Raw genomic sequence first — 70,239 nt, forward strand, 5'->3', positions numbered from 1 at the left:
ATTTACAGTACTTTCCTAGTTAATTACTGTATTAAGTAGCTTGGATTTTACATGTAGACTGACTTTCTTGGATTTAGGGAAACAACAGCCGTCTTTCGTGTTGAAAGATCTAGTCCTGTGAGCTGTTTGAGCACCGGCAAGAATTCTTGAGTGAATTTCTGGGTGCCACTCCAAAACTGTCCACCAGAGGGACCACAGCTCTTCTTTTTCCCTTCCCTTCTAGCTCTTTTCCCTTCTAGTATTTTACTTCAGGCTGGAAGCCCTGGAGATGATTAATCGTGCTGATCGACCCTTGGAGCTACACCCAAACATATGCTCTGATTTTAAGCAGGCATAGCTTTACTAGGAACGAGTTGCCTATCGCTCTAAAGAGATAAAGAGGAGGAGTTATGAAGTGTCCTGCAGGCCTGTTCCAAAATCTGTTTCCTCTTCTGTCCAATTTAAATTTCTCCTGAGCAATTTTGAAATAAAATTCCTTAAGATGGGTTGGGCTGAAAAGCAATATACATACTCTGTATAAATATAGAGAGTCTATTCTGTGCTAAAGTATGTATTATTTAGTCTTGAGAGAGATCTTCATTAACATTTTAATGTGTCTGAAACAAGCAATGTGAGATGTGAGCAATTTGAGATTCAGATGTTGTTTATCTTACCACAGCTTCCTAACATAGTTACCCAAGATGGTTCTCAGGAAAACCAGTGTTTTCCTTTTAGAGAAAAAGAGAGAAGGACACATTGAGTAAAGACACTAGATTCTTTGGCCAAAGAGATTTCCCCGCTTAGCAGCTAATAATGGTCTTCAGCCTGGGGTCTGAGCCCTAATGCTCCCCACCCGTGAGGAAACTCATTTAATTAAACGATTTATCATAATGGAGGCTGCGGGGCACTTAGGGGAGCCCATCTTCCGTCGCTGACTGTACAGACACTGTTAGGCACCCCAGAACCAAAAGCACCAAGTGAAGCTTGCCTTGTGTGGTTTGACCCCCAAGAAGCAGGAGAATGCCAGCAGGTGGGGCATCTATCTCTTCTGGGACCTTTCCTCTCCCCCCAGCTCTTCCCTCCCTCCCTCCCTCCCAGGCCACCTGGAGCACCTCCACACAAGGACAAGGCTGCACCCTCTTTCCCTGCTGCTTTCAGCCTGTGAACATCCCTGCTCTCACCAACCGGGATTTCCCATGTTACCAAGCCCAACCTGGCCTCCCAGCCACCCCCATCTGAGATGGAGAGAGTGTCCCCCTCCAGCCTCCACCCAGGGGTGAAGGGAGAAACGGAGACCCCAGGCGGACCCAGACGGCACCTCACCTCTGCCTTCGAAGCTCGTCCTTGCTGCTCTGGGCTGCACTGCACCCTGGCCCGCAGTGGCTGGGGGCCTGCCCCCCTCCCCAGCCCTCTGCTCCGTGCTTTCCTTCAGTCTGTGTGCTGCAGGAGCAACTCCCGGGTCAGCCTGGGCTACTCAGCCTCCAAGCAGTTACCAGTGAGGAGGAGGCCACCAGATATACTCCCAGGACTTCCCTTTTGCTTTAGCTCCACCTGCCACTTGTTTTCCACAGGCCTCTTTTATCTGCTTGATGTGTTTCAGGCCAACAGCACTCCTTATCACAGCAACACCTGAGTCCTTAATGCTCCCCACCCACAATGAGAATCATTTAATTGGTTAATTCATCATGGTGGAGGTGGCAGGGCACTTTTATCACTGGCTACTGTTGGGAGCTGAGCTTGGTAAGCAGACACCATTAAGTGCCTCAGAAACACAGGTGCCAGGTGAAGCCTCCTCGTGCCATTTGACCCTGAACATCAGGGTTGTCCCCCACCCCCACAGGTGGCCTCTTTTATGCCCAACAAACTCCTCCACAATACGGGTCCTCCCACTTTTGGTTTTAGGCACATGGCCTGCTTCTCAGCGGCAGTCAGGTCTCCCTGAAACCCAGCTCCCAGTCAGTCCCTAGCATCTGGCCTCATGTCCGTCTTTATAGTGTTGGTTCACCCCGTGGGGTCTCCTCATGCTTAGCTGGGGGCTGTCACCGGATCTGGGCAGAGATGTGGTCGGGGAACTCCCCAACCCTTCCCTCTCCCAGAGAGGCTTGGCCACCACAGAAGACGATGATGATGGTGCGGAGAAGGAGGATGCACCACACACATTTAATATTTCATTTCGCCTTTAGGATGCTATTACAGAGTAGGTAGACATAGCTCCACTTTTTAGATATGGAAACAGGCTCAGGGAAGGTCAAGTAACTTGCCCCAAGTCACATTAATAGTAAGTTTTAGATGGATTTAAACAGGAGCCTGGGCCTATAACACGTATTCCAGCTGAGCTCTTGGTGCCACTCAGCACCACCCTCCCTCTCATCCCACCAGCACCCTCTGCCTTGCTGGGCTCCAGCTCCTCCTGGGACCATTCCAGGGGTCTGCTCCCCAGGGCCAGACCAGTGCTGGGGGAAGAGCGCCTTGGCTCGAATGCAGATACTGCAGAGAGTGGGAGTGAGTGTGGGCTGGAGCAGGGGAGGAGAGGGGATACGCTTGAGGTGAGAAGCCAGCTTCATGGGTCACCTCCAGGGGCTTCTAGGCTCTCTGGCCTCTCCCTGCCCCTCAGGATCTGCCCTGGTGCCTCCCCTCAGCCCATCTGCTGCCGTTCTTGGCCACAGAGCCTTCCTACGAGAGGTGAGCACAACCCGTTCCACTGGACACGCAGGGCTGAGTCGTTCTCTTGTCTCACCCCACACTGCTGCTTTCTGCTCACGCCACCCCCCGCCATCCCTCCCTAAGCTTCATTTATTCGCTCACTCCTCAAATGCTGTGAGGTGCCAGGTTCTGGAGAGGCAGAGATGACTATAGTTTTTTCCTGAGGACGCTGTCACAAAGTACCACCAACTGGGTGGCCTAAGGCAACAGAAATGTATCATCTCATAGTTCTGGAGGCTAGAAGTCCCAAATCACGGAGTCATCAGGGCCGTGTGCCCTCTGAAACCTGTAAGGAGCATCCTTTCTTGCCTTGTCCTGCTTCTGCTGTTGGAATTCTTGGCTTATAGATGCATCACTCCATTCTCTGCCTCCACCATCATGTGGGTTCCTCCCTGCGTGTTTCTATCTTCTCTTCGTATAAGGACCCCAGTCATACTGGACAAAGGGCCCACTCTACTCCAGTGTGACCTCATCTTAACCAATTACCTCTGCAATGACCCTATTTCCATATTGGGTCACATTCTGAGGTAGAGGGGTTAGGACTTCAACACATTTTGGGGGGGAACATAATTCAATCCATTATACTGGGTAACAGGACCCCTGCCCTCGACAAACCATCCGAGTCATTGTGATGATCATGATCATTATCTTCAAGAGTGGGCCAGAATTCTCCAGCTTCTCTAGATGAGAACAGTCTGGCCTTGTAGTCAGGCCTGAAACCAAGGCATCCTGAGACAATGTGTGTCCTCGTGGAGGGGTGTCCTGGCCTTGATGGGAGCACAGGAGCCCAGGCATAGAAGCCTCTGGAAGGGCAGCTTTCCCTGCGCAGTTCCAATGACCTAGACCTTGTCTTACAGCCACCGGAGCTCAACTGAATCTGCCCACAGGCACTGGCTCTGCTCTGTGCCAGCACTGCTGTGCTCCAGGCTTCACATGTGGTGCCTTAAAACCCGACCTCAGTTCTGCCTCACGATATCCCTGAAATGGTGAAGTCAGCTCAAGGATTACCCCAGACAGATGTGGCTCTAGCTCCACGGAGCTCATTAGGGTCCAGCCATGTACTCCAGTGGTTGCCCTCAGCTGGTCAGGGCAAAGACAGGACTGGAACTCATGCCCTCCTACCACTTAACATTGCCCCCTAGAGCCCACCTCTGGTCCCCGCCCCTCCATGCCCACCACTGCTCCGCTCCTGGCTTCATTGCTTCCTCCAGGACCAGTGTGATGACCTGCACTTTCCTCGCCAGACTCCCTGTGCACTGCTGCTGCAGCCTCTGCTTTGCACAAATCCTGCGGAACAGCCTCCCAGCTCCTTAGCCCACTGACTTTTAAAATCTGGCCTCTGGCTCTGTTTGGTCTTCTTCTCTCAACACATCATAAACTCTTGCCAGAGTGACCTATACGGAACCCTTCCCTCCTCCGCACCCTTGCCCTCAGTACCCCCTGCCCTGAATGCCATCTCCTGCTCACCCCCTGCACCCCCAGTCCTGCCCATTCAAGATTAAGCTTAGGGACACCGCCCCCAGGAAGACCTCAGATTTGCCTCCAGGTGAAAACATACTCTCTTCCTCTAATGACACAGCGCTTTATATCTCTGCCATACAAGTTTTTCTGTGTTTGCTCTCAATTATGAACCTCTCCCCTGAAGAACTTTTAAAAGAAGGCCTTTGGAGTCGGACAGCTGAGTGTTGTAATGTCTTTTATTTATTTATTTATTTTGCTTGGGCTTTTGATTATTTATGCATTTATTTCATTGTGATTACACACAAAAGTTTCAAACACACAAAAGTAGAAAGAAGAGTAAATGGACCCCTGTGTTCCCACCACCCAGCTTCAACAACTATCCACAATTTGTAAATTTAAGTATCCTTTAGATTTTAAGCTCTACTCAATCCTCTTATATTTACTGCTCAGCGGGGAGGGGAAGAGGTAGACTATCCGATTATTCATCTTAAAGCTTCTAGAAAACTTGAGCTTTTAATTCTGTAAGTTTGATGAAAATCCTGCCTCTGGGCTAAAGGCGCACGGGCGGGTGGGGAAGCGCCTCGGAGGCGGGAGCTGGCAGCTACTTCCCTAGCCTGGCTCTTTGCTGGGGAAAGGCTCCATCACTCCGCACGGCTGGGAAGGGAGACTTTCAAAGGTTAAATGTCCCCATCGTTAGCCCAGCGGTGATGCCACGTAAGATGCTACGTCCATTCCTTCCGAGAGCCTGGAGTCCGTCTGCTACCACCTGTCAACTCAAACAAAACAAGTCCCAGGTGTCATCCCTGGGAGATGATGCACGGAGTGTGCTACCTAGTTTCTCCACCAGGGGCAGCTGCGAGGGGCAGGCAGTCTTGGACCCTGACCAAGACTTCGGGTCTTTTTCAGTGAAATGTGTCCTTGTGACAGTCTTTCCTGGGTGGTGGTCCTGATTTCCAAGGGCCCAGCTAGACCAGTGTTCAGTTGAGGATCACAGACTGTTGGGAAGCCACAAAGCTCATATTCCAGTTGAGCAGAACAGACAGAATCTAGGAATAAAATATAAACCACAATAAATCATTTAACATAATTTTAAAATTCTGCTGCTGATTGAGTTCACACCATGTGACCAGAGCTCTCCCTGGAGTTGCGCCCTATGCTCAGACAGTGCGCTAAGAACTTTATAGATGATTTTAACTATTTACAACCCTGGGGGCTTCTATCTTTATTTAACAGAGGAGAAAACTGAGACTCAGCCAGACAAGCAGAGTGTGCAGGGCCAGCTGCTCGGACATGGCAAAGCCGGGACTCAGTGGCCGGGTCCGCTGGCTCCAAACCCTGGGCTTGTGGCCACAGAGCAGTGACCTCACTCCTGGGGTCCTCGGGTGATTTGTGCCCCTACTCTGCATCTGCACTGTCTGCGTCCAGCTCAGGCTTAGCGGAAGCAGTGAGCAGACTCCAAAACCGAGCGTGGTGGCAATCGTGGGATGTGGGCACTGGATGGCCTGGCTCCCATCAGCTTTGCCACTCCTGGTTGATGGCCCTCGACTCTTACCTCCTCCGTGCCTCAGTTTCCTCATCTGTAAAAGGAATCCATGACCGATAACAGTACCAACTTTACTGGACTCTTCTGAGGAATAAAGCACTTCAAAATATAAAGTGCTTACAGGGAACTATAGCTTGTAATAACCTATACTGGAAAAGAATCTGAAAAAAATGTATATATACACATAACTGAATCACTTTGCTATACACTTGAAACTAACACAACATTGTAAATAAACTATAGTTCAAATGCAAAAAAAGTGTAAAGTGCTTAAAGGAGCTATGAAGAGAGGACAAGGATCATGTGAGAATGGGAGCCAGTGTAAGATGAGTGAGTGGTGTTGCAGCCATTAATTCCTTTGCTCCGAAAGCAAACTCCGTGGTGGCCTCAGGTGAGGTGCACTTACCTCCCATCCACAGGTGGCGGGGACGTCAGCCAGGCTGGGTGACGACACAGACTCTGACAGCCCAGGTGTCTGGGCTCTCGAGTGGGACGAGGTATCTGCACTGGAGGAGAACTCCAACCATCAGGCCCAGAGAAACACAAAGAAGACAGTGACATCCCTCTGGCTTTGGCAGAACGCAGCCCTCTACCAAGGACCCCACTTGTTTTGCTCCCCCTGACATCCCCAGAGCAGCTGTGAGGGAGTCACAGCATGGACCCCGTTATTTGAGGCTCAGGAGGGCTAAGTCTGTTACAGGGCAGGGCTGGGGCAGCAGGACTGAGCTACATGGCTGCGGGCCTCTGATGGGCTCCTGCATAAAGGGCTGGGCTCTCCCATCACAGGGTCTCCTGCGGGGCAGCGCGCAGGAGACAAAGGTTCCATTGGGGCAGGGGGAAAGGGGCAGCTGGGGGCTCTCAAGGCTTCCCTAGCACTTAATTCCCCATGCCCCACCTCCTTCCAGAAACCCAGCTCAGCATCAGGGGACACGCCTTGGCTTCTCTGACAAAGTGGTTCCACAGTTGGGCCTCTTCCTGGACAATCCTGACAGCAGGAGAAGGAAGGAAAGAATGGGGAGGGTAGAATCGGAGAGAGATGCTGTATTTGGGGAGAGGAAGTGGTAGAAAACTCTGGAGAAGGGCAGGGGCTTAGAAACAATCTGAAGGCCAAGCAGAAAAATTCCATACAATGGAACATTATTCAGCAATAACAAGAAGTGAGCTCTCAGGTCCTGGAAAGACACAAAAGCAACTTAAAGGGAGGTTGTTACGTGAAAAAGCGTCTGAAAAGGCTACGTATGTATGCTTCCAACTACATGACATTCTGGAAAAGGCAAAATTAGGGAGACGTAGAAAGATCACTGGTTGCCGGGGGAGGGGGAGAGATGAACAGGTGGAACACAGGGGATTTTTAGATCAGAGAAACTATTCTGCATGCTCTGTAAGGTGGACGGATGTCAACATGCTTCTGTCAGAACCCACATGGAGTACAAAGAGCGAGCCCTCGTGTAAACTACAGGCTTCGTTAATAATATACCGATATTAATTCATCAACGGTTAACACATGTATCACATTAATGCAAGACATTAGTAATAGGGGAAACTGTACAGGGCTTGGGGGGCTACTTTCTGCTCAAGTTTTCCATAAACCTAAAACTACTCTTAAAAATAAAGTCTATTAATTAAAGACAATGACAACAAAACAAAACAAAACACAAACAAAAGATCCAAAAAGAAAACTCAAGAGGGCTGGGCCCAGAGCAAGACCAGCGGCCCCTTGTGGCCAGGCTCCCCGAGCCGGCCCTGGATGTCAGAAGCAAAGAGGCCGAGCCCACCCTGCCTGTGAGGTGTGGCCACTGTAATGCAGCTCCCCAGCCTCTGGCTCAAACCAAATGAGCCAGAGGTCATTCAACTGAATTTCTTTTACCTCTTCACAGTTGAGGAGCCTTTTCTTCCCCCAGTTTTGGGGCAGAAATCTGGCTGCAAGGACTCGAGGCAGCTGGCTGCTGAATGCAGGTGGAGGTTTTAGCTTTAGATGAGTCAGCTCAGCAGGGAAGCACCCTTTCCAACCTGCCATGACTTTTCACTCTAACTCAGCTGCTTTGGGTCAAGGCTCAGCCCTCACAGGTTCAGTGCCTCCAGGTGCCACTCACCCTCCCACTGGAGAGACACTCCCTCAGAGTGGGCGTGGCTGACACCCAGGTACACCTGGAGCCCCCAGAAAGGACTTCCTTCTTATGCCAATGACCAGTGGTGCTCCTTGGAGCCAGGTGGCCCCAAAGGTGGCCTTTGGTGGAAAACAGGCCATCACGTCCCTGGGTTCCCACAGCGTGATGCTGGTGGTCCATGCCGTGTTCAGTGCTGGAGGAGGGCTAAGCCCTCAGAGTCCGTGGTAAACTGCAAGGAGCCGGGTCACGGCTCACATGTTCACTCTCTGTGTTGATTCTCTCTGACACACTACTTCTGGCAGCACAGGGTTGACCCATAGGCATGCGCTTTGGACTGAGCGTGGATCTTGTCTATTTACTTACTAGTTGAGTGACCTTCATGTGAAGCTCCCTCAGCCTCAGTTTCCTCGGCTGTGAAATGGGCATCATCATCTTGGTCTCACAGGGACCTCAGTGAGAACCCAACGCAAGGAAGGGAAGGGTGCCTGGTGGCAGTTAACACGTGCTCCCGGCCCCCAACACCCACCGACAAAGAAGGACCCTCCCTCCCCCAGTGTTCCCAGGCTCCCTGTGGGTCCAGAATCAACAGCTATTCCTCAGAAGCAGCAGAGGGAGGCTCTGGGCTAGAGGCTGGGAGGGCGGGGACACGGAAAGGGGGTGGAGTGGGGAGGGACGGAGGGAGGGAAAGAGTAAAGGACATCGTTCTGATGGAATTGTCCCCCAGCACAAGGGAACCTGCACTGGATCTGGAGGCACAAATGTAATAACACACATAACAGACGGTCTGACCAAAAGTCAGAAGATGCGCGCTCTGGGAGGCAGGAGATGATTTGAGATTACACAGAGGTCTCAGGGGGTCTACGCGGCTGTGACAGACACCTGTGCAAGGTCTCAGGCGGGGATGAAAAGGAAGCAGGCTCCTGGGGACTGAGGTTGGGGGGTTGCACTGTGTTCGGGACCCCTCAGGCCACAGCCCACCAGGGGCATCCAAAGGGAGCACAAAACACACACGGCAGGGGAACTGTCCCCGGGCTCTCACTGCAGCCAGGCTGGTTCATCTCTGTTTATTTTTTCAAAACAAAACTAAAAGCCACCACTCAAAATGTTTGAGAAGACTGCTCAAGTTAAAAGCTTTATGTGATCTGCAGCCAGAACATCGCAGACTGGTGGGCAGAGAGGAGAGCTCCCGGCAGCCCTCGGGCAGGTCCCGGCGGCCCGGCATCTCCCACTCCCTGCTGCTCGGCCGCCGCAGCTGCTCCTCTCCGGGCTGCGGTCCAGGCAGCGGTCCAGGCAGCGGGCGTGGCCAGCCGGTGGGCTGAGATTGGCGGCAACCGCAGATGGCACACATTTCCGTTCTCTGCTGGGCTTCTGATCTGACCATCCAGCACTTCAAGGGCCCAGCGTGCTCCCGCCCCTGCCAGAGGTCCAAACACATCCGCCAAGACGGCAAGCGGGTCCAGGCCCGGGCGCGGACGTGGTCAGAATGAAGATGAAAAGACAGTTCCTGGCGCTCTGCATCTTCACCGGGGAGGGGGAGCTCCTGGCCTCCGGGGTCCAAGGGTGGAAACCCGGTTCATTGTCATCACTGCTCGTGCTTAATGTTGGCTTCACTTCGCTCCAGGGTGACCCCGCTGCTGTTCCGGGCGCCTTCCTTCCTGTTCCAGTCCTTCTCCGTGTAAAACTCCGCCAGCACGGGGCAGTGTTCGGAAGCCACTCCGCCCCAGGACCAGTCATCTGGAATCCAAGGGTTCGTGAGGCCCTCTCTCACGACAGCCCAGTGACCTGAGGCAGAGGGAAAAGAAACCAGAGGTCAGGATATAGGGGATGGGGGATGTGAGGGCGGGGTGTCGCAGGCTGGCAAGTGGCTGCACACCTGGGCTCCCTGATGAGACTCAGCCTGGCTTGTCTGTGCAAATGCGCTGTCTCAGCCCATTTGATTTTCTCAGCAAGTGAGGGTTTACCACGGTAAGCACTGAAACTACCCCTAAAAAGCTTAACAGCAAGGGGGCAGACGAAATGATTTCTAACTTCCCTACAGCCCAGTGTTCTCAGGCTCCCCAGCTCCCGTGGTGAGAGCACTGCCTTCCGCTAGCGCCTCCTTGCAGCCCCAGTCTCTGTCTTGCCAGCAGGCCATTCTTACAAACTGCATCTCACCTAGTTTGATGACTGTCACTCCTCTTGAGACCCACTTTCTTCATCCTCTGGATCCTCCCATGACACAGTCCAACAGGAAACCGGTGCCCAGGATGGGAAATTCTAGTCTTGAGGATCTAAGTCTCAGCTGCATGTCGGGGTCTCACAGTGGGACCCCAGCATTAGTACTTAAAACATTCTTAAATGTCTCGCTGAAGTATACTCTGCATCCATTGGCATTAGTGAAGCTTCCAGGCAGGACTGAGAACAACTGTTCTTGTCTTTCATCAAAAGACCCTACCATTGCGACTATATTTCTGTTTTCTGATCCAAAGTCTGCTCAGCAAGTGACTGCTATGGGGGGGGACTGCTTTTCAGCACTGAGATCACCCACCACACCCTGGTCCTGGAGGAGTCCTGTTTAAAGCACTTCTCCCATCCTGTCAGCTCACCCCTAACCACTGCTCCTCAGGGCATGGACGGTGAGTCAGTAAACCTCAGGCCACAACACAGCGGCTGAACATGATAGGTCTGGAGAGGTGTTTGCTGAATGACTAAGTGTCCTTAAAATTAGGCTACATTATCAGCTCATCTTGGAATCTGGGGATGCTGCCCAGGATACACTGGCGTTGCCCCTGTGGTACATCAGTGAATGCCTTTTAATTATTTTTCACACCCCTTCACTCTTAAATGTGACTCTATTTGAATGATAATGACACAGTCACCTAAATGATAACCCAGTAAATGCCTGGGAAGGCAACTCCTGGCTCTTGCTCAAACCAAGTGATCCGGAACTGTCAGCTCAGACAGGTGCATTCTACTCCATTTCGGAGCAGGAGGAAGGACGAGTGACTTGTGTTTACCTGTGAAAACCTTCTTCAAGGTTTTACTGATCCAGATGTTGTCCAGAGTCTTTGAACCTTGAGGATTCTTGGTGCTGATGTTGGTGAAGTTGCGTGCGGGGATCAGGGGGCAGAATTCTTCTTTCCTCAGAATATCATAGTCAGTGCTGTCTGGCCCCTGGCCGAAGTCCCCTAAAACGATCACGTCTTTTTCTCCTGGAAGTGAAAGAAAGAAAATCAGGAGTTTAAGAGGAGGTGAGAAATGAACCCAACACTGACCACAGCCCATTTAAGTGGGATCGTGGCTGTCTGATTTGACTCTTAAGGTTAGGACTACAGCATGGTTCTTATTCTCCCAGTGTTTCCAAACTCCTTGTGCCAACCCCCTCCCAAACTTAAGAACAGATTAGTGACACATCTGGAAATGGGGGTCAGTGTGATGGAGAGATCACCCCTGCTCCAACCCATGGGCTCCAAATCTCACAGCACAAAAAGGCCTAAGGGTCCTGCTCAGGTATTTAACAAAAGCTCAACAAACATTTATCGAGCACAGAGGGAAGATCTTGGGAACACAGGGAGAAGACAGCCATCCACAAGGCAAGGAGAGAGGCCTCAGAAGAAACCAAATCTGCCCACACCTTGACCGTGGACTTTCCGGCCTCCAGAACTGCGAGAAAGTAACCTCCTTTTGTTTAAGCCACCTGGACCGTGGTATTTTGTGACTGCAGCCTGAGCACACTAACACAGGGCCAAAGTGGAAAGCTTTTCCCTTTAAAGTATCTTCAATATTTCTCTCATAGTTTGATTTACTAGAGTGAGTGGGATAGTGATGAAGTACTTTCCAAAGTGAGCAGAGAGGACAGTGGGCCCGAGCGAGCCTCCCTGGGATTCGTATGGATGGCCTGACCGTCATGGCCTGTCTCCAAGGTCCCTTCAGGGGAGCCACGTTATCACAGGGAGCGGCATTTCTGTCTCATCTTGCAAGGGAAGCTTTAAGGAAAGCAGTTCATAAACGAAGGCCAAATGCATCTGAGACTCAGCAAATCTTTTTCCTGGACATGAACATGCTTCAGTAACAATGGCTGGAGGGAAAGAAATCTAAAGTGGAAGGACACACGCCACCAGCAGAGGGCTCTTGCTCACTGCACGTGACGCCCTCCACCGAGGGGCGGGCGGAACAGAAGGAACGTGGAGGGAAGCCTTCCCTGCAGCCACTTGTGTGGCCCACAGAGATTTAACCCCTCATGCTAGATCCTAACAAGAGCAGGGTGAGCCCAATCACGTGGTCTTGAGAAATTGGTGCCTCCTTCCAAATAGCAAAACTAACTTGAGAATAACATTAATAACATCTCATCCGTGGCCAGTGTTAATGACCATTCACCGAGCCCTCACTGTGCACTGGACCCTCTGTGCAGGTACGAGGCTGAGGCTCCGAGAGTTGGAAAGGCTTGCCCAGGGTCACCGAGCCAGCACTCAAATCCAGGGCTCTTAGCAAAGAGCAAGGATGGAAAAGCCCCGTGTGCCTGGAACAGTGCCTGCTGCCCGGCAGATGCTTGATAGACACGTGTGGAAGAAACAGTGAACAAGGCGAGGGGGAAAAAAAGTGAGGGGAAAACCTCAAAATTAGGGTGCAGTGTAATTTTGAAAGGAAAGAAGGAAAAGGTGCTGCATTTATCGACTATCAAGGAAAACTGAAGTTAAGAAAGTCCGAGGCAGGAGGTTCCCATGTGGCAGGGAGGTTTTCACTGGGGTGCAGATCTGAAGAAGTGTGAGCCGTAAGAGACACTTCTGAAGCCAGGGGAGATGCAGGTGTCGAGGGTCAATGAGCCGAGCTCTGTGTAACTTTAGGGATGAAAATAACAGCTCTTTTTGAACAGGCACACCTAGGCTTTTTCTTTCGGTTAAATCAGTTGGGTGATAACATGGCGACAGTCCTTGCCTGAGAGTCCCCAGATGTGCGGAGACCGGAATTCTCCTAGAAGGCTGTCCACCGGGGTGGGTGCCTTAATCATCTTGGTTGCTGGGAGTGAGGGGAGAATGCTCGGGGCTGATTTGCTCCAAGTCTCAGGATTTATAAAATGCCAGTGAAAACAGCAGAAGCCGGTCCCCACGGGGGGAAGGAAGGTCCCCCCCAGATGTCAAGGATGACTGCGCCCTGTGTCCCTTTTGCTGAGTTCACAGAGAAGGCCCCCTGGCGGGTGTGAAAGCAGAGAATTCCATCAGAGGATGGGCACACCCCAGCTGACGTCAACCTGGGTGCACATTCCAGACAAAGGCAGAAAAGCCCAGAGTTTACTAATCAAGTCGGCTCTGTTTGCTCTGATAGAAAGAAGCCCGTGGAATATAGGCTTAGTCTTTGTTTTAGCTGAAACGCCTCTGCTCATCGATGCACCCGTGTTGCCCCCCGGGCAGGCTGCAGCACTTCCTGAATCCTGGGTCTGCCGCGTCACCAGTTAACAATGAACTGGACCTTAGTTACACACAGGGGGACACAGAAACATGAGTCACTGTCCATACATGGGTGTGTCAAGGCCAAGCCAGGCTGTGGGTCGATCGATAGTCCCCTGGCAGTTTGGAACATAACCTGCCTAGGTTTGCTAACAAAAACCTTACCAGTCCCTGGATATCAGGGAGGGGAAAAAAAAAAACCAAAACAGAGAGAGACTAAGGTTATCAGAGAAGCTAGAGGCTGGCATCTTTCCTTTCTGCTTCCACGAAAAGGAAAACCTTGAGACTGAAAAGAAGAGAAACATGCATGGATCTGAAAAGCTATCAAGTCAGCCTTTTTAGGCTGGAGACTGCAGGTGAACAATTCCCACATAGTTGCTCCTTGGATGAAATATCTCAGCTTAAACATCTTTCTGATACTATCTTAGCCTGAAGACTCATAATTTAAGGAGAATGCTGGTCACAGCACATCCTGGTTCAAAATGTAACTTGCATATCAATGTTTACAGCAGCCCTAAGATGGAAACAGCCCTAGTGTCCATTGACCAATAAACAGAATAGTATTTGGTCTTAAAAAGAAAGGAAATTCTGACACATAGTATGAACCATGAAGATGTAACATTAAGTGAAATAAGCCAGAAACAAAAGGACAAATTTTGTAAGATTCCGCTCACAGGAGATACCCAGAGTGGCCAAATTCATAGAAACAGCAAGTTGAATGGAGATGCTCAGGGACCCAGAGAAGGAGGTATGGGGACTTTATGTTTAATGGGTGCAGTTTCAGTTTGGGGAGATGAAAAAATTCTAGAGATGGATGGTGGTGATGGTTGTAAAACAATGTAAATATGCTTAATATAACTGACCTGAAGGCTTAAAAATGGTTAAGATGGTAAGTTTCATGTTATACGTATTTTACCACAATAAGAAGTCTTTTCAAAATGTAACTTTGTAGTCTGACTGAATTATTTTTATAGCCAAATCTTCATAAGCCCATTGTGAGGGGCCAACTTAACAAGGAAAAAATTGCTGAGCAAGCTAGAGAACACTGGTTAAGACTCTAGTTTATGGAAGAGAATTCCAGCCTCCAGCTGTGAACCCTCATCTAGAGAAGCTTTGAAAAAACCAAGCGCAGTCACACACGTCCCTATCTTTACGGCCATGTCAAGTTTTCTTTCTGGTAAACCGTGCACAGAAAACCTTCTGTGTTATTGGCGGCAGAACCCAGAAAACAGACAGCCCACCTTTCTTCTAAAGTTCAGCTCTTTTCTATGTTTTCGTAAACCCAGTGGCTTTTTTTTTTGAGTCAATTCATGTTAGCTGAGTGCCTACTATGTGCTGGGCACTTCCTCAGAAGGTCACCAAGCCCCCTGAGCACCCTATCAGGTCACCACAGTCCGTCCCCCGCTAGACGGAGCTTGAAGGGGTGGTAACTTTTTCTGTCCTACAGAAAGAGCTGAGATTAAAATTCAGCTTTCCCGTCAGCTTCAAGGCTCCTTCGGTAAGGTCTGCATCCCACCGGAGAGAAAAATGCAACTCACTGCTCGACCAGACTTTCCCACCCTTGTCATCAACTTTTCCTCCTTCACAAGAAGAGCACGTGCAGATGTGCAGGCAGCGCACCCAGGGCAGTTGACCCACAGTGAGCTGTCACCGGGGAGGGTGTCATCACTGAATCCGTTCCATCAAACAGAGGCTGAAGAGCCGCAAAGCTGACACCATGGAACCCGTGTGCTAGACTCACGAAGAAAAGCTGTCAGCATGTCCAGGGCAGCTGGGCTCCCTGAGATGCAGGGAGTGTGGTGGTTTCCTGGGCTTTGCTGCCTTCTGGCCAGATGGCCAGATGAAGGGATCGGACGGAGGGGCACACAGAGGCAACCCCTTCTACAACTCCTGCCCTGCAGAAGTGGGAGCTGAGAAAGACAGCCTCCTACCTTTCAGGGTTTCCTGCAAGGTCTGCACGAAGCTGGCCTAGCGGTGGTTGTCGCTGTGATTCCTGCTCGGGTTCTCGCTCCCTGGGAACGTCAGGGCTGCCAGGTGAAGGTTCACAAGGATCAAGTCATTACTTCCCACCTGGGCAAGAGGAAAGGACACATCAAGGACAGGCGCGATGCTCTTACTTCCCGCTTTATCTGACTCACACACAGCTTCACGCCCAGCGCTGAGCACAGAGGCTGGCGCACCCTGGGAGATGGGCACCGGAAGGGTTTTCCGACCCCCTGCAGGACAGAGACCTATCTTGTTCTATCAGTGCACCCCGGCATCGCACCTGCTCCTCCTGGGCCTGGAAAATTGGACACATCTGGAAATGGCAAATTTTTGCTTTTTGCTTTTTGTCTTCTAAGCAACTAACACGGGGGAAGTGGGGGTCTAGCGACTGGTTGTTACCAAAGACCTGGGGCTCTTAGGCAAAGGGCCAGACCTCCATCCCCTGCCAGGACCCACTGCTGGGACCCTCCTCCTTCCCCACTGCCCACCCCTACATGTTCTTCTCCCACCAGAGACCACTGTGCCCTGATGCGCACTGTCACCCGATTTCAGACATGTCGAGAACGACAGCCGGCCGGACCCTAGCAGCGCAGGCTATGCCTGTGCCGCGTCCCCAGGGGTGGCCGTGGTGCACAGGTGCGGAAGCGCGAAGTGCGGGCGGTCCTCGAGCACCGCAGCGTTGCTCAGCTGCTCAGAGTTCAGCAACCTGCCCTTCCGTCTGTCATGGCAACAAAGAGTAAGCGCTGCCAAGCAGCAGCAGGGTGCAGGAAGTGGAGGCTGCCAGTTCTGCCTTACAGATGTGCCAGCACCACCGCCCAGCCTGGAGGGTGGAGGGCTCTCTCTGCAGCTGTGGCTCTGACCGTGGGGGAACCACCTCAAGGCTGTGGGCAGGAAAACCCAGTGTGGAGAGGTGAGCCGCATCTCTGCTCCTACCACTTGTCTGGCCCGCGACATGCCATGAAGTGCGGCAGGCTGCGCGTCTGTCGAGGCGATCGCTTCACTTGGACGCCTTGGCCAATATTTCGTGACCTGACAGCATTTTTCATTGGCCATTAAAAACAGCCTGCCTCTTAGCGTCACTGGCTGGTTCTGCCTGTTGCCTTGCTTGGCCAAAACCATTACAGCCACTTTACAGATAAAAGGGATCCAGTGTGGAGGCAAGACTGGTATTAACAGTGACACCTGGCTGAATTCCACATCAGCACCATAAGCACAACCCACAGACACCCCAGGGGTGTGCGTGTGTGTGTGTGTGTGCACGCGCACACGGAACACCAGTGCCTCTACAGCTATGGGCCTGAGGGGGACAGTCCTGGGCTGGACCCCAACCAAAGCCATCACAGCCCCAGCACTGGCTGCCCCAGCCCGGCGCTGCCAGAAACTGTGCTGGGGTCTGCAGCAATTCGCAGGCTACGGAACCTCTCTGGAGCGTGTGGTGGGTGGGCGGGGTGGGCAGCAGGTGGCTTGCTAAGTGCTATGGCCAGGGACCGCTGCCTGATCCTGTGACTTCACAGGGATAAGGCCAACTGCTGACTTGCTGATCTGTTTTGACTGCTGGCTTCTTCTTGCTCCTGCTGCCCAGCTTCTGACTGCTTGCTGTTTATTAATATTTCCCAGGGATGTCTGGGGAAATTAGAGAGAGAGCACAGATCTGGCTGCTTGCTGCTCTGGACTCTGGTGAGACAGGGCTTGTCTGGAGGTGTCAGTCATAGGGCTTCCCTGGCTCCACTGCCCAGAAGCTCCTTCTGAGCCCCTTTCAAGCCCAAATGACCCCTTCAGAGTCCCCCCTCTCCCTGGTAAGAGAGAGGGTCCTCAGAGAAGTCCAGTTGCCCTCTAATCCAGTGAGTCCCAAATGCCCAGCCTCGTTAACCCCTGTGCAGGGAAGACTGAAGAAGCATTGAAGCTTGAAACCCAGACATTGTGTGTGTCTGGGTCAGGGTCCAGGAACCCGTGATCTTAAGAATCTCTCCGGGTGATTCCGAGGTGGGTCAGGTTTGGGCAGCAGCCCCCTGACCTTCCCGCCCGCATGTCAACGTGACCAGAGCTACAGATCCTCCAGATCCCTCTCATTCTTGCTCTGGACGTGGTCCCCAGCCAAGGGAGCCCCAGGAGGGTGTGCTGCCCCAGCCCAGAGAGAAGAAAACCAAGGCAAAAGATGAGCTTCTCCAGCTCACAGTTCAGAAAGGGCCTTTTTCCCTTTTTTCAGACGGAGTGGCTCTTCACGGCGACATGAGCGGTACCTTGAACCTCGCAAGGTACGGGCTGGGACCCACGGGCTTCCCGTGCCCGTTGCCAGGCGAGCTCTCCTGCCAGGCGGCGTCTCTCAGCTCCACCCCGGCTGCTGTGTCCCACAGGAATCCCGCAAACCCGGGCCCCTGCAGGAGAAGACGAGGGTTAGTGTGTGTAGGGGGTCTATCTGGTGGCAGGGCTCAGCCCTGAGCAGAGGAAGAGGCAGGTGAGCCCAGGAGGAGACGATGGGGAGCAGCAAGCTCTGCTCTGGGTCCTGAGATTACATGCCCAGGGGCTGCTTCCGAGACAAAAGCACACCCAAAGCCACAGCGTGTTCCTCCTTGTCCCCCCACCCAATTTCCCAGACCGGCAATTTCAGGGAGCTTCACATACTGCCAGGGGTGCCTGGGCTCTTCTCTTTTTGAGGGGATGGGGCGGGAATGGGGACCCAGATTAGGCATGGAGTTATCTTTTTAATCATCACACCCCATGAAGTAGCTGCTCACACTCCCATCTGTCAGATGAAGACAGCTGCTCAGAGAGGTTAAGTAACTTCTTTAAAACCCCATAGCTGGTAAGTGGCAATGCTGAGGATCAAATACGAGAATCCAAAGGGTGGTTTTGCTTACAACAGCTGGGATCTGGCACCTAGCAGAAATTCAATAAACATGTGCTAGATGAACAGAGGTCAGGAGTAACAGTCTCAGTGGTTTGGAACCGGTCAAGGGTCCTCTTCAGGTGGATGGGGCCCCACGTGGGGGTCTGAAGCCCCAGGGCAGTGCGCTGCGAGGGCCAGTGAGTGGGGCAGACAGACAGGGTGGTGTGAGCAGGGTCAAGGTCTCTGGCCATCAGAGGGACCACTCTGAATCTGCCTGCTTCCTGCTGCTGCCACCGGGTGCCTTGTGGAAAGAGGAAAGTCTCCCCCTACCGCCAGTCCGGCTGCTGGGGGCTCTGTGCAGGGGTCGGGTATCAGCAGTGTCACCCGGTGGGGGCAGCGATGCTCGTTGCGAAAGGAGAAGTGACTGCATATCCTGAGTGGCCTCTGGCCGAGTCGCCAGCTTCAGCTTAGTCCCGGCCGCACGTGTGTGGCAGAGGAGGGAAGGGAGGAACAGCGTTCTGCCTGCTGTGCGCCTTTCTATTTTAAAATGATCGACCTGCCCACCCACTCGTGGGGGCACTAGTTTAACAATGAGAAGACCTGGGTCTCAGAACCGCCTGAGCCACTTAGCGGTGGGATCTCTGGGGAGCTGCTGTGTTTTTCTAAACCTGTTTTCTCAGGTGTAGAGTGAAGGAAATATGATTTGCCCTGTTTGGATCAGAGGGTGATACACCCTTCCCCCCAATTTACTGTTTCCCAAGCGGTGGTGCCAGAGTAACCTTAAGTACCACTAAGGTCACCCTCTGCTGTAAAACCCAGGGGCCCTCCGGGTGGGCACCTCCCGGTTCATCACTGCCTTGCACGCCTGCTCGCCTATGTTCCCAGCATGACTGGGCCTTCCTGGCCTTGTATTGCTGCTTCTTCCACTACTGGTTCCTCACATCCTTCTGGGAGCTTTTCCCAAGCCCCCAGCTCAGGTGGGCCCTTATCCAGAAGAGCTGCCCTCAACATGGCGTGGTGGGAGGAGAGGGGGCATTAGAGTCAGAGAGCGCTAGCTGGGTCGGGGCCTGAACCCCACCTCGCATCAGCTGGATGACTTCTGGGCAAATCATTTTGTCTCACTAGACCTCAGTGTTCTCATGTGTGGACCGCCCCTCCACCAGGGGGTGAGGCTGGAGACCAAGGAGGAGGCACCTGGACGTCCCTTCAGACACTGGAGAAACGGCAGCTGCTGCCACACTCTCTCCTGCTGCTCCGCGGTCCAGGTGGCACATTTGTGACTTGCACACTGTTTGTTACATCCAGACAGTGTTTAAAATAATTTTAAAATGATCTACCCACATTTAAAATTCAGGAAATTTCACATTAAAATCCAGATATTGGCACCTTTTGAGAAACCAGGAGATTTGTCCACTGGCCCACAACTCTCCATGGCAACCTGAGACAGGCACCCGCTCCCTGCCCAGCACCACCGGGCCTGTCTGCCACCCGTGCCTGTTAATCAAGCATTCAATGCACGTTATCTTTCTAAATCCTACAGCCATCCTGTGAGTGAAGAGAGGGCTAGTTGCTCCCGTTTTACAGATGAAGGACTTGAAGCTGCGAGGTTTAAGAGGCTTGAACTTGGGCCTCCCTGCTGTTCTCCAACAGCCCTGACACCCTACCTGGAGTCCGGTTACCCGGCCTGTCCCCACCACAGGCTCTGTCAGGCTCAGGTTCGGATCCCCGGACATGCAATGAATGAAAACAAGCTGGGCTGGGTGGCTGGGTCTGTTTTTGTCACCATATAGATCTGGCTTGTAACACAGTGCCTGGCATGCAGTCGCCTTTCTAACGATTTGTTGAATATGAATGAATAAAAAGCGTTAAATGCGCTGTTAAGAGCCTTGTGAACCTACCTATGTGTGAAGTGCTATTAAAAAAAAGGAAAGGGGCATTATTGTTATTTTCATGTGGACTGAGAAGGGACAGCTGTGGGCTTGAGTGGTAAAGACCAGATACATTCCAGTTTGACAGTATTTCCAGCCTCCTGTGAATGCACGCTGGCTCCCACCTACAGCAACCATTTACACACTCCAAAAGCCAGAGAAATAGAACATAGGTCACACTTTAAGGTGTAGCTAAAAAGAGAGCTTACTGTCAATAAATGACTGGATACTTTTAATCCAGTAAACATTTATCAGTTAAAAGCCTCAAATCTCAACATCACTCAGCTAAGCACCATTCATGTGTGTTTACCAGCATACTAGGAATACTAGAGAGAAAAAAATAAAGCATCTGCATTTATAGAAAAATTATATGATGATACATTTTTTCCACTCATAATTAGCCGGGTTTTTTTTTTAAATCTACAACTCCACTGATACTGAACATTTCAAGTGAATAAAAACCGATCTTGAATATGATATGCCAGAGTGAAAATCTATATATACAGAGATTTACCCAAACCCAGATGGGTGATCCTACTGAAAGAACATGCAAAATTAAAATCGGCTGAAAATTCCCACAGACCATTTCCACGTGCACAGTTCCTCCCACTGAAAGCCAAGAGTGCACACGCAATTAAGTGGGTCTGAAGTTTTCAGTCAATGAACATGGGCTCGCCACAAACTTGGCAGTGGCTGGAACCGTGGAGAAGGGATTATGAGCACAAAGGACAGAAATACCCTACTTGTGGCCTTGGTTCCAGACAGGATTTCTCCTCTCCTCCCAACACCCAAACTCCCATTTCCGCTGGGCGGCAGTCCCTTCCCGATCCAAACAGGAAACGAGAACCAGGGCATTTTGAAATGAATGGCAAAGAGCTAAAAAGTGGGCAGAAATACAAAATCACACCAAGGATGTTGGCAAAGGAAACATTTAAATGTCTAGGGTTGGGAGGAAAAGAAAATGGGAAGAAAATCCAAGTTCTGCAGATGAGGATACCTTCTGGAGCTGAGTCGAGGGCGTCTCTGAAACAATGAACTTCCAGCATCCTCGGGGCCCCTTCCACTTGCGGATGTTGGGCAGGATTGGCTGGTTGAGCTCCGTACAGAACTGTGAAGACAGAGCACAGGTTGGTGTGTGTTCTCACAGCAGGCAGAGCCAGTAAACCTCGATCCTGACTCATCAGAGTCTCATCAGATTCCATCCCCGTGTTCTCAAATACCAGGGTCTGCAAAGACCCAGACGACAAAACAGGTACCACAAATTAAACAAACTGTCCACCTATGAAAGACACAATTATCACCTGGGGACACTCAGTTCACAGCAATCGACTCTCTTTGCAGCATTTTACCGCAAATAGTTCAAAACAAGTTGTCAGAATCCATTTAATTCTTGTAACACTAGGGGTTTCAAGGTTCCACGAGGGTCTACATCAGTATCAGATGCAGAGGAAAAAAGATGAATACATGGTGTCTTGTCTTCCCACCGTGGAGCTTAGAGGTGCAAAAACTGCCCCCAGAATTTAGTTGATAATAGTGAAATAACTTGCATGATGAAAAATGGTAACTAGACAATGTGATCATTTCATAATGTATAAAAATATCAAACCACTATGTGGTATATCTGCGACAAATACAATATTGTAAGTCAATTATGCCTCAACTGAAGAAAGACCAGCTGACCCCTAGCTTCACCATGAGCCATCATACTGTCCACCTTGGTTTTGCTCTGAGAAGAAACGCCTCCTGTCGTGATGGTTCCTACGCCCCACGTGTGTCTACAGGGTGAGATTCTTTCTGCTTGTGCGTGTTCCACCAATATGGAACCAGAAGGCGACTTTATCGTCAAGGAAAACTAAAACTGCACAGGCAAAGTAAAATGAGGAGTTGAAAAACTATGGGCTTGAAAGTGTGTGGACCAGTTCCTCTAATTCACGCCTCACATGCAACCCCGCCGCTTGGGGATGGCTACTTTGAGGGGTCCTCGAATTTTTCAGATACGGGCTCAGTTTTTGAGATGCCCTGACATCTGGTACTGCCCCTTCCCAGTGACACCCTCCTGTCCCTTTGCTTCATGCACCTCGGAGCACCCCACTCCTCTCTGTCTCTGCCCAGCACTCCAAGCGAGTCTCTTGGCTTCCTTCTGGGGCATCACTGCTCTTTCTTTAATGAGCCAGCCTTACCTAATCTTACTCAGCCCCACGGCTTCAGCTTACACCTCTACCCCAAAGGCCCTCAAATCTATACCTGCAGCTCAGATTTCCCTCATGAGTTGTGAATTGCATTTCAACTTCCTTTTTAACATTCCCATCTGGAGGTCTCTATAGAAGTGAAAACCCAGCAGCAGGTCCCAAAGGAACATGCCATTCCTCTGCCCCACCCCATGCCCATCCTGGTTCCTGGCATTTGCATCCTTCCGGCTGCTCTGACTCTTGCCTCTCCTCCTGTGTCCCATCTTGCATCCAGCCCCGCCCATCATCACGTGTGTCTGGAGCACCCTCTTTCTTCTTCCAGTCCCACTGCTGTGGCCTGTTTCAGAGCCCCATCTCCTCTCACCTGGGTCACTTTTAAGAAGTCTCCCTGCCTCTGTTACCTGGTCACCTTCCACCTGTCCGCTGGGTCAGTTGTGACGGCTGCACTGATGCCCCACCCCTCGAAGTGTGGTCCTGGGCCCAGGAGCATCAGCATCACCTGGGAACTTGTTAGAAAAGTTCTGGCCCCATCCTAGACCTACTGGATCAGAAACTCTAGGGTGAGGCCCAGTGATCTGTGTTTTAACAAGCCCTCCAGGTAATCCTGATGTCTGCTAATGTCTGAGAACCACTGTAGCTGCTACCTCCTCCCAAAGCATCTGCCCCAGATTTGGGGCAGCCCCTTCCTGGAAGGCCTCAGCTGCAGAGAGCAGCACTTGTGCCCCTCCTGAGGTGCTCACATCCAGTGGCCGAGAGATGGCAGGATCTAACGGTCTGCTCTTTGCTCTCCTGTTGCTTATGCTGTAAGAGGGAAGATGAGGCATAAGCAAGTACTCAGCCAGTCATTTCTGTGGCAACTGCTATGGAGAAAATGAGACCGGGCAAGGGTGGAGCGTGCTGGGAGGCTGCTCCAGATACACGCTGCTCTAGGAGTTAAGCTGCCTTTACAGTTAGATGTTAAGTGCCTGCCTCTCGCCAACAGTGGTTGCCATAAGGGAAGGGACTGTACCCGAGTCACCTTCATGCAGCCCACCTGGCACAGCGCATGGCACCCAGTGACGCTCTGAAAGCATCTCCTGGTGAACCAGGAGACTCCAGGGAAGACCACCGTCCTCAAATCCACGTGTGATAAATGAGAGGAGGGATTGCTCCTTGAAGCTAATTATCTAACATTGCCTCAATTTTAACCTGACTTTGAGTTTGCCTGGGAAGTGTTCTCTCTGGGATTTGCTCATCGGTGACTGTTGTCCACTCCCCTTTCAACACTGCCCAGAGGCCGTGGACAGTGTTATTCCCGAGGGACGCTTCACCCCAGATGAACCCCCATGACCAGATGGTCCTGGCTGGTAACTATCCCTGGGAGAGAAATGAACCACTTTGGAAAATGCAAGAGGAATTTATCAACTCTGACTTTAGGGATCCAGCGAGGAAATGTACTTACAAATGGTCCAATTTCCTGCTGGGGAATCATTTGCTCAGTAGAGTAATCATTAGAGCTGAATCCAAGAATCGTTAAAAGTGAGAGCAGCTCTCCACTGCCCATCTGGTGCCTCGCTGCTCTCCACGCAGGGGGTCCCAAGCCTGGCTGCTCGCCCGAGTCTCCTAGGATGTACCCCAGGAAGCTCTATTTTTAAACATCCCCCCCCAGGTGATCAGCCAACCAGCCACATTACAGAGCCTCAGCCTCTCGGGGCCCGCTGTGCTAGGAAGAGCCATCTGCAGGCAGCCGGAAATCTCATCTCTCCTAACCCTCGCAGGACCTTCAGACATCTGGAGACAGATGAACCTCTCGTTCACGCCGCAAACCCCAGTGCAGCGTAAACATGCCCACTCCTGGCAAAGCCACTGTGATCGGCAGGGTGAGAACCGGGAAGAGGGGGCACAGGCTGGCATGTTTCCCACGTGCACCACTCCTACAGACAGGCTTTGGGGACTCACGTGGTGCTAGTCCAAGTGTGCTCATCGGTATCCCCTGGGATCTGAACATGCTATTGAATTAGAATCCCCAGCGAGGAGCCTGGAAATCTGTGCTTTAACAGCCCCTCCAGGCGACTCTGACTCGAGATGCAAGTTGGTGTTACTGATGAAGGAAAGACGTTCTCCATTTTCTTTGCTTTATACCTGAAAGACGCTCTGCACAGGGAAACTCTGGGAGATAAGGAACCATAACTCCTGAACCCTGAGGTATGTAAGGTATTTTGTAAGGTCCTTGATGACCTCTCTGGGCCCACAGAGTAGATCGTCCCTTTCCCTGCCCTCTTCTTCAGTATTTCTCATGTTATTGGGGACAATTAACAATATAAGGGACCAGGGAGAAGACTGCTGATGGCCGAAAGCCCCCTATGCCTAAACTTTCATGATCAGCGTCAGGTAAGGGGCAGGTATTCTCTTCTATTTCTAGGGCTGAAAAAAGACTTGCCAGCTTGTTGACATAGCTGTCTGTTTGCACCTACAGTTCGCAGCAAACCTAAGGATGGGAGCATCTTTTGGGTCCTTGCTACTCAGAGTGTGGGCCGTGGACCAGTATGTTAGAAGTGCAAGCTCTCAGGCCCAGCTCAGACCTCCTGCACTGGGATCTGTATTTTCCCAAGCTCCCGGAGGTGGGGAGGGTTCATGAGCTCAGCCAGCTCTGAGAAGCCTGCTCCAGAGCCTTCCCGTTTTACACACCGCCCCTGGCCCCCCACAGCGCTCACTCTACCAGTTCTTCACGAGTACAGCCTGGAAAGGTTATGCCCCAAAATGAGTTCACATTCAAGATTACATGGCTGATAAAAGAGTTAAGAGGTAGGGTCTGAACTGAGGTCTGTCTCCTGATGCTCCACCTCCAGGCCCGGACAGGACAGGTGGGGCAGGTCGGGCAGGTGGGGCAGGTGGGGCAGGGGCAGGCTGCAGGGGGTGGGGCCAGCCCACCTTTAGCGAATCCTTAGATCCTTTCTCCCCAAAATTTCAAAGGAAAACAAAAGCTTCCTGCGAGAGCCCTCCACATCTGAATTCTGCCTCACGGGTCTTTGTTTTCTTTTCTTTTCAGAACAGCTGGTTCTCAAATTGTCTGCTTCGCCCACATACCAGAAGGAAGACATATTACTCGTAAGTAAAAGTGGCTCACCATGGCCAAAAGGATCCTGCTGCAGCCCTGCCTCTAAGATCCTTTCCCAGGGCCCAGGGGTCTGCGGGATGGTGGGGCAGGGATTCCTCCGCCCCTTGGAGGCTCACTGGGCAACTATCATTTCCTCATATTGAAAGAAAGAGGTGGGCTTGTTTCTTTGGAGCCTTGGTAGTCTCCTCAGAGGGCCACCTCCAGGGGCTGGAAGAAGAGGAGCACGGAGGAGCTCGGGACCCTGGGCCTGTCATCTGACATCCTGGGTCTCAGTCTCCCCACGTGTAAAGTGCAAGGATACGAGGAGAGGACCCCGCCAGAGGCTCTTCTGAGTCCTGCAACTGCCTGATGCTAGGACACGAGGAGGAGAGGGTGGAGAACAGGGAAAGGTGGGAGCATGCGGGCAAAGAAGTGTAAAAATGGCAGAGAAAACACGGGATTCTCATAAGCATTAAAACTCCTTCTTCCCTCTTTCTGTGATAATCGCCACGTGAACTCCACGAAGAAGTGGGTTGCGATGACTGGGTTAACGTTCCAAAGGCTTTCTCCCAAACAGGAAGAGGACAGTCCACTCTGCCAAAACATAGCATCAGTTGTTTTCCTTAACGTGCCCTACGCCCCATGGGAAGATCCTTTGCTAAACTGCCAAAATATAACTTACTTACTAACAGGTAGTCATTCCAGTAGGTTCAGTTTGGGTAAATCCAGCAACAGTAAGAAAACATAGGTGGCCAATAATCTATGACCAGGTTAGCTCCTGAATGCTCTGAAAAACCGAGACCCAGAAGCAGGAGGAAGGGGAGGAAAGGGGACGAATGTTTCCTAAGTGCCAACTATTTGGCACTTTTCACATATTATCACCTTTAATCCTAATGCCAACCAAGGGAGGCAGTTAATAATTCTCTCATTTGACACGTGGGGAAAGCACAGTTCAGAAAGGGAACACAGCAAGGTCACTCACTGCCGGCCAGTGGGCCGGGCAGGATGAAACCTGGGGTAGCCAAGCCTAATGCTCAAATGCACGTAGGAGAGAAGGCCCCGGAAACGCATGTTAAACCAACGCACCCCACGTGACAATGCACACCCACGCATCCCAGATTTGGGGTTCCCTGGAGCTAAAAGCTGCACGGCCACCATGCTGCTAATGTCAGCTTCCCAATGTGCCAGGCTGCATGGCCTGGGGACACTGCTCTCCCAGGGAGGTCAGCACATCAGGCTGCCGCCTTCCTTCTGGTAGGGTCAGGCACCAGCAGGACACACAGCCAAGCATTCAGAGCTTCCTAGGGCAGCCCCTGCTCTAATGGCTCATGGCCGTCCCTCTCCGTCTGTCGAGAGAAGCAATGGACTCACGGCCCTTTTGTCACTCCGCCCGCGAGCCCCGCTAGGTCAGCTCCATGTACATGCTCTTTCACAGGGACCCGAAAGGACTCTGGAGGACTGTTCGTCCTTGTTTACACATTCTTACCACGCTGAGGAAGATACAAAGCAAACAAGGAGGCATTTCCTCAGCCTCCACAACCAGCTGATCATTAGCAGCTTTCTCAGAGCCCAGGGAAGTGACACCCACATGCACTCCTGTCAACAGAGCGGCTGCTGGTTCTGCTGGCCTCTCCTCTGTGCTCCCAGAAGTTACTCAGCACACGTTTCCTGACTGAGATAGTTAAACATAAGCAGGGCCAGGACGGAGGTGGGGGGGCGGCCTTGTCAGGGCAATTAGATTTCTTTGCAAGGGCGATTATAAAATGGAGAGTAAGGAGTTGAAGGTTTTGTGGAGCTGGAAGCCAGGTTAGAACAGGGAGGGAGAGGCACAGGGCCCAGGACCCTCGCGTGGGGGTTCCACACTCCTGTGCTGCCACTGTCCTCATCATCCCTTATTTCTGCCCTTCAGGGACACTTCCAGAGGCTCTTCTCCAAATGTCTCCAGATGCTAAGACTCTTCATCCTCGTCTGTAACACGGGGACAGAAATCACTCCCGCCTCTCTCGTTTGGTATGTCTGAAGCAGGGAGCACATGGCCCGGCGCCCAGCAAGCCTTCTGTGTTCCTGCAGTTGTCCCATTGACTGGGCCACACCCTCAGGACAGAGCCAGGGACAAAGGCTCCCCGCCTTCAACAATTCCTCAAACACGCCAGATGAGGAAGTGGGCAGGAGCAGGGTTGCGGCCAAACGCCATCAAGTTGCGTGCTGGAAGGGAGAGCCCCCTAAAAGTGCAGAGACGGACAGACAGACGGGACACCGTAGTGTAATGGTCTCTGTGAAGAAGGGAATGGGTTCATCCAATCATTCAATAAAAACTTAATAAGCACTGACCACATGGTCATCCTGGACTAAGTTCTAGAGCTATAACAATGAGCAAAAGAGACTTGCCCCCTGAGCTTCCCTGCCCACTGAGCTTACAGTCTGGGGAAGAAGGGTGTTGGGGTGGCAGTGTAGGCATAGTTCTTTTTTGTTTTTAATTATAGCAAAAGTACTTTTATTGAGGTCATTCTAGTGCCAGGTACTTAACACATATGAATTTATTTCATTCCCACAACATTCATCTAAGGTAAGTGTTATTATGATCTTCATTTGATGCATGAGGAAACAGAGGCACAGAGAGGTTAATTAACTTGCCCAAGATCACACAGCCAGTAAGGGACAGAGCCAGCATTTGAACCCTGATAGTCTGGCTCCAGAACCCATGCTCTGCATACAGCTGCCTTCTGTCTCTGTAGTCACAGTTATTAATGAAATAATCTTCCAAATGTAAAATTGCAACTGGAATTTGTGCTACAAAGGAACAGTTAGGAGCCTGTGGGCATCCAAGATGGTAGGGGTGGGGTGGGGTGAGTCTGACTTAGGGAAGGCTTCCCTGAAGAGCTGAGGTGTGAGTTTAGAACTCTGGGGTGAGAAGGTGTTAATCAGGCAAAGAGGAGAGGAGCATTCCAGGCAACAGGGGAGCATGTGCAAAGGGCCCGTGGTGGAGCCCGGCATGGAGAGTCTGTAGGACAGAAAGGTCAGTGTGGCTCCGGCAGAGATAGTGAGGGGCAGAATGGTGAGATGAGCTTAAAGGAACAGTTAGAGACCTGGCTATGCTGGGCCCTGTGGGCCTGAAAGGAGTTTGTGCCTTATCCTGTGAGCAACCTCAAAAATCAATGAAGGGCATAAACGCCAGGTCTGCATTTTGAAAAGGCTACAGGGCTACAGCATAGAGTGCAGACTAGGGAAGAGCCAGACCAGCCAGCCAGGGCACCAGAGATGAGGGAGGCTCGACTAAAGGGAGAGTGGTGGACAGGTGAGAGAGACAATCAGGAAATAAGCACACCGTGGCTCAGAAGAATTGAAAACACACTCAAATGCCAGTACGTGAACGTTCACAGCAGCACTATTCCCAAGGGCTGAAAGATGGAAACAATTCAAATGTCTGTCGATTAATGAGTGGATAAATAGAATGCGCTATATCCGGACACTAGAACAGTATCGAACCACAAAGGAAAGCCGAACTCATACCCACGACATCACTGACAGGCCTCGGAAACATCAGGCTGAGCAGAAAAGCCAGACACAAAAGGCCACAGATTGGATGATTCTATCTACATAAAACATCCAGAATGGGCAGGTCCACAGGGACAAAAAGCAGCATGGTGGTCACCAGGCACCAGGGGGAGGGAGGGACGCGGCGTGACCGCGTAACAGGTACCAGAAACTAGAAGGAGGCAACGGCTGCACAACACGGTGAAGGTACTAAATGCCACTGAATTACTCACTTTAAGATGGACTCTGAAATAGTCAGTTTTATGGTATAGAATTCACATCAATAATTTTCAAAGTGACTTGGGCAAAGGGTTAGATGGTTTAAGGTAAAGCAGAGGAACCACTCTTTTCATTCGACAAGCACCAGGCGCTATTCAGGGAGACAGCTGTGAAGCCGGGCTGCTGCTCACGGAGCCCGGGATGAGCTCGGGAGCAGGGAGGCCGCCTCTGGGTGGGGTTTATTCCAGCCTCCTCTCCACACGGTTACCATGCACCTGGGAGAGATGCACACAGCCTGGTCATTCTTGGAACACATATTCTCTGAAGCTCGAAAAAAGAGACAGTTTAAGGCCAAATAAAATACTTCATCCCAAATTAGGCACTAATCTTGTGAGTAATGATTGAAACTAATTATTCTAAGTGGAAGCAGGTCTGAAAATAGCACAGAGTTTTGGAGGATTTTGTGGCTATTTTAGAAGAGCGTAGGAAGTTGCAGGTGGGGTGAAGTACCCCAAGTCAGAGCGGAGACCCTGGGATGGCCACGCCATGACCTGCACCAAGTGTGCCACTCCATAGATTCTGTCGTTTTTACGTCAATGGAGACACATGCCAACCATGAAGGCTGAGAATGCAGAGTTTCATCTGGTACCTCCTACTGAAATGCTGAACCAAGAATTCAACAGGAAATGTCAACCATACATGTTACATCATTTCACTTGTAAGCAAAAAGGCATCTGCCCTAACATGATGGTAACATTTCCTAAGTCAAACCATGCTGACTTAGCCGACCACTGTTCTTCCTTTCCTAGAGTCTTCTTCCCTCTTTGATACTTTTCAGGTGAATAGGCTCAAGGAATGAGTAAGATGGGTATAGACAGAGGAAAGACTGACTCTAAACCCTGACATATCATCCCACAGTCCAACTGATTAGTAAGAGCACTTTTACCCAAGAGCAACAGCCAGGGCAGGGGTGGGGAGAGAAGAAGCCAACACAAAAGTGTGGGAAACGATTATGCAGGTACTTAAATCCAAAGAAATAATGAAGGAGCAGAACAAAGCTGGCAGTTTATCCCTACCTTCCCACGTGAACACCCACATATTTTTTAAAACCCCAGAGATGTATTTTCTCGGTCCAGAAACACTGAAGACTAGTTCATTCTTAGACTCACTCTGGACAGCGAGGCTCCAGCACCTCCCACACGTGTTTCTGTGAAGAACCCAGGGTTATCGAGGAACTGTCACATTCAACAGAATTCGGATTCATGGACCCTCAGGGAAATTGCTCTGGTTGCCCTTTTTCTTCTAAAACGTCGGCCTCCAGCTATTCTAAATGGTGTTGATGCAGCCTGCCTGTATCAACCAAAAAGCAGCATCTTCAGCAGCAATAACCATAAAGACTTCAAAGCTGCGGGTGAAAGGATTACAGATTCATGACTTGCTTCATTTGCATTATGCCAAATCCTAGGCTTTAAAGCCTGTGTATTCCCTATTTTATTTCAGGGCAAACCACACAGATTTGATTGTTCTTTCCAAGAGACCTGTGATTTCTCACTCCCAGTTTATGGCAGCAACAACCACAGGTGGCAATTCACGAAACAGCATTTTCATTTTGGAGAATGTCCTGAGACTCACTGGTTCTCAATTTTCTGTGCTAACAGGAGATATGGAAAGCCAAATTCGCAAAGTATCTTTCAGTCGATCTCCCTCCCCATCACATATTCGGCCAGAGACAAATTAAAATAGCTAAACTGCCTGATGTTAGTTTGGCAGGCTTCTCAGGCTTCCTCCAAATTACTGGGAGTGAGTGGAGTGAAAGAAAACAGGACAGAGAGGAATGTCACAAAGATCAAGTTGTACACCAGGCCAGGGCCACGTGGACGCCGGGACAGTGTCCTGCAGGCACGAGGATAACTCCACATTGATGAGCCATGACCATGGAGTGACCACGGCGTGACCATGGCTTGCACATCACTAGAATCCTCACCACGTGCCAGCACCACGGCTGGCTCTTCACAACTGTTACACGGTGTGACCCACAGTATGGCTCTAGAGGGAGGCATCATCCTTCCTTAAGAAATGAGAAATGCTGGGTTGGAGGGCTTAATATCACCCATAGGGCAAACGGCAGAGCCAGGAACCAAATTTACATCCATAACCCCATTATACCACTTGGCTTCCAGCTGAAGCAATTCCAAGGACACAGAGGGGGAGAAGGAACACAAGAGCTGGGAACGAGCAGAAGTCACGCCCCTTTTCACACATCACTCTGCATCTAAGAACCATGTCCCAATGTCCATCCACCCTGCAGGGGAGGGTGTGGTGGGGGGTCACACAAGAACACGTGACCAGAAGGCATAAAAGCAGAGAGCATTGTGGGGCAGCCCACCCGAGGGGCCGAGATGAGACACTGGGCCTGAATCTAAACATGACACAGTGACCCAGGAGGTGGTATGCCAGCGAGAACGAAGTCACAGTTATGTTCAGTTTCTCCCCACCCCCTGCCCCGACAGGGAGCTGGGAAGCAGGTGGCAAGGGGAGTGACTTTCTCCGGACCCCAGGGCAGACCCCACCCAGGCTGTGTGGGGTGTGCTCTGCGCTCCGCCAGCCCTCTCTGGGGCCCTCCCTTTACTGAGTCGGCGCGCGAGCTCCCTGTGATGCCAGCCCGCGGGACTGACAGCTGAGGCAGGTGTTTGTGCCTCTGGAGACACTGGCTTCCCCGGGAAGGAGGGGCCAGGATGATCCCCACTGTGCCGATGGGGGACTGGGGAGACCCTGAGAGGCAGGCAGCTCGTCCAGGGTGACAGCACTGCGGACGACGGCGGGCCGGGTCCGAACCCAGCTGCGTCCTCAGAGCTGGTGCCCTGGCTTCATCCAGGCCTCCGCAGGGTCCTGGGCAGGGGGGCCGAGTTGGCGTCACTGTGTGCGGACACGGCATGGGCTGGGAGGTGAGCAGTCAGCAGCCCAGAGAGGCCCCTGGGGAGCTCTACGGAAGGAGGAAGCTTGGGGAAGGGGATCCCAGGAAGTGACCTCACTTCCCTGGCAACCGAACCCAACAGAACTTAGACCCGAGGTCACCGGGCACCCACTCTGTCGAGAAGCCCCTACTCGGCTCACCCGCTTGGTGAACTCAGCTCAACTCAGTCACCCATGTTCTGTTGCGTCCCAACACCCCGAGGCCGCGGTGCCCGGAAGGCCCGCAGTCAGGGGCTGGGCCAGCGGTGCCGGCGCTGGCTCAGCTCTCACCCCAGGCGCCTCTGGCCTTTTGGCCACAGGGACCCAAAGGTAACCCAGGGAGGCCCGGGGCAGGCCCGACCAGCCCAGGCCACCTCTCAGGCCCCACCCGGGTATAGCCCCACATCCCCTTCCCTTTACTGGTGGAGGTGGGCAGTCACGTTGGGCTGGGGTGGGGGGGGCCTGCCTCAAGCACGAGCAGGTCAGAGGCCTGGGGGGCCTGTCACGTCCGCACCCCGGGTCCCAGCTGGCGGGCTGGGCTGTGGCCAGCCGGGCAGGGACCTGCCGCACGAGTCCAAGCCTGTGCCCTCTGGCTGTGTCTCTTCCCTCCCGGGTGGCCGTCTCAGCTGAGCAAGGTCCCAGTCTGATCGGGCAGAAGCGGGAGTGGTCCTGGCCGGGCAGGGCTCTGAGACCTCCGGGCCGGGCTCTGAGACCTCCGGGCTGGGCCCGCTGCCGCTCACTGTCATTGCAGAGCCGGACACTGCAGGAGCCGCTGGATCAGGACACTCACGCCGCCTCCCCGAGCGAGGGGACGCTGCACGCTTCTCAGGGCCAGCACCAGCTCCGGGTGAGTATGCACACGGAGGGGTCCCCGCCACCACGATGGCCTCCTCCCCAGAAACCGCCCAGGCGGCACGCCAGGGTCCTGCCCGCGGCTGACAGGCAGCTCAGCAGACCCGGCTCTGACCTGGAGCAGCTCCCTGCGAGTCAGGTGGAGGACCAGGAGCCCACCGAGGCACAGCCCCAAGGTGAGAAGGGCGGGGCTGGTGAACGTGTGCAGCTGAGGGAGGGCCGAGGGCTGGGCCACACAGGGAGGCGTCCCCAGAGGCTGCTGCTGGCACCAGAGCAAACATTGCTCTCAGACCACCTGCCTATAAGAGTTCAGTCACAAAACACATCCTGTGGGCACTTGCTGGGTGGTAGCTGTCCGCAAAGCTCTGGGAAGATGTGCGCCCTTGAAGAGGCCCACGGAAAGGGAGGCACGTGGCTCAAGTTTTCCTCTCTCAAAGCACGAGTGAGCGCATCCACGAGACTGAAAGCTCTCTCCACTTCCAACAGTCACAGATCCAGAGCAGGCGCGGGCAGGGGAAGATGCCACAGAACAAAACCAGGACCATCAGGATCCAGCAGGAGACCCCGAGCTCCCTCCTGCTGCTCCTGCAGCTTCTGCAGCTCCGGCAGCTAATGCTGCTCCTGAAGATCCTGCAGCTCCTGCAGCTCCTTCCGCTCCAGCAGCTCCCACTGCTCCTGACGATCCTGCAGCTCCTGCTATTCCTCAAGGTCCCGCAGCTCCTGCTTCTCCTCAAGGTCCCGCAGCTCCCGCTGCTTCCAAAGGTCCTGAAGATGCTGCACCTGCAGCTGGACCGCTGGGCCACGGACAGCCAGTTCAGGCGTCAGCAGCCCCTGGGGCTGAGCCCCCTCTGCGCCCACCCGCACCTTCTTCTTCAAAATCCCACCGTGAATCCCCTCCCGCACCCGACCTTGACTTCCATTCCCCTGAAGTGATTTGTGTTTGGTTTTTCTTCACTTGCCTCTGTTTCTTTCATATCGGTTATGGCATCCTTTATCTTGCCTTTTTAAGTTTCTTTTAATAAAATATAGACTTTGTCCCTCTGAAATTCTGCAATTCAGGAGCACTAGGTGCCTTCACGATGCCGTGCGAGCATCACTGCCATGCAGGCTCACACCATTCCTTTCTTCAAAGTAAAAACTTGGATCCACAGCACGCACTGCCCCCCACGCCCTCACCCACCAGCCACTGACAGCCCCGAGTCCTCTTCCCCTCTGGGTGTCTTTACCTCTCCTGGGTGTTCCCTGTCAATGAAGCCACAGGAAAGCTGGCTTTGCGTGCCTGACCATGTGGCTTAAGCGCTGGCTGGTGATGTTTTCTTTTGTTTTCACTTGAAATCGCATTTTGATTATTGGAAAGGGAAATCCAGGTGGGCTAAAGATGTCATGTGCAAAATGAAGCCCTTTCGGTAACTCTCTGCATAACCTCGGGGGAGGCGCTGCTCTTCCCCCTGGGACGCCACAGCCACAAGACAGAAGGGAGATGCTTAGTTCTTCCTGGGGCAAAAACAAAAGCACACAAACCAAGAAACCAGCAAAAGCCCAGAAATATACCCGGAAAGAGACTCCACGACCCGCGAGGCCCCAAGCTTGGAGAAAGGATACACATCCCCGGGGTCCAAAAACCTCTCGAAACCCAGTGCTCTAAACAAACAAAACACACACGCAGATCCAAGGAGAGGCACATCAGGTGGCCAGTGTGCGTTAGACGTGCTCGACCTCTCGGGGGAGGACACAGGCAGACGGATACACTGTGGAGACAGCACTGGTCACCATGACGCTGGCAGGGCTTTAGCCTGGTGACAGCCAGCCCTGGTGACAACGTGAGGAGGCAGAGGCCCCAGCAGATCCCCTGGATGGATGAGAGAACAGACACACCTCTCCAGGGAAACAGTGTGCAGGACGCATCAAAGGGCCACAGGCGCAGCACCCTTCACCGGCAGTGCCGATCCTTACAGCTGACCCTACCAAAGTGCTCGCACAACTTGCAAAGAAGGTTTTTACTTCAGCAACATGAAAACAATCAGTATGTCATCAAGGCATTTTCAGAAGTGACCTGCCCCGGGCCCTAACATTACAAAACCAGAAATACACAGGTACGCACGTAAATGTACACGCACATGCATCCAGGAAAAGGGACAGAGAGACTGACACACAGACAGGCAGAGGGAGAGAGAAACAGAGAGAGAGAGAGACAAGACAGGCGCTGAGAGACACAGAGGGGGAGAAGGAACAGCGGAGCTGGGAACGAGCGGAAGTCACGCCCATTTTCACACGTCACTCTGCATGTCACAACCAGGTCCCAATGTCCATCCACCCTGCAGGGGAGGGTGTGGTGGGGGCTCACACGAGGAAACGTGACCAGAAGGCATAAAAGCAGAGAGCATTGTGGGGCAGCCCACCCGAGGGGCCGAGATGAGACACTGGGCCTGAATCTAAACATGACACAGTGACCCAGGAGGTGGTATGCCAGCGAGAACCAAGTCACAGTTATGTTCAGTTTCTCCCCACCCCCCGCCCCGACAGGGAGCTGGGAAGCAGGTGGCAAGGGGAGTGACTCTCTCCGGACCCCAGGGCAGACCCCACCCAGGCTGTGTGGGGTGTGCTCTGTGCTCCGCCAGCCCTCTCTGGGGCCCTCCCTTTGCTGAGTCTGCGCGCGAGCTCCCTCTGATGCCAGCCCGCGGGACTGACAGCTGAGGCAGGTGCTTGTGCCTCTGGAGACACTGGCTTCCCCGGGAAGGAGGGGCCAGGATGATCCCCACTGTGCCGACGGGGGACTGGGGAGACCCTGAGAGGCAGGCAGCTCGTCCAGGGTGACAGCACTGCGGACGACGGCGGGCCGGGTCCGAACCCAGCTGCGTCCTCAGAGCTGGCGCCCTGGCTTCATCCAGGCCTCCGCAGGGTACTGGGCAGGGGGGCCGAGTTGGCGTCACTGTGTGCGGACACGGCATGGGCTGGGAGGTGAGCAGTCAGCAGCCCAGAGAGGCCCCTGGGGAGCTCTACGGAAGGAGGAAGCTTGGGGAAGGGGATCCCAGGAAGTGACCTCACTTCCCTGGCAACCGAACCCAACAGAACTTAGACCCGAGGTCACCGGGCACCCACTCTGTCGAGAAGCCCCTACTCGGCTCACCCGCTTGGTGAACTCAGCTCAACTCAGTCACCCATGTTCTGCTGCGTCCCAACACCCCGAGGCCGCGGTGCCCGGAAGGCCCGCAGCCAGGGACTGGGCCAGCGGTGCCGGTGCTGGCTCAGCTCTCACCCCAGGCGCCTCTGGCCTTTTGGCCACAGGGACCCAAAGGTAACCCAGGGAGGCCCGGGGCAGGCCCGACCAGCCCAGGCCACCACTCAGGCCCCACCCGGGTATAGCCCCACATCCCCTTCCCTTTGCTGGTGGAGGTGGGCAGTCACGTTGGGCTGGGGTGGGTGGGGCCTGCCTCAAGCACGAGCAGGTCAGAGGCCTGGGGGGCCTGTCACGTCCGCACCCCGGGTCCCAGCTGGCGGGCTGGGATGTGGCCAGCCGGGCAGGGACCTGCCGCACGAGTCCAAGCCCGTGCCCTCTGGCTGTGTCTCTTCCCTCCCGGGTGGCCGTCTCAGCTGACCAAGGTCCTAGTCTGATCGGGCAGCAGAGGGTCGAGCGGGCAGAAGCGGGAGTGGTCCTGCCCGGGCAGGGCTCTGAGACCTCCGGGCCGGGCTCTGAGACCTCCGGGCCGGGCCCGCTGCCGCTCACTGTCATTGCAGAGCCGGACACTGCAGGAGCCGCTGGATCAGGACACCCACGCCGCCTCCCCGAGCGAGGGGCCGCTGCACGCTTCTCAGGGCCAGCACCAGCTCCGGGTGAGTCTGCACACGGAGGGGTCCCCACCACCACGACGGCCTCCTCCCCAGAAACCACCCAGGCGGCACGCCAGGGTCCTGCCCGCGGCTGACAGGCAGCTCAGCAGACCCGGCTCTGACCTGGAGCAGCTCCCTGCGAGTCAGGTGGAGGACCAGGAGCCCACCGAGGCACAGCCCCAAGGTGAGAAGGGCGGGGCTGGTGAACGTGTGCAGCTGAGGGAGGGCCGAGGGCTGGGCCACACAGGGAGGCGTCCCCAGAGGCTGCTGCTGGCACCAGAGCAAACATTGCTCTCAGACCACCTGCCTACAAGACTTCAGTCACAAAACACATCCTGTGGGCACTTGCTGGGTGGGAGCTGTCCGCAAAGCTCTGGGAAGATGTCCGCCCTTGAAGAGGCCCACGGAAAGGGAGGCACGTGGCTCAAGATTTCCTCTCTCAAAGCACGAGCGAGCGCATCCACGAGACTCAAACCTCTCTCCACTTCCAACAGTCACAGATCCAGAGCAGGCGCGGGCAGGGGAAGATGCCACAGACCAAAACCAGGACCATCAGGATCCAGCAGGAGACCCCGAGCTCCCTCCTGCTGCTCCTGCAGCTTCTGCAGCTCCGGCAGCTAACGCTGCTCCTGAAGATCCTGCAGCTCCTGCAGCTCCTTCCGCTCCAGCAGCTCCCACTGCTCCTGACGATCCTGCAGCTCCTGCTATTCCTCAAGGTCCCGCAGCTCCTGCTGCTCCTCAAGGTCCCGCAGCTCCCGCTGCTTCCAAAGGTCCTGAAGATGCTGCACCTGCAGCTGGACCGCTGGGCCACGGACAGCCAGTTCAGGCGTCAGCAGCCCCTGGGGCTGAGCCCCCTCTGCGCCCACCCGCACCTTCTTCTTCAAAATCCCACCGTGAATCCCCTCCCGCACCCGACCTTGACTTCCATTCCCCTGAAGTGATTTGTGTTTGGTTTTTCTTCACTTGCCTCTGTTTCTTTCATATCGGTTATGGCATCCTTTATCTTGCCTTTTTAAGTTTCTTTTAATAAAATATAGACTTTGTCCCTCTGAAATTCTGCAATTCAGGAGCACTAGGTGCCTTCACGATGCCGTGCGAGCATCACTGCCATGCAGGCTCACACCATTCCTTTCTTCAAAGTAAAAACTTGGATCCACAGCACGCACTGCCCCCCACGCCCTCACCCCCCAGCCCCTGACAGCCCCGAGTCCTCTTCCCCTCTGGGTGTCTTTACCTCTCCTGGGTGTTCCCTGTCAATGAAGCCACAGGAAAGCTGGCTTTGCGTGCCTGCCCACGTGGCTTAAGCGGGGGCTGGTGATGTTTTCTTTTGCTTTCACTTGAAATCGCATTTTGATTATCGGAAAGGGAAATCCAGGTGGGCTAAAGATGTCATGTGCAAAATGAAGCCCTTTCGGTAACTCTCTGCATAACCTCGGGGGAGGCGCTGCTCTTCCCCCTGGGACGCCACAGCCACAAGACAGAAGGGAGATGCTTAGCTCTTCCTGGGGCAAAAACAAAAGCCCCACAAACCAAGAAACCAGCAAAAGCCCAGAAATATACCCGGAAAGAGACTCCACGACCCGCGAGGTCCCAAGCTTGGAGAAAGGCTACACATCCCCGGGGTCCAAAAACCTCTCGAAACCCAGCACTCTAAACAAACAAAACACACACGCAGATCCAAGGAGAGACACAGCAGGTGGCCAGTGTGCGTTAGACGTGCTCGACCTCTCGGGGGAGGACACAGGCAGACGGATACACTGTGGAGACAGCACTGGTCACCATGACGCTGGCAGGGCTTTAGCCTGGTGACAGCCAGCCCTGGTGACAACGTGAGGAGGCAGAGGCCCCAGCAGATCCCCCGGATGGATGAGAGAACAGACACACCTCTCCAGGGAAACGGTGTGCAGGACGCATCAAAGGGCCACAGGCGCAGCAGCCCTTCCCCGGCAGTGCCGATCCTTACAGCTGACCCCACCAAAGTGCTCGCACAACTTGCAAAGAAGGTTTTACTTCAGCAACATGAAAACAATCAGTATGTCATCAAGGCATTTTCAGAAGTGACCTGCCCCGGGCCCTAACATTACAAACCCAGAAATACACAGGTACGCACGTAAATGTACACGCACATGCATCCAGGAAAAGAGACAGAGAGACTGACACACAGACAGGCAGAGGGAGAGAGAAACAGAGTGAGAGAGAGACAAGACAGGCGCTGAGAGACACAGAGGGAGAGAAGGAACAGCGGAGTTGGGAACGAGCGGAAGTCACGCCCATTTTCACACGTCACTCTGCATGTCACAACCAGGTCCCAATGTCCATCCACCCTGCAGGGGAGGGTGTGGTGGGGGCTCACACGAGGAAACGTGACCAGAAGGCATAAAAGCAGAGAGCATTGTGGGGCAGCCCACCCGAGGGGCCGAGATGAGACACTGGGCCTGAATCTAAACATGACACAGTGACCCAGGAGGTGGTATGCCAGCGAGAACAAAGTCACAGTTATGTTCAGTTTCTCCCCACCCCCCGCCCCGACAGGGAGCTGGGAAGCAGGTGGCAAGGGGAGTGACTTTCTCCGGACCCCAGGGCAGACCCCACCCAGGCTGTGTGGGGTGTGCTCTGCGCTCCGCCAGCCCTCTCTGGGGCCCTCCCTTTGCTGAGTCTGCGCGCGAGCTCCCTGTGATGCCAGCCCGCGGGACTGACAGCTGAGGCAGGTGTTTGTGCCTCTGGAGACACGATGGCTTCCCCGGGAAGGAGGGGCCAGGATGATCCCCACTGTGCCGACGGGGGACTGGGGAGACCCTGAGAGGCAGGCAGCTCGTCCAGGGTGACAGCACTGTGGACGACGGCGGGCCGGGTCCGAACCCAGCTGCGTCCTCAGAGCTGGCGCCCTGGCTGCATCCAGGCCTCCGCAGGGTCCTGGGCAGGGGGGCCGAGTTGGCGTCACTGTGTGCCGACACGGCATGGGCTGGGAGGTGAGCAGTCAGCAGCCCAGAGAGGCCCCTGGGGAGCTCTACGGAAGGAGGAAGCTTGGGGAAGGGGATCCCAGGAAGTGACCTCACTTCCCTGGCAACCGAACCCAACAGAACTTAGACCCGAGGTCACCGGGCACCCACTCTGTCGAGAAGCCCCTACTCGGCTCACCCGCTTGGTGAACTCAGCTCAACTCAGTCACCCATGTTCTGCTGCGTCCCAACACCCCGAGGCCGCGGTGCCCGGAAGGCCCGCAGCCAGGGGCTGGGCCAGCGGTGCCGGCGCTGGCTCAGCTCTCACCCCAGGCGCCTCTGGCCTTTTGGCCACAGGGACCCAAAGGTAACCCAGGGAGGCCCGGGGCAGGCCCGACCAGCCCAGGCCACCACTCAGGCCCCACCCGGGTATAGCCCCACATCCCCTTCCCTTTACTGGTGGAGGTGGGCAGTCACGTTGGGCTGGGGTGGGGGGGGCCTGCCTCAAGCACGAGCAGGTCAGAGGCCTGGGGGGCCTGTCACGTCCGCACCCCGGGTCCCAGCTGGCGGGCTGGGCTGTGGCCAGCCGGGCAGGGACCTGTCGCACAAGTCCAAGCCCGTGCCCTCTGGCTGTGTCTCTTCCCTCCCGGGTGGCCGTCTCAGCTGACCAAGGTCCCAGTCTGATCGGGCAGCAGAGGGTCGAGCGGGCAGAAGCGGGAGTGGTCCTGGCCAGGCAGGGCTCTGAGACCTCCGGGCCGGGCTCTGAGACCTCCGGGCCGGGCCCGCTGCCGCTCACTGTCATTGCAGAGCCGGACACTGCAGGAGCCGCTGGATCAGGACACCCACGCCGCCTCCCCGAGCGAGGGGCCGCTGCACGCTTCTCAGGGCCAGCACCAGCTCCGGGTGAGTCTGCACACGGACGGGTCCCCACCACCACGACTGCCTCCTCCCCAGAAACCACCCAGGCGGCACGCCAGGGTCCTGCCCGCGGCTGACAGGCAGCTCAGCAGACCCGGCTCTGACCTGGAGCAGCTCCCTGCGAGTCAGGTGGAGGACCAGGAGCCCACCGAGGCACAGCCCCAAGGTGAGAAGGGCGGGGCTGGTGAACGTGTGCAGCTGAGGGAGGGCCGAGGGCTGGGCCACACAGGGAGGCGTCCCCAGAGGCTGCTGCTGGCAGCAGAGCAAACATTGCTCTCAGACCACCTGCCTACAAGAGTTCAGTCACAAAACACATCCTGTGGGCACTTGCTGGGTGGGAGCTGTCCGCAAAGCTCTGGGAAGATGTCCGCCCTTGAAGAGGCCCACGGAAAGGGAGGCACGTGGCTCAGGTTTTCCTCTCTCAAAGCACCTGTGAGCGCATCCACGAGACTCAAAGCTCTCTCCACTTCCAACACTCACAGATCCAGAGCAGGCGCGGGCAGGGGAAGATGCCACAGACCAAAACCAGGACCATCAGGATCCAGCAGGAGACCCCGAGCTCCCTCCTGCTGCTCCTGCAGCTTCTGCAGCTCCGGCAGCTAACGCTGCTCCTGAAGATCCTGCAGCTCCTGCAGCTCCTTCCGCTCCAGCAGCTCCCACTGCTCCTGACGATCCTGCAGCTCCTGCTATTCCTCAAGGTCCCGCAGCTCCTGCTGCTCCTCAAGGTCCCGCAGCTCCCGCTGCTTCCAAAGGTCCTGAAGATGCTGCACCTGCAGCTGGACCGCTGGGCCACGGACAGCCAGTTCAGGCGTCAGCAGCCCCTGGGGCTGAGCCCCCTCTGCGCCCACCCGCACCTTCTTCTTCAAAATCCCACCGTGAATCCCCTCCCGCACCCGACCTTGACTTCCATTCCCCTGAAGTGATTTGTGTTTGGTTTTTCTTCACTTGCCTCTGTTTCTTTCATATCGGTTATGGCATCCTTTATCTTGCCTTTTTAAGTTTCTTTTAATAAAATATAGACTTTGTCCCTCTGAAATTCTGCAATTCAGGAGCACTAGGTGCCTTCACGATGCCGTGCGAGCATCACTGCCATGCAGGCTCACACCATTCCTTTCTTCAAAGTAAAAACTTGGATCCACAGCACGCACTGCCCCCCACGCCCTCACCCCCCAGCCCCTGACAGCCCCGAGTCCTCTTCCCCTCTGGGTGTCTTTACCTCTCCTGGGTGTTCCCTGTCAATGAAGCCACAGGAAAGCTGGCTTTGCGTGCCTGCCCACGTGGCTTAAGCGGGGGCTGGTGATGTTTTCTTTTGCTTTCACTTGAAATCGCATTTTGATTATCGGAAAGGGAAATCCAGGTGGGCTAAAGATGTCATGTGCAAAATGAAGCCCTTTCGGTAACTCTCTGCATAACCTCGGGGGAGGCGCTGCTCTTCCCCCTGGGACGCCACAGCCACAAGACAGAAGGGAGATGCTTAGCTCTTCCTGGGGCAAAAACAAAAGCCCCACAAACCAAGAAACCAGCAAAAGCCCAGAAATATACCCGGAAAGAGACTCCACGACCCGCGAGGTCCCAAGCTTGGAGAAAGGCTACACATCCCCGGGGTCCAAAAACCTCTCGAAACCCAGCACTCTAAACAAACAAAACACACACGCAGATCCAAGGAGAGACACAGCAGGTGGCCAGTGTGCGTTAGACGTGCTCGACCTCTCGGGGGAGGACACAGGCAGACGGATACACTGTGGAGACAGCACTGGTCACCATGACGCTGGCAGGGCTTTAGCCTGGTGACAGCCAGCCCTGGTGACAACGTGAGGAGGCAGAGGCCCCAGCAGATCCCCCGGATGGATGAGAGAACAGACACACCTCTCCAGGGAAACGGTGTGCAGGACGCATCAAAGGGCCACAGGCGCAGCAGCCCTTCCCCGGCAGTGCCGATCCTTACAGCTGACCCCACCAAAGTGCTCGCACAACTTGCAAAGAAGGTTTTACTTCAGCAACATGAAAACAATCAGTATGTCATCAAGGCATTTTCAGAAGTGACCTGCCCCGGGCCCTAACATTACAAACCCAGAAATACACAGGTACGCACGTAAATGTACACGCACATGCATCCAGGAAAAGAGACAGAGAGACTGACACACAGACAGGCAGAGGGAGAGAGAAACAGAGTGAGAGAGAGACAAGACAGGCGCTGAGAGACACAGAGGGAGAGAAGGAACAGCGGAGCTGGGAACGAGCGGAAGTCACGCCCATTTTCACACGTCACTCTGCATGTCACAACCAGGTCCCAATGTCCATCCACCCTGCAGGGGAGGGTGTGGTGGGGGCTCACACGAGGAAACGTGACCAGAAGGCATAAAAGCAGAGAGCATTGTGGGGCAGCCCACCCGAGGGGCCGAGATGAGACACTGGGCCTGAATCTAAACATGACACAGTGACCCAGGAGGTGGTATGCCAGCGAGAACGAAGTCACAGTTATGTTCAGTTTCTCCCCACCCCCCGCCCCGACAGGGAGCTGGGAAGCAGGTGGCAAGGGGAGTGACTTTCTCCGGACCCCAGGGCAGACCCCACCCAGGCTGTGTGGGGTGTGCTCTGCGCTCCGCCAGCCCTCTCTGGGGCCCTCCCTTTGCTGAGTCTGCGCGCGAGCTCCCTGTGATGCCAGCCCGCGGGACTGACAGCTGAGGCAGGTGTTTGTGCCTCTGGAGACACGATGGCTTCCCCGGGAAGGAGGGGCCAGGATGATCCCCACTGTGCCGACGGGGGACTGGGGAGACCCTGAGAGGCAGGCAGCTCGTCCAGGGTGACAGCACTGTGGACGACGGCGGGCCGGGTCCGAACCCAGCTGCGTCCTCAGAGCTGGCGCCCTGGCTGCATCCAGGCCTCCGCAGGGTCCTGGGCAGGGGGGCCGAGTTGGCGTCACTGTGTGCCGACACGGCATGGGCTGGGAGGTGAGCAGTCAGCAGCCCAGAGAGGCCCCTGGGGAGCTCTACGGAAGGAGGAAGCTTGGGGAAGGGGATCCCAGGAAGTGACCTCACTTCCCTGGCAACCGAACCCAACAGAACTTAGACCCGAGGTCACCGGGCACCCACTCTGTCGAGAAGCCCCTACTCGGCTCACCCGCTTGGTGAACTCAGCTCAACTCAGTCACCCATGTTCTGCTGCGTCCCAACACCCCGAGGCCGCGGTGCCCGGAAGGCCCGCAGCCAGGGGCTGGGCCAGCGGTGCCGGCGCTGGCTCAGCTCTCACCCCAGGCGCCTCTGGCCTTTTGGCCACAGGGACCCAAAGGTAACCCAGGGAGGCCCGGGGCAGGCCCGACCAGCCCAGGCCACCACTCAGGCCCCACCCGGGTATAGCCCCACATCCCCTTCCCTTTACTGGTGGAGGTGGGCAGTCACGTTGGGCTGGGGTGGGGGGGGCCTGCCTCAAGCACGAGCAGGTCAGAGGCCTGGGGGGCCTGTCACGTCCGCACCCCGGGTCCCAGCTGGCGGGCTGGGCTGTGGCCAGCCGGGCAGGGACCTGTCGCACAAGTCCAAGCCCGTGCCCTCTGGCTGTGTCTCTTCCCTCCCGGGTGGCCGTCTCAGCTGACCAAGGTCCCAGTCTGATCGGGCAGCAGAGGGTCGAGCGGGCAGAAGCGGGAGTGGTCCTGGCCGGGCAGGGCTCTTGGACCTCCGGGCCGGGCTCTGAGACCTCCGGGCCGGGCCCGCTGCCGCTCACTGTCATTGCAGAGCCGGACACTGCAGGAGCCGCTGGATCAGGACACCCACACCGCCTCCCCGAGCGAGGGGCCTCTGCACGCTTCTCAGGGCCAGCACCAGCTCCGGGTGAGTCTGCACACGGAGGGGTCCCCACCACCACGACGGCCTCCTCCCCAGAAACCACCCAGGCGGCACTTCAGGGTCCTGCCCGCGGCTGACAGGCAGCTCAGCAGACCCGGCTCTGACCTGGAGCAGCTCCCTGCGAGTCAGGTGGAGGACCAGGAGCCCACCGAGGCACAGCCCCAAGGTGAGAAGGGCGGGGCTGGTGAACGTGTGCAGCTGAGGGAGGGCCGAGGGCTGGGCCACACAGGGAGGCGTCCCCAGAGGCTGCTGCTGGCACCAGAGCAAACATTGCTCTCAGACCACCTGCCTACAAGAGTTCAGTCACAAAACACATCCTGTGGGCACTTGCTGGGTGGGAGCTGTCCGCAAAGCTCTGGGAAGATGTGCGCCCTTGAAGAGGCCCACGGAAAGGGAGGCACGTGGCTCAAGTTTTCCTCTCTCAAAGCACGAGCGAGCGCATCCACGAGACTCAAAGCTCTCTCCACTTCCAACACTCACAGATCCAGAGCAGGCGCGGGCAGGGGAAGATGCCACAGACCAAAACCAGGACCATCAGGATCCAGCAGGAGACCCCGAGCTCCCTCCTGCTGCTCCTGCAGCTTCTGCAGCTCCGGCAGCTAACGCTGCTCCTGAAGATCCTGCAGCTCCTGCAGCTCCTTCCGCTCCAGCAGCTCCCACTGCTCCTGACGATCCTGCAGCTCCTGCTATTCCTCAAGGTCCCGCAGCTCCTGCTGCTCCTCAAGGTCCCGCAGCTCCCGCTGCTTCCAAAGGTCCTGAAGATGCTGCACCTGCAGCTGGACCGCTGGGCCACGGACAGCCAGTTCAGGCGTCAGCAGCCCCTGGGGCTGAGCCCCCTCTGCGCCCACCCGCACCTTCTTCTTCAAAATCCCACCGTGAATCCCCTCCCGCACCCGACCTTGACTTCCATTCCCCTGAAGTGATTTGTGTTTGGTTTTTCTTCACTTGCCTCTGTTTCTTTCATATCGGTTATGGCATCCTTTATCTTGCCTTTTTAAGTTTCTTTTAATAAAATATAGACTTTGTCCCTCTGAAATTCTGCAATTCAGGAGCACTAGGTGCCTTCACGATGCCGTGCGAGCATCACTGCCATGCAGGCTCACACCATTCCTTTCTTCAAAGTAAAAACTTGGATCCACAGCACGCACTGCCCCCCACGCCCTCACCCCCCAGCCCCTGACAGCCCCGAGTCCTCTTCCCCTCTGGGTGTCTTTACCTCTCCTGGGTGTTCCCTGTCAATGAAGCCACAGGAAAGCTGGCTTTGCGTGCCTGCCCACGTGGCTTAAGCGGGGGCTGGTGATGTTTTCTTTTGCTTTCACTTGAAATCGCATTTTGATTATTGGAAAGGGAAATCCAGGTGGGCTAAAGATGTCATGTGCAAAATGAAGCCATTTCGGTAACTCTCTGCATAACCTCGGGGGAGGCGCTGCTCTTCCCCCTGGGACGCCACAGCCACAAGACAGAAGGGAGATGCTTAGCTCTTCCTGGGGCAAAAACAAAAGCCCCACAAACCAAGAAACCAGCAAAAGCCCAGAAATATACCCGGAAAGAGACTCCACGACCCGCGAGGTCCCAAGCTTGGAGAAAGGCTACACATCCCCGGGGTCCAAAAACCTCTCGAAACCCAGCACTCTAAACAAACAAAACACACACGCAGATCCAAGGAGAGGCACAGCAGGTGGCCAGTGTGCGTTAGACGTGCTCGACCTCTCGGGGGAGGACACAGGCAGACGGATACACTGTGGAGACAGCACTGGTCACCATGACGCTGGCAGGGCTTTAGCCTGGTGACAGCCAGCCCTGGTGACAACGTGAGGAGGCAGAGGCCCCAGCAGATCCCCCGGATGGATGAGAGAACAGACACACCTCTCCAGGGAAACGGTGTGCAGGACGCATCAAAGGGCCACAGGCGCAGCAGCCCTTCCCCGGCAGTGCCGATCCTTACAGCTGACCCCACCAAAGTGCTCGCACAACTTGCAAAGAAGGTTTTACTTCAGCAACATGAAAACAATCAGTATGTCATCAAGGCATTTTCAGAAGTGACCTGCCCCGGGCCCTAACATTACAAACCCAGAAATACACAGGTACGCACGTAAATGTACACGCACATGCATCCAGGAAAAGGGACACAGAGACTGACACACAGACAGGCAGAGGGAGAGAGAAACAGAGTGAGAGAGAGACAAGACAGGCGCTGAGAGACACAGAGGGAGAGAAGGAACAGCGGAGCTGGGAACGAGCGGAAGTCACGCCCATTTTCACACGTCACTCTGCATGTCACAACCAGGTCCCAATGTCCATCCACCCTGCAGGGGAGGGTGTGGTGGGGGCTCACACGAGGAAACGTGACCAGAAGGCATAAAAGCAGAGAGCATTGTGGGGCAGCCCACCCGAGGGGCCGAGATGAGACACTGGGCCTGAATCTAAACATGACACAGTGACCCAGGAGGTGGTATGCCAGCGAGAACAAAGTCACAGTTATGTTCAGTTTCTCCCCACCCCCCGCCCCGACAGGGAGCTGGGAAGCAGGTGGCAAGGGGAGTGACTTTCTCCGGACCCCAGGGCAGACCCCACCCAGGCTGTGTGGGGTGTGCTCTGCGCTCCACCAGCCCTCTCTGGGGCCCTCCCTTTGCTGAGTCTGCGCGCGAGCTCCCTGTGATGCCAGCCCGCGGGACTGACAGCTGAGGCAGGTGTTTGTGCCTCTGGAGACACGATGGCTTCCCCGGGAAGGAGGGGCCAGGATGATCCCCACTGTGCCGACGGGGGACTGGGGAGACCCTGAGAGGCAGGCAGCTCGTCCAGGGTGACAGCACTGCGGACGACGGCGGGCCGGGTCCGAACCCAGCTGCGTCCTCAGAGCTGGCGCCCTGGCTGCATCCAGGCCTCCGCAGGGTCCTGGGCAGGGGGGCCGAGTTGGCGTCACTGTGTGCCGACACGGCATGGGCTGGGAGGTGAGCAGTCAGCAGCCCAGAGAGGCCCCTGGGGAGCTCTACGGAAGGAGGAAGCTTGGGGAAGGGGATCCCAGGAAGTGACCTCACTTCCCTGGCAACCGAACCCAACAGAACTTAGACCCGAGGTCACCGGGCACCCACTCTGTCGAGAAGCCCCTACTCGGCTCACCCGCTTGGTGAATTCAGCTCAACTCAGTCACCCATGTTCTGCTGCGTCCCAACACCCCGAGGCCGCGGTGCCCGGAAGGCCCGCAGCCAGGGGCTGGGCCAGCGGTGCCGGCGCTGGCTCAGCTCTCACCCCAGGCGCCTCTGGCCTTTTGGCCACAGGGACCCAAAGGTAACCCAGGGAGGCCCGGGGCAGGCCCGACCAGCCCAGGCCACCACTCAGGCCCCACCCGGGTATAGCCCCACATCCCCTTCCCTTTACTGGTGGAGGTGGGCAGTCACGTTGGGCTGGGGTGGGGGGGGCCTGCCTCAAGCACGAGCAGGTCAGAGGCCTGGGGGGCCTGTCACGTCCGCACCCCGGGTCCCAGCTGGCGGGCTGGGCTGTGGCCAGCCGGGCAGGGACCTGTCGCACAAGTCCAAGCCCGTGCCCTCTGGCTGTGTCTCTTCCCTCCCGGGTGGCCGTCTCAGCTGACCAAGGTCCCAGTCTGATCGGGCAGCAGAGGGTCGAGCGGGCAGAAGCGGGAGTGGTCCTGGCCAGGCAGGGCTCTGAGACCTCCGGGCCGGGCTCTGAGACCTCCGGGCCGGGCCCGCTGCCGCTCACTGTCATTGCAGAGCCGGACACTGCAGGAGCCGCTGGATCAGGACACCCACGCCGCCTCCCCGAGCGAGGGGCCGCTGCACGCTTCTCAGGGCCAGCACCAGCTCCGGGTGAGTCTGCACACGGAGGGGTCCCCACCACCACGACGGCCTCCTCCCCAGAAACCACCCAGGCGGCACTTCAGGGTCCTGCCCGCGGCTGACAGGCAGCTCAGCAGACCCGGCTCTGACCTGGAGCAGCTCCCTGGGAGTCAGATGGAGGACCAGGAGCCCACCGAGGCACAGCCCCAAGGTGAGAAGGGCGGGGCTGGTGAACGTGTGCAGCTGAGGGAGGGCCGAGGGCTGGGCCACACAGGGAGGCGTCCCCAGAGGCTGCTGCTGGCACCAGAGCAAACATTGCTCTCAGACCACCTGCCTACAAGAGTTCAGTCACAAAACACATCCTGTGGGCACTTGCTGGGTGGGAGCTGTCCGCAAAGCTCTGGGAAGATGTGCGCCCTTGAAGAGGCCCACGGAAAGGGAGGCACGTGGCTCAAGTTTTCCTCTCTCAAAGCACGAGCGAGCGCATCCACGAGACTCAAAGCTCTCTCCACTTCCAACACTCACAGATCCAGAGCAGGCACGGGCAGGGGAAGATGCCACAGACCAAAACCAGGACCATCAGGATCCAGCAGGAGACCCCGAGCTCCCTCCTGCTGCTCCTGCAGCTTCTGCAGCTCCGGCAGCTAACGCTGCTCCTGAAGATCCTGCAGCTCCTGCAGCTCCTTCCGCTCCAGCAGCTCCCACTGCTCCTGACGATCCTGCAGCTCCTGCTATTCCTCAAGGTCCCGCAGCTCCTGCTGCTCCTCAAGGTCCCGCAGCTCCCGCTGCTTCCAAAGGTCCTGAAGATGCTGCACCTGCAGCTGGACCGCTGGGCCACGGACAGCCAGTTCAGGCGTCAGCAGCCCCTGGGGCTGAGCCCCCTCTGCGCCCACCCGCACCTTCTTCTTCAAAATCCCACCGTGAATCCCCTCCCGCACCCGACCTTGACTTCCATTCCCCTGAAGTGATTTGTGTTTGGTTTTTCTTCACTTGCCTCTGTTTCTTTCATATCGGTTATGGCATCCTTTATCTTGCCTTTTTAAGTTTCTTTTAATAAAATATAGACTTTGTCCCTCTGAAATTCTGCAATTCAGGAGCACTAGGTGCCTTCACGATGCCGTGCGAGCATCACTGCCATGCAGGCTCACACCATTCCTTTCTTCAAAGTAAAAACTTGGATCCACAGCACGCACTGCCCCCCACGCCCTCACCCCCCAGCCCCTGACAGCCCCGAGTCCTCTTCCCCTCTGGGTGTCTTTACCTCTCCTGGGTGTTCCCTGTCAATGAAGCCACAGGAAAGCTGGCTTTGCGTGCCTGCCCACGTGGCTTAAGCGGGGGCTGGTGATGTTTTCTTTTGTTTTCACTTGAAATCGCATTTTGATTATTGGAAAGGGAAATCCAGGTGGGCTAAAGATGTCATGTGCAAAATGAAGCCCTTTCGGTAACTCTCTGCATAACCTCGGGGGAGGCGCTGCTCTTCCCCCTGGGACGCCACAGCCACAAGACAGAAGGGAGATGCTTAGCTCTTCCTGGGGCAAAAACAAAAGCCCCACAAACCAAGAAACCAGCAAAAGCCCAGAAATATACCCGGAAAGAGACTCCACGACCCGCGAGGTCCCAAGCTTGGAGAAAGGCTACACATCCCCGGGGTCCAAAAACCTCTCGAAACCCAGCACTCTAAACAAACAAAACACACACGCAGATCCAAGGAGAGGCACAGCAGGTGGCCAGTGTGCGTTAGACGTGCTCGACCTCTCGGGGGAGGACACAGGCAGACGGATACACTGTGGAGACAGCACTGGTCACCATGACGCTGGCAGGGCTTTAGCCTGGTGACAGCCAGCCCTGGTGACAACGTGAGGAGGCAGAGGCCCCAGCAGATCCCCCGGATGGATGAGAGAACAGACACATCTCTCCAGGGAAACAGTGTGCAGGACGCATCAAAGGGCCACAGGCGCAGCAGCCCTTCCCCGGCAGTGCCGATCCTTACAGCTGACCCCACCAAAGTGCTCGCACAACTTGCAAAGAAGGTTTTACTTCAGCAACATGAAAACAATCAGTATGTCATCAAGGCATTTTCAGAAGTGACCTGCCCCGGGCCCTAACATTACAAACCCAGAAATACACAGGTACGCACGTAAATGTACACGCACATGCATCCAGGAAAAGGGACACAGAGACTGACACACAGACAGGCAGAGGGAGAGAGAAACAGAGAGAGAGAGACAAGACAGGTGCTGAGAGACACAGAGGGGGAGAAGGAACAGCGGAGCTGGGAACGAGCGGAAGTCACGCCCATTTTCACACGTCACTCTGCATGTCACACCCAGGTCCCAATGTCCATCCACCCTGCAGGGGAGGGTGTGGTGGGGGCTCACACGAGGAAACGTGACCAGAAGGCATAAAAGCAGAGAGCATTGTGGGGCAGCCCACCCGAGGGGCCGAGATGAGACACTGGGCCTGAATCTAAACATGACACAGTGACCCAGGAGGTGGTATGCCAGCGAGAACAAAGTCACAGTTATGTTCAGTTTCTCCCCACCCCCCGCCCCAACAGGGAGCTGGGAAGCAGGTGGCAAGGGGAGTGACTTTCTCCGGACCCCAGGGCAGACCCCACCCAGGCTGTGTGGGGTGTGCTCTGCGCTCCGCCAGCCCTCTCTGGGGCCCTCCCTTTGCTGAGTCTGCGCGCGAGCTCCCTGTGATGCCAGCCCGCGGGACTGACAGCTGAGGCAGGTGTTTGTGCCTCTGGAGACACGATGGCTTCCCCGGGAAGGAGGGGCCAGGATGATCCCCACTGTGCCGACGGGGGACTGGGGAGACCCTGAGAGGCAGGCAGCTCGTCCAGGGTGACAGCACTGCGGACGACGGCGGGCCGGGTCCGAACCCAGCTGCGTCCTCAGAGCTGGCGCCCTGGCTGCATCCAGGCCTCCGCAGGGTCCTGGGCAGGGGGGCCGAGTTGGCGTCACTGTGTGCCGACACGGCATGGGCTGGGAGGTGAGCAGTCAGCAGCCCAGAGAGGCCCCTGGGGAGCTCTACGGAAGGAGGAAGCTTGGGGAAGGGGATCCCAGGAAGTGACCTCACTTCCCTGGCAACCGAACCCAACAGAACTTAGACCCGAGGTCACCGGGCACCCACTCTGTCGAGAAGCCCCTACTCGGCTCACCCGCTTGGTGAACTCAGCTCAACTCAGTCACCCATGTTCTGCTGCGTCCCAACACCCCGAGGCCGCGGTGCCCGGAAGGCCCGCAGCCAGGGGCTGGGCCAGCGGTGCCGGTGCTGGCTCAGCTCTCACCCCAGGCGCCTCTGGCCTTTTGGCCACAGGGACCCAAAGGTAACCCAGGGAGGCCCGGGGCAGGCCCGACCAGCCCAGGCCACCACTCAGGCCCCACCCGGGTATAGCCCCACATCCCCTTCCCTTTACTGGTGGAGGTGGGCAGTCACGTTGGGCTGGGGTGGGGGGGGCCTGCCTCAAGCACGAGCAGGTCAGAGGCCTGGGGGGCCTGTCACGTCCGCACCCCGGGTCCCAGCTGGCGGGCTGGGCTGTGGCCAGCCGGGCAGGGACCTGTCGCACGAGTCCAAGCCCGTGCCCTCTGGCTGTGTCTCATCCCTCCCGGGTGGCCGTCTCAGCTGACCAAGGTCCCAGTCTCATCTGGCAGCAGAGGGTCGAGCGGGCAGAAGCAGGAGTGGTCCTGGCCGGGCAGGGCTCTGAGACCTCCGGGCCGGGCTCTGAGACCTCCGGGCCGGGCCCGCTGCCGCTCACTGTCATTGCAGAGCCGGACACTGCAGGAGCCGCTGGATCAGGACACCCACGCCGCCTCCCCGAGCGAGGGGCCGCTGCACGCTTCTCAGGGCCAGCACCAGCTCCGGGTGAGTCTGCACACGGACGGGTCCCCACCACCACGACTGCCTCCTCGCCAGAAACCACCCAGGCGGCACGCCAGGGTCCTGCCCGCGGCTGACAGGCAGCTCAGCAGACCCGGCTCTGACCTGGAGCAGCTCCCTGCGAGTCAGGTGGAGGACCAGGAGCCCACCGAGGCACAGCCCCAAGGTGAGAAGGGCGGGGCTGGTGAACGTGTGCAGCTGAGGGAGGGCCGAGGGCTGGGCCACACAGGGAGGCGTCCCCAGAGGCTGCTGCTGGCACCAGAGCAAACATTGCTCTCAGACCACCTGCCTACAAGAGTTCAGTCACAAAACACATCCTGTGGGCACTTGCTGGGTGGGAGCTGTCCGCAAAGCTCTGGGAAGATGTCCGCCCTTGAAGAGGCCCACGGAAAGGGAGGCACGTGGCTCAAGTTTTCCTCTCTCAAAGCACGAGCGAGCGCATCCACGAGACTCAAAGCTCTCTCCACTTCCAACAGTCACAGATCCAGAGCAGGCGCGGGCAGGGGAAGATGCCACAGACCAAAACCAGGACCATCAGGATCCAGCAGGAGACCCCGAGCTCCCTCCTGCTGCTCCTGCAGCTTCTGCAGCTCCGGCAGCTAACGCTGCTCCTGAAGATCCTGCAGCTCCTGCAGCTCCTTCCGCTCCAGCAGCTCCCACTGCTCCTGACGATCCTGCAGCTCCTGCTATTCCTCAAGGTCCCGCAGCTCCTGCTGCTCCTCAAGGTCCCGCAGCTCCCGCTGCTTCCAAAGGTCCTGAAGATGCTGCACCTGCAGCTGGACCGCTGGGCCACGGACAGCCAGTTCAGGCGTCAGCAGCCCCTGGGGCTGAGCCCCCTCTGCGCCCACCCGCACCTTCTTCTTCAAAATCCCACCGTGAGTCCCCTCCCGCACCCGACCTTGACTTCCATTCCCCTGAAGTGATTTGTGTTTGGTTTTTCTTCACTTGCCTCTGTTTCTTTCATATCGGTTATGGCATTCTTTATCTTGCCTTTTTAAGTTTCTTTTAATAAAATATAGACTTTGTCCCTCTGAAATTCTGCAATTCAGGAGCACTAGGTGCCTTCACGATGCCGTGCGAGCATCACTGCCATGCAGGCTCACACCATTCCTTTCTTCAAAGTAAAAACTTGGATCCACAGCACGCACTGTCCCCCACGCCCTCACCCCCCAGCCCCTGACAGCCCCGAGTCCTCTTCCCCTCTGGGTGTCTTTACCTCTCCTGGGTGTTCCCTGTCAATGAAGCCACAGGAAAGCTGGCTTTGCGTGCCTGCCCACGTGGCTTAAGCGGGGGCTGGTGATGTTTTCTTTTGTTTTCACTTGAAATCGCATTTTGATTATTGGAAAGGGAAATCCAGGTGGGCTAAAGATGTCATGTGCAAAATGAAGCCCTTTCGGTAACTCTCTGCATAACCTCGGGGGAGGCGCTGCTCTTCCCCCTGGGACGCCACAGCCACAAGACAGAAGGGAGATGCTTAGCTCTTCCTGGGGCAAAAACAAAAGCCCCACAAACCAAGAAACCAGCAAAAGCCCAGAAATATACCCGGAAAGAGACTCCACGACCCGCGAGGTCCCAAGCTTGGAGAAAGGCTACACATCCCCGGGGTCCAAAACCTCTCGAAACCCAGCACTCTAAACAAACAAAACACACACGCAGATCCAAGGAGAGGCACAGCAGGTGGCCAGTGTGCGTTAGACGTGCTCGACCTCTCGGGGGAGGACACAGGCAGACGGATACACTGTGGAGACAGCAGTGGTCACCATGACGCTGGCAGGGCTTTAGCCTGGTGACAGCCAGCCCTGGTGACAACGTGAGGAGGCAGAGGCCCCAGCAGATCCCCCGGATGGATGAGAGAACAGACACATCTCTCCAGGGAAACAGTGTGCAGGACGCATCAAAGGGCCACAGGCGCAGCAGCCCTTCCCCGGCAGTGCCGATCCTTACAGCTGACCCCACCAAAGTGCTCGCACAACTTGCAAAGAAGGTTTTACTTCAGCAACATGAAAACAATCAGTATGTCATCAAGGCATTTTCAGAAGTGACCTGCCCCGGGCCCTAACATTACAAACCCAGAAATACACAGGTACGCACGTAAATGTACACGCACATGCATCCAGGAAAAGGGACACAGAGACTGACACACAGACAGGCAGAGGGAGAGAGAAACAGAGAGAGAGAGAGAGACAAGACAGGTGCTGAGAGACACAGAGGGGGAGAAGGAACAGCGGAGCTGGGAACGAGCGGAAGTCACGCCCATTTTCACACGTCACTCTGCATGTCACAACCAGGTCCCAATGTCCATCCACCCTGCAGGGGAGGGTGTGGTGGGGGCTCACACGAGGAAACGTGACCAGAAGGCATAAAAGCAGAGAGCATTGTGGGGCAGCCCACCCGAGGGGCCGAGATGAGACACTGGGCCTGAATCTAAACATGACACAGTGACCCAGGAGGTGGTATGCCAGCGAGAACGAAGTCACAGTTATGTTCACTTTATCCCCACCCCCCGCCCCGACAGGGAGCTGCGAAGCAGGTGGCAAGGGGAGTGACTTTCTCCGGACCCCAGGGCAGACCCCACACAGGCTGTGTGGGGTGTGCTCTGCGCTCCACAAGCCCGCTCTGGGGCCCTCCCTTTGCTGAGTCTGCGCGCGAGCTCCCTGTGATGCCAGCCCGCGGGACTGACAGCTGAGGCAGGTGTTTGTGCCTCTGGTGACACGATGGCTTCCCCGGGAAGGAGGGGCCAGGATGATCCCCACTGTGCCGACGGGGGACTGGGGAGGCCCTGAGAGGCAGGCAGCTCGTCCAGGGTGACAGCACTGCGGACGACGGTTGGCCGGGTCCGAACCCAGCTGCGTCCTCAGAGCTGGCGCCCTGGCTGCATCCAGGCCTCCGCAGGGTCCTGGGCAGGGGGGCCGAGTTGGCGTCACTGTGTGCCGACACGGCATGGGCTGGGAGGTGAGCAGTCAGCAGCCCAGAGAGGCCCCTGGGGAGCTCTACGGAAGGAGGAAGCTTGGGGAAGGGGATCCCAGGAAGTGACCTCACTTCCCTGGCAACCGAACCCAACAGAACTTAGACCCGAGGTCACCGGGCACCCACTCTGTCGAGAAGCCCCTACTCGGCTCACCCGCTTGGTGAACTCAGCTCAACTCAGTCACCCATGTTCTGCTGCGTCCCAACACCCCGAGGCCGCGGTGCCCGGAAGGCCCGCAGCCAGGGGCTGGGCCAGCGGTGCCGGTGCTGGCTCAGCTCTCACCCCAGGCGCCTCTGGCCTTTTGGCCACAAGGACCCAAAGGTAACCCAGGGAGGCCCGGGGCAGGCCCGACCAGCCCAGGCCACCACTCAGGCCCCACCCGGGTATAGCCCCACATCCCCTTCCCTTTACTGGTGGAGGTGGGCAGTCACGTTGGGCTGGGGTGGGGGGGGCCTGCCTCAAGCACGAGCAGGTCAGAGACCTGGGGGGCCTGTCACGTCCGCACCCCGGGTCCCAGCTGGCGGGCTGGGATGTGGCCAGCCGGGCAGGGACCTGCCGCACGAGTCCAAGCCCGTGCCCTCTGGCTGTGTCTCATCCCTCCCGGTTGGCCGTCTCAGCTGACCAAGGTCCCAGTCTCATCTGGCAGCAGTGGGTCGAGCGGGCAGAAGCAGGAGTGGTCCTGGCCGGGCAGGGCTCTGAGACCTCCGGGCCGGGCTCTGAGACCTCCGGGCCGGGCCCGCTGCCGCTCACTGTCATTGCAGAGCCGGACACTGCAGGAGCCGCTGGATCAGGACACCCACGCCGCCTCCCCGAGCGAGGGGCCGCTGCACGCTTCTCAGGGCCAGCACCAGCTCCGGGTGAGTCTGCACACGGACGGGTCCCCACCACCACGACTGCCTCCTCCCCAGAAACCACCCAGGCGGCACGCCAGGGTCCTGCCCGCGGCTGACAGGCAGCTCAGCAGACCCGGCTCTGACCTGGAGCAGCTCCCTGCGAGTCAGGTGGAGGAAAAGGAGCCCACCGAGGCACAGCCCCAAGGTGAGAAGGGCGGGGCTGGTGAACGTGTGCAGCTGAGGGAGGGCCGAGGGCTGGGCCACACAGGGAGGCGTCCCCAGAGGCTGCTGCTGGCACCAGAGCAAACATTGCTCTCAGACCACCTGCCTACAAGAGTTCAGTCACAAAACACATCCTGTGGGCACTTGCTGGGTGGGAGCTGTCCGCAAAGCTCTGGGAAGATGTCCGCCCTTGAAGAGGCCCACGGAAAGGGAGGCACGTGGCTCAAGTTTTCCTCTCTCAAAGCACGAGCGAGCGCATCCACGAGACTCAAAGCTCTCTCCACTTCCAACAGTCACAGATCCAGAGCAGGCGCGGGCAGGGGAAGATGCCACAGACCAAAACCAGGACCATCAGGATCCAGCAGGAGACCCCGAGCTCCCTCCTGCTGCTCCTGCAGCTTCTGCAGCTCCGGCAGCTAACGCTGCTCCTGAAGATCCTGCAGCTCCTGCAGCTCCTTCCACTCCAGCAGCTCCCACTGCTCCTGACGATCCTGCAGCTCCTGCTATTCCTCAAGGTCCCGCAGCTCCTGCTGCTCCTCAAGGTCCCGCAGCTCCCGCTGCTTCCAAAGGTCCTGAAGATGCTGCACCTGCAGCTGGACCGCTGGGCCACGGACAGCCAGTTCAGGCGTCAGCAGCCCCTGGGGCTGAGCCCCCTCTGCGCCCACCCGCACCTTCTTCTTCAAAATCCCACCGTGAATCCCCTCCCGCACCCGACCTTGACTTCCATTCCCCTGAAGTGATTTGTGTTTGGTTTTTCTTCACTTGCCTCTGTTTCTTTCATATCGGTTATGGCATTCTTTATCTTGCCTTTTTAAGTTTCTTTTAATAAAATATAGACTTTGTCCCTCTGAAATTGTGCAATTCAGGAGCACTAGGTGCCTTCACGATGCCGTGCGAGCATCACTGCCATGCAGGCTCACACCATTCCTTTCTTCAAAGTAAAAACTTGGATCCACAGCACGCACTGTCCCCCACGCCCTCACCCCCCAGCCCCTCACAGCCCCGAGTCCTCTTCCCCTCTGGGTGTCTTTACCTCTCCTGGGTGTTCCCTGTCAATGAAGCCACAGGAAAGCTGGCTTTGCGTGCCTGCCCACGTGGCTTAAGCGGGGGCTGGTGATGTTTTCTTTTGCTTTCACTTGAAATCGCATTTTGATTATTGGAAAGGGAAATCCAGGTGGGCTAAAGATGTCATGTGCAAAATGAAGCCCTTTCGGTAACTCTCTGCATAACCTCGGGGGAGGCGCTGCTCTTCCCCCTGGGACGCCACAGCCACAAGACAGAAGGGAGATGCTTAGCTCTTCCTGGGGCATAAACAAAAGCCCCACAAACGAAGAAACCAGCAAAAGCCCAGAAATATACCCGGAAAGAGACTCCACGACCCGCGAGGTCCCAAGCTTGGAGAAAGGCTACACATCCCCGGGGTCCAAAAACCTCTCGAAACCCAGCACTCTAAACAAACAAAACACACACGCAGATCCAAGGAGAGGCACAGCAGGTGGCCAGTGTGCGTTAGACGTGCTCGACCTCACGGGGGAGGACACAGGCAGACGGATACACTGTGGAGACAGCACTGGTCACCATGACGCTGGCAGGGCTCTAGCCTGGTGACAGCCAGCCCTGGTGACAACGTGAGGAGGCAGAGGCCCCAGCAGATCCCCCGGATGGATGAGAGAACAGACACACCTCTCCAGGGAAACGGTGTGCAGGACGCATCAAAGGGCCACAGGCGCAGCAGCCCTTCCCCGGCAGTGCCGATCCTTACAGCTGACCCTACCAAAGTGCTCGCACAACTTGCAAAGAAGGTTTTTACTTCAGCAACATGAAAACAATCAGTATGTCATCAAGGCATTTTCAGAAGTGACCTGCCCCGGGCCCTAACATTACAAGCCCAGAAATACACAGGTACGCACGTAAATGTACACACACATGCATCCAGGAAAAGGGACACAGAGACTGACACACAGACAGGCAGAGGGAGAGAGAAACAGAGAGAGAGAGAGACAAGACAGGCGCTGAGAGACACAGAGGGGGAGAAGGAACAGCGGAGCTGGGAACGAGCGGAAGTCACGCCCATTTTCACACGTCACTCTGCATGTCACAACCAGGTCCCAATGTCCATCCACCCTGCAGGGGAGGGTGTGGTGGGGGCTCACACCAGGAAACATGACCAGAAGGCATAAAAGCAGAGAGCATTGTGGGGCAGCCCACCCGAGGGGCCGAGATGAGACACTGGGCCTGAATCTAAACATGACACAGTGACCCAGGAGGTGGTATGCCAGCGAGAACGAAGTCACAGTTATGTTCAGTTTCTCCCCACCCCCCGCCCCGACAGGGAGCTGGGAAGCAGGTGGCAAGGGGAGTGACTTTCTCCGGTCCCCAGGGCAGACCCCACCCAGGCTGTGTGGGGTGTGCTCTGCGCTCCGCCAGCCCGCTCTGGGGCCCTCCCTTTGCTGAGTCTGCGCGCGAGCTCCCTGTGATGCCAGCCCGCGGGACTGACAGCTGAGGCAGGTGTTTGTGCCTCTGGAGACACGATGGCTTCCCCGGGAAGGAGGGGCCAGGATGATCCCCACTGTGCCGACGGGGGACTGGGGAGGCCCTGAGAGGCAGGCAGCTCGTCCAGGGTGACAGCACTGCGGACGACGGCGGGCCGGGTCCGAACCCAGCTGCGTCCTCAGAGCTGGCGCCCTGGCTGCATCCAGGCCTCCGCAGGGTCCTGGGCAGGGGGGCCGAGTTGGCGTCACTGTGTGCCGACACGGCATGGGCTGGGAGGTGAGCAGTCAGCAGCCCAGAGAGGCCCCTGGGGAGCTCTACGGAAGGAGGAAGCTTGGGGAAGGGGATCCCAGGAAGTGACCTCACTTCCCTGGCAACCGAACCCAACAGAACTTAGACCCGAGGTCACCGGGCACCCACTCTGTCGAGAAGCCCCTACTGGGCTCACCCGCTTGGTGAACTCAGCTCAACTCAGTCACCCATGTTCTGCTGCGTCCCAACACCCCGAGGCCGCGGTGCCCGGAAGGCCCGGAGCCAGGGGCTGGGCCAGCGGTGCCGGTGCTGGCTCAGCTCTCACCCCAGGCGCCTCTGGCCTTTTGGCCACAGGGACCCAAAGGTAACCCAGGGAGGCCCGGGGCAGGCCCGACCAGCCCAGGCCACCACTCAGGCCCCACCCGGGTATAGCCCCACATCCCCTTCCCTTTACTGGTGGAGGTGGGCAGTCACGTTGGGCTGGGGTGGGGGGGGCCTGCCTCAAGCACGAGCAGGTCAGAGGCCTGGGGGGCCTGTCACGTCCGCACCCCGGGTCCCAGCTGGCGGGCTGGGCTGTGGCCAGCCGGGCAGGGACCTGCCGCACGAGTCCAAGCCCGTGCCCTCTGGCTGTGTCTCATCCCTCCCGGGTGGCCGTCTCAGCTGACCAAGGTCCCAGTCTCATCTAGCAGCAGAGGGTCGAGCGGGCAGAAGCAGGAGTGGTCCTGGCCGGGCAGGGCTCTGAGACCTCCGGGCCGGGCTCTGAGACCTCCGGGCCGGGCCCGCTGCCGCTCACTGTCATTGCAGAGCCGGACACTGCAGGAGCCGCTGGATCAGGACACCCACGCCGCCTCCCCGAGCGAGGGGCCGCTGCACGCTTCTCAGGGCCAGCACCAGCTCCGGGTGAGTCTCCACACGGACGGGTCCCCACCACCACGACTGCCTCCTCGCCAGAAACCGCCCAGGCGGCACGCCAGGGTCCTGCCCGCGGCTGACAGGCAACTCAGCAGACCCGGCTCTGACCTGGAGCAGCTCCCTGCGAGTCAGGTGGAGGACCAGGAGCCCACCGAGGCACAGCCCCAAGGTGAGAAGGGCGGGGCTGGTGAACGTGTGCAGCTGAGGGAGGGCCGAGGGCTGGGCCACACAGGGAGGCGTCCCCAGAGGCTGCTGCTGGCACCAGAGCAAACATTGCTCTCAGACCACCTGCCTACAAGACTTCAGTCACAAAACACATCCTGTGGGCACTTGCTGGGTGGGAGCTGTCCGCAAAGCTCTGGGAAGATGTGCGCCCTTGAAGAGGCCCACGGAAAGGGAGGCACGTGGCTCAAGTTTTCCTCTCTCAAAGCACGAGCGAGCGCATCCACGAGACTCAAAGCTCTCTCCACTTCCAACACTCACAGATCCAGAGCAGGCGCGGGCAGGGGAAGATGCCACAGACCAAAACCAGGACCATCAGGATCCAGCAGGAGACCCCGAGCTCCCTCCTGCTGCTCCTGCAGCTTCTGAAGCTCCGGCAGCTAATGCTGCTCCTGAAGATCCTGCAGCTCCTGCAGCTCCTTCCGCTCCAGCAGCTCCCACTGCTCCTGACGATCCTGCAGCTCCTGCTGCTCCTCAAGGTCCCGCAGCTCCCACTGCTTCCAAAGGTCCTGAAGATGCTGCACCTCCAGCTGGACCGCTGTGCCACGGAGAGCCAGTTCAGGCGTCAGCAGCCCCTGGGGCTGAGCCCCCTCTGCGCCCACCCGCACCTTCTTCTTCAAAATCCCACCGTGAATCCCCTCCCGCACCCAACCTTGACTTCCATTCCCCTGAAGTGATTTGTGTTTGGTTTTTCTTCACTTGCCTCTGTTTCTTTCATATCGGTTATGGCATCCTTTATCTTGCCTTTTTAAGTTTCTTTTAATAAAATATAGACTTTGTCCCTCTGAAATTGTGCAATTCAGGAGCACTAGGTGCCTTCACGATGCCGTGCGAGCATCACTGCCATGCAGGCTCACACCATTCCTTTCTTCAAAGTAAAAACTTGGATCCACAGCAAGCACTGCCCCCCACGCCCTCACCCCCGAGCCCCTGACAGCCCCGAGTCCTCTTCCCCTCTGGGTGTCTTTACCTCTCCTGGGTGTTCCCTGTCAATGAAGCCACAGGAAAGCTGGCTTTGCGTGCCTGCCCACGTGGCTTAAGCGGGGGCTGGTGAGTTTTTCTTTTGTTTTCACTTGAAATCGCATTTTGATTATTGGAAAGGGAAATCCAGGTGGGCTAAAGATGTCATGTGCAAAATGAAGCCCTTTCGGTAACTCTCTGCATAACCTCGGGGGAGGCGCTGCTCTTCCCCCTGGGACACCACAGCCACAAGACAGAAGGGAGATGCTTAGCTCTTCCTGGGGCAAAAACAAAAGCACAGAAACCAAGAAAAAAGCAAAAGCCCAGAAATATACCCGGAAAGAGACTCCATGACCCGCGAGGTCCCAAGCTTGGAGAAAGGCTACACATCCCTGGGGTCCAAAAACCTCTCGAAACCCAGCGCTTAAACAAACAAAACACACACGCAGATCCAAGGAGAGGCACAGCAGGTGGCCAGTGTGCGTTAGACGAGCTCAACGTCTCGGGGGAGGACACAGGCAGACGGACACACTGTGGAGACAGCACTGGTCACCATGACGCTGGCAGGTCTTTACCCTGGTTTCAGTCAGCCGTGGTGACAACGTGAGGAGGCAGAGGCCCCAGCAGATCCCCCGGAGGAACGAGAGAACAGACACACCTCTCCAGGGTAACAGTGTGCAGGATGCATCACAGGGCCATAGGCTCAGCAGCCCTTCCCCGGCAGTGCCGATCCTTACAGCTGACCCCACCAATGTGCTCGCACAACTTGCAAAGAAGTTTTTACTTCAGCAACATGAAAAGAATCAGGATGTCATCAAGCCATTTTGAGAAGTGACCTACCATGGGCCCTAACAATACAAACACGTAAATACACAGATACGCACGTAAATATACATGCACATGTATCCCGGAAAAGACACAGAGAGACTGAAACACAGAGAAGCAGACGGAGAGAGCAACAGAGAGAGAGAGATAAGACAGGTGCTGAGAGACAGAGAGGGGTAGAAGGAACACCGGAGCTGGGAACGAGCAGAAGTCACACCCATTTTCAAAGCAAAGATACTGAGGATGAAAAGCTTATTTCACTTATTTCAGAAACAAAGCTACTCATAGTCTATTTTTGTTGAGAAAACTAATTCTCCCCATCGTTATTTACTACCATAATATATTGAATGGAATATATATATGTTCTATTCGACGTATACATAGGTATATGCTACACAATATATGTTATACACAAATATACATATTTACACACTCAATTTTATATTCCATAAAAGAATCCTGAAATAATTTGAAGGGCAGAGTAAACACCTGTACAAAAACCCACCTTTCAAAACACATTAGGCGATGTCTTTCCTATTTCTCTGTAACTCCTATGCTAGCCAAAGGAGCCACTAAGCAACCTAAAGATCTGTAATGAAGGGTGCCTCTCTTTGCTACTTTTATGCTTTTCACGCGCACAGCATAATCGGTGCTAGGAAGAAACTGATTTTTTCGGCCTTGGACCTAAATGTCACTATAAATTTGGTTGGCTTAGCCTTTCCAAACAATCAAATCATGCCTATGTCACATCAAAGTAACTGCTAGAAAACAAAATTGTCAAAGGAGAGTTATAATTTCCTAAAATGGAAAAAGAACCTACCTTGTGAGAATGGGAGTTTTTCCAAATCATACAGGAGTCAGATCAGTGGGGTGGGGCGGCGGGAGGCAAGGGCACCAGCCTCTTCTGGCCCCATAGGGTGCGAGCGACTTCAAGAGTCCAGGTGCGGGGCAGGCTCAGTGGCGGGCTAAGCCCCACTGAGGCTTCCGCGCCCATCCTCGGAGCGCCCAAGCAGCGGGGGCACAACTTTGGGGCCGCGGGAAGGGTACGGAGCGACAAGGGCCCCGGGGTGCCCAGTGTGGGGAGCGACAAGGGCTCGGGAGTGCCCAAGGTAGGGAGAGGCAAGGCCTCCGGGGTTCCCAGGGTGGGGAGCGGCAAGGCCTCCTGGGTGCCCATGGTGGGGAGCGTCACGGGCTCCGGGGTGCCCACAGTGGGGAGCGACAAGGGCTCCGGGGTGCACAGGGTGGGGAGCGAAAACGGAATCCGGGTGCCCAGGTTGGAGAGCGATAAGGGCTCAGGTGTGCCCAGGGTGGGGAGCCACAAGGGCTCCGGGGTGCCCAGGTGGGAAGCGACAAGGGCTCAGGGGTGCCCAGGGTGGGGAGTGACAAGGGCTCCTGGGTACCCAGGTGGGGAGCGAAAAGGGCTCCGGGGTGCTCAGGGTGGGGAGCGACAAGGGCTCCCGGGTGTCCAGGGTGAGGAGCGACAAGGGCTCCAGGGTGCTCAGGGTGGGGAGCAACCAGGGCTCCGAGGTGCTCAACTGCGCCCACAGCCATGGCCCCTGGCGCGCAGAGTGCCGGCGCCCGCACTCCCCGCCCCGCGGAGGCCCGCGGGGCCTCCCTCCCCCCGCGCGGACCCGGGGCGGCAGCCGCCGCATCCCCCTCCTTCCAGCGCCCCGCGCCCCGCGACCTGCCGCCGCCGCCGTACTCACCTCAGGGACGCAACCGGCACAGCCGGCCGTCGGCCTCGTTCCCGCCGAAGAGTCTCACTGCGGTACTCCCTGCGTGGGCGGGCTGTTCCCCGGCGGTCGCACGGGGTTCCGGGGTGGGGTTGCGGGGAGCAACGAAACGAAGCGCCGCCTGCTGGCATTTTCCACAGGCCAGCGCCACCGCAGCCGCCTTGGGTCCGCACAGCCCCCTGCCGGTCGCAGCTCTTGCTGTCTCGCCGAGCCGACAAGCCTCCGAAGACAGGGGACGGAGCCGCGGCGCGAGACGAAGGCCGGCCGGGGGTGTGCACAGACTCTCTCCTGTGGGGACTGCGCGCATGCGCACCAGCGGGGCGGGGCGAACGGCCGCTGCGTGGGGGCCGGCCCCGCCCAGGGGCGCTGGTCCGGCTCAGCCAATCGCGATCGCCGGGTACCTCTTGGCGCGGGTGGTTTGAATGGTTCGTGGACCGCCTGAGGCAGCGGCAGGGTGGCCACGCTGCTGCCGTTTTGGGAGCTTTTCCGAGATCGGGATGGGAACTCGCCCCTCATCCTTTCGCCGGAGCCCCTGGGAAAGTAAAACAATAGTGACTTCAGGTAACGGTTACCTCGCGCCCTTGGGGGGGGGGAGTCTCAGTGGCCCCGCCCCCCAACCCCCCACCCCCCACTGCTACTTGACAGCACCGCGCCCGCCTCCCAGGAGAAGGCTGCCTGCGACACGTGCACCCCATGAACATGGGGAAGCAAGACCGGCGGGGTCCAGGCCGCGCGGGACTAGGGCACACATCCAGGGGCTCGCACCGGGCAGCCCCCATCCCCCCGCGGCCGCAGCCGCCGCGGCCCCGAGACCGCACCGCACCCGCCCCCTGGGAGCAGGCCACGGTCTGAGAGCCGGTCGCAGGTGCTCCGGGGCCGTCAGGAGCCCTCCCACCTTCCGGAGCTGCACCTGCTTCTGCAAACCCCGGCATAAGTGGCAGCGGAGACGCGCCGTTCAGGGGCTACTAATGTGGGGAGGCGGGGTACACTACGAACCAGGACGGTGAGCCCGGAACCGCCTCAGGGCCCTAACGCGAAGCGCGGCCGGGACCTCACCACGCACCCCTCCCTGTGCGCCTCCCCAACGGCACAGCCCAGGCCTCACCCGCCGACTCCCCGACCTGCGCGCCCCCACCAGCGCCCCCTTAGCTGCCTGGCGGCGGCAGCGAAGACGACGACCCGCGGCAGCCCAGACCCCAGGCCGCGTTCCTCCTCCGGGAGCTGGTTCGGGAGCACCTGGCTCTCGCCAACTTCTACAAGCTCTGGGCCGTTTCCGGGGTCTGCGCGTCTGCGCGTGCGCGCCCCTCCTCCTCCCGCCCGCAAGGCGGACGCTGGGGCGGGGTCTCTTGCTGTATCGCCCTTGGACAGTGGGACAGGGCGGGACCGGGCTCGGGGGGCGGGGCCGGGCAGGGAGCCGTCCCCCCGGCCCGCTCTACCTGCCCTGCCCGCCCTGCCTGCCCTGCCCGCCCTGCCAGGTCTCCATCCCCAATGCCCCCACCCCACCACCCCACCACCCCACCACCCCACCAGCAATCGGATACGCACTCAACCAGGACTACCACTGGCCCGGGCCGGGGACACATCGCTCGGCCCCACTTCCCTCGGCCCCATTCCCCTCGGCCCCACTTCTCCTGCTCTCCTCCCTCTCCCCGTTACTGCCTCCCAGACCCGGGCCAGGCCCAGTTTCCAACTGGACCTCCAAGATGGGGCTCCCTCTCTTCACACCAAGAAGCAAGCACAGGGTCTCCCTGCAGGGCTGGTGGAACTGGACCCAGTCCTGGACCTCCTGCAGGAGCAGGCTCTGGGTTAGTGTTGGGGTTGTGGTTGGGGTTGGTGTTCAAGGTTAATGTTAGTGTTGGGGTTGGGGTCGGGATCAGGTTAAGGGATTTGGGGTTAGGCTTAGGATTTCAGGTGAGGGCTGAGGGGTTAGGGATTAGGGATAGGGGTAGCTTTAGGGTTAGGGTTTTAGGGTTAGGCTTATTGCTAAGGTTAGGATTTGGGAGGACGAGGAGTCGTTAGGGTTAAGGCTAGGGGTAGGGATAGGGTTAGGTTTAGGGGTTAGGGTTAGGTTTAGAGGTTAGGGGTCAGGACCAGAGCCAGAGTTTAGGGATAGGTTTGGGGTTAGGGTTAGGGGTTGGGGTTAGCGTTAGGGGAGAAGGAGGAGAAGGGTTAGGGTTAGAGGGGAGGAGGAGCAGGAGTAGCATAAGGTTAGAGTTAGCAGTTGGGTCAAGTTAAGGTTTGTTTTAGGGTTAGGGTTTGTGTTCTCGTTCTGGCTTGAGGTTCTGCTTAAGGCTAGGGTTAGGGTTAGGGGCTGGGTTAGGGTTAGGACTTGGGGTAGGGGTTAGGGTTAGGGGTTAGTGTTAGGACTAAGGCTAGGGCTAGGGTTGGGCTGTACGTGGGGGAGGGGGAGCCAGACTAGGATGAGATGTCAGTTGGAAGATCCCAGTCCCTGCAGATGACAGCAGCCATGGGGTTGGAGGGGAAGGACACTACCCACATGAAGGAAGGAAGACCCCAGTCCTGGAGGCTCCCTGGTGTGCGGGGGTTCCTGCCATCAGTGGTCCCATCACCGGGAGGGAGAAAGAACCACTGGGAGCCATACATAGCTATCAGAGGAATAAAACCAAACACAAAATAAGAATCAGCAGAATACGGTAATCCAATCATAAAGGACAGTCCAATGTCCTCTCACTCGGCTCCCACACACACACCCCCAGCAAACCCAGCTTACTTTAAAATTTATTCTCATGCTATTCTTTAGTCTCCAATTTAGCTGTCTCTTCCACTGCTGAGGTTACTAACATCTCTCAACTGAGACAATGAAAAATGTCTCATAGTTGATCTCCATGTCTTCAGTCTTTCCCCTACTCTCCATCCTCCACATAGCAGTCAGAGTATGTCCGGTATGTATTTAAATCAGATAATGTTATTAACCTAGTGGTATCTCAGCATCCTTAGTGAGGCTTCTAGATGACCTATCACAGCCCAGAAGACTCTGTATTCTCTCCTTGGCTTCTCTTTCCACTTCAGGTCTGTTTCTATGTCTGCCCTTCTCTCCCTTAGACATGAAGACTTTTTGCCTTCCTGTCCTTTTGACCTACAGGGCTTTTCACATGACCATTCCCATGACTTTTCTTGCTCATCAGTTACTTACATGTCAACACAACTATCACCTCAGAACTGCCTTCTAGGACTGTCGTTACTAAAGGAGCTCCCTTCCTTTGCTACTGCTGCAGTCCATTGCGTCACCTGGTCCCAGGTCTGCTTTGATCACCACCGAAAGTGAGCAATTAGAGGAGGATGTGGCAAACTGATAGAATGATTCCATTCATAGTGACTCATGCTTTTAAATACATGGAGGATACACATACGCTCTCTCTCGTATTATGTGTGGCAATTTTTACACTGAAAGATTTAATACATTATTAAAAGTGATAATACAATTTTCAGCATTTTAGATTTACCGCTTTTCTTTGAAAGAGGCATTGCTGTCTGTGATATCCTCGACTTCATGGAATGAAGTGAGCATAGATTTTAGATTTGGATAATTGTTTACAATTGATACAGTCTTAACTTTATACACATAAAAACAATAAATTAAGTGGTCTGCTTCAAATCATACATCTAAGTTGGATTCTAGCTGACAATCCCATAAGATTTATTTATTTCCCAGGAGCATAATATGTGGTTGAAGGTGGACCCCAGATCATCCACCATTCTTCTAATTAGATGCAATATTAAGACATTTTGGGAGAATGTCATTCTAAGTGAAGTAAGCCAGAAAGAGAAAGAAAAATACCATATGACATCACTCTTATGTCGAATTAAAAAAAAAAAAAGAACATAAATACAAAACAGAAACAGACTCATAGACAGAGAATACAAACTTGTGGTTGCCAAGGGGGAGGGGGATGGGAAGGGACAGTCTGGGAGTTCAAAATTTGTAGATACTGACAGGCATATGCAGAATAAATAAGCAAGATTATATTGTACAGCACGGGGAAATGTACACAAGCTCTTGTGGCAGCTCACAGTGAATAAAATGTGACAATGAATATATGTATGTTCATGTATAGCTGAAAAATTGTGCTCTGCATGGGAAATTGACACCACCTTGTAAAATGAATATAGCAATAAAAAATGTTAAATAAAAAGAAATAAATACATACATAAATAAGGAAATAAGACACTTTCATTGCCTTCCTCACCTGGTCCGGCTTAATGGACCATAAGTCTTAAGCATCATTACTGAGGGTCATTTGCTTGATAAATTCTAGACTGATTGGTTGATTGACTGATTAACATGATCCAGCAATTCACATTTAAATGTAACTTTTATTCAAATAAGGATTTCACTAATTTTGAGATATAAATGTTTCATCTTAGATAAATTAGAAAATGATCTTGATCTTTACTTGCCAGAATATATAGGCTGTAAAAATGTCACCAAAAAGAAATTCTCAAAAATACATTTTGATATTCATAATTAATATACATGTTAGGATCACAGGGTATTTTAGAGTTAATAAAGTATTACAGTTTAAGAGACTGTTTTTGCATTATCTATACACTAGGTACTGTTGAGTGCTGACCATGTAATAGTTTTAAAGGTTTGGGTTATTTATCTATATTGAATTTTATAAAGTTTGTTCATACCATATACTTATTTCACTTCTAAAACTGTGCATTGTTTTTCACTCAAAATACTCTCATATGAAAGAGTGCCTTTGCCACTAGAACAAAGCCATACTAACATCACAGTGTTTAGAAATTCACACAATGTTATTTATCTTGACCTGTCTATTGAGGTTTTTTAATACATTTGTCTATATTGATTTTATATAGTGACAATCAGTTTATACTATTACTGTACAGCATTTTATACATTTATGCAAATTAACTTTTTGTGATATGTTTACATTGATACAAGGAAAATATTCCTTTATGAGTGATATTCATATATTATGACCTTTCATTATATAAATATATATAAAAATATAACTCAAAAGACACCTGCACCCCAATGTTCATAGCAGCACAATTTACAATAGCCAAGACATGCAAACAACCCAAATGTCCATCAACAGATGCCTGGATAAAGAAGCTTGGTTACATATATACAATGGAATACTACTCAGCCATGAAAAAGAATAAAATAATGCCTTTGCAGGAATATGGATGGACCTGAAGAATGTCATTCAAAGTGAATTGGACCGGAAAGAGAAAGAAAATGCCATATAACATCATTTATATGAGGAATCTAAATAATAATAATAATAATAATAATAATAATAATAATAATAATAATGACACAAAAGAACTACTTATTATTTATAACTAACATGAATTATTTCTTGAATATGTATAAGCACATTTGACTGTCCTTTATGATTGGATTACCGCATTCTGCTGATTCTTATTTTGTGTTTGGTTTTATTCTTTTGATAGCTATGTATGACTCCCAGTGGTTCTTTCTCCCTCCCGGTGATGGGACCACTGATGGCAGGAACCCCCGCACACCAGGGAGCCTCCAGGACTGGGGTCTTCCTTCCTTCATGTGGGTAGTGTCTTTCCCCTCCAACCCCATAGCAGCTGTCATCTGCAGGGACTGGGATCTTCCAACTGACATCTCATCCTAGTCAGGCTCCCCCTCCCCCACATACAGCCCAGCCCTAACCCTAGCCCTAGTCCTAACACTAACCCCTAACCCTAACCCCTACCCCAAGTCCTAACCCTAACCCAGACACTAGCCCTAACCCTAGCCTTAAGCAGAACCTCAAGCCAGAACGAGAACACAAACCCTAACCCTAAAACAAACCTTAACTTGACCCAACTGCTAACTCTAACCTTATGCTACTCCTGCTCCTCCTCCCCTCTAACCCTAACCCTTCTCCTCCTTCTCCCCTAACTCTAACCCCAACCCCTAACCCTAACCCCAAACCTATCCCTAAACTCTGGCTCTGGTCCTGACCCCTAACCTCTAAACCTAACCCTAACCCCTAAACCTAACCCTATCCCTACCCCTAGCCTTAACCCTAACGACTCCTCCTTCTCCCAAATCCTAACCTTAGCAGTAAGCCTAACCCTTAAACACTAACCCTAAAGCTACCCCTACCCCTAACCCCTAACCCCTCAGCCCTCACCTGAAATCCTAAGCCTAACCCCAAATCCCTTAACCTGATCCCGACCCCAACCCCAACACTAACATTAACCTTGAACACCAACCCCAACCACAACCCCAACACTAACCCAGAGCCTGCTCCTGCAGGAGGTCCAGGACTGGGTCCAGTTCCACCAGCCCTGCAGGGAGACCCTGTGCTTGCTTCTTGGTGTGAAGAGAGGGAGCCCCATCTTGGAGGTCCAGTTGGAAACTGGGCCTGGCCCGGGTCTGGGAGGCAGTAACGGGGAGAGGGAGGAGAGCAGGAGAAGTGGGGCCGAGGGGAATGGGGCCGAGGGAAGTGGGGCCGAGCGATGTGTCCCCGGCCCGGGCCAGTGATAGTCCTGGTTGAGTGCGTACCCGATTGCTGGTGGGGTGGTGGGGTGGTGGGGTGGGGGCATTGGGGATGGAGACCTGGCAGGGCGGGCAGGGCAGGCAGGGCGGGCCGGGGGGGCGGTCCCCTGCCCGGCCCCGCCCCTCCAGCCCGGTCCCGCCCTGCCCCACTGTCCAAGGGCGATACAGCAAGAGACCCCGCCCCAGCGTCCGCCTTGCGGGCGGGAGGAGGAGGGGCGCGCACGCGCAGACGCACAGACCCCGGAAACCGCGAAAAGCGTGTAGAAGCTGGGCGAGAGCCAGGTGCTCCCGAACCAGCTCCCGGAGGAGGAACGCGGCCTGGGGTCTGGGC

The 70,239-nt window shown here is 55.6% G+C and overlaps 1 protein-coding gene and 2 long non-coding RNA genes across 3 annotated transcripts; all 3 read right to left on the bottom strand.

Moving 5' to 3' along the window:
• Window positions 1–4,361: 4,361 nt before the first annotated feature.
• On the bottom strand, window positions 4,362–6,325 carry LOC140694944 (uncharacterized). The gene is made up of 2 exons (XR_012070598.1): window positions 6,093–6,325; window positions 4,362–5,189 (listed from the first exon to the last, which is right to left on the bottom strand). It is a non-coding gene; the product is annotated as an uncharacterized lncRNA (long non-coding RNA).
• A 2,508-nt stretch (window positions 6,326–8,833) lies between these two features.
• LOC140694953 (uncharacterized) lies at window positions 8,834–10,144 on the bottom strand. Its single transcript, XR_012070608.1, has 2 exons — window positions 9,949–10,144; window positions 8,834–9,576 (listed from the first exon to the last, which is right to left on the bottom strand). It is a non-coding gene; the product is annotated as an uncharacterized lncRNA (long non-coding RNA).
• A 5,003-nt stretch (window positions 10,145–15,147) lies between these two features.
• LOC140694940 (endonuclease/exonuclease/phosphatase family domain-containing protein 1-like) lies at window positions 15,148–23,690 on the bottom strand. The gene is made up of 4 exons (XM_072957934.1): window positions 23,589–23,690; window positions 20,956–21,066; window positions 17,444–17,578; window positions 15,148–15,287 (listed from the first exon to the last, which is right to left on the bottom strand). The coding sequence occupies exons 1-4, from the start codon at window positions 23,688–23,690 to the stop codon at window positions 15,186–15,188; spliced, it is 450 nt and encodes a 149-aa protein (XP_072814035.1). The 3' UTR covers window positions 15,148–15,185.
• Window positions 23,691–70,239: the final 46,549 nt, after the last annotated feature.

Source organism: Vicugna pacos, unplaced genomic scaffold, assembly GCF_048564905.1.
Source record: "Vicugna pacos unplaced genomic scaffold, VicPac4 scaffold_113, whole genome shotgun sequence".
NCBI lineage: Eukaryota > Metazoa > Chordata > Mammalia > Artiodactyla > Camelidae > Vicugna > Vicugna pacos.

Coding starts and splice junctions, on each gene's coding strand:
- LOC140694940 (XM_072957934.1), bottom strand. CDS start 23,690: ATGGGCAGTGGAGAGCTGCTCTCACTTTTAACGATTCTTGGATTCAGC. Junction 21,067..23,588: donor AGCAGGAAATTGGACCATTT/GTAAGTACATTT, acceptor CTGTCTTCACAG/TTCTGTACGGAGCTCAACCA. Junction 15,288..17,443: donor CGTACCTTGCGAGGTTCAAG/GTACCGCTCATG, acceptor CCTCTTGCCCAG/GTGGGAAGTAATGACTTGAT.